The 72,089-nt window shown below is 43.1% G+C and overlaps 2 protein-coding genes across 2 annotated transcripts; both read right to left on the reverse strand.

Annotated features, from left to right (window-relative positions):
- Positions 1–4,302: 4,302 nt before the first annotated feature.
- Positions 4,303–7,803, reverse strand: camk2n1b (calcium/calmodulin-dependent protein kinase II inhibitor 1b). Its single transcript, XM_048561548.2, has 2 exons — positions 6,677–7,803; positions 4,303–5,426 (listed from the first exon to the last, which is right to left on the reverse strand). The coding sequence occupies exons 1-2, from the start codon at positions 6,837–6,839 to the stop codon at positions 5,356–5,358; spliced, it is 234 nt and encodes a 77-aa protein (XP_048417505.1). The 5' UTR covers positions 6,840–7,803; the 3' UTR covers positions 4,303–5,355.
- Positions 7,804–41,168: 33,365 nt separating this feature from the next.
- On the reverse strand, positions 41,169–53,449 carry mul1b (mitochondrial E3 ubiquitin protein ligase 1b). Its single transcript, XM_048561827.2, has 4 exons — positions 53,325–53,449; positions 50,633–50,720; positions 47,298–47,418; positions 41,169–46,248 (listed from the first exon to the last, which is right to left on the reverse strand). The coding sequence occupies exons 1-4, from the start codon at positions 53,433–53,435 to the stop codon at positions 45,519–45,521; spliced, it is 1,050 nt and encodes a 349-aa protein (XP_048417784.1). The 5' UTR covers positions 53,436–53,449; the 3' UTR covers positions 41,169–45,518.
- Positions 53,450–72,089: the final 18,640 nt, after the last annotated feature.

Genomic DNA, 72,089 nt, shown 5'->3' on the forward strand with positions numbered 1-72,089 from the left:
TTAGTGATGGAAAGGGATAGGTGTATACCACTGGGCAAGAGTTATAGCTGGGGGAAAGGCAATTACAATGAGATTAGGCAATGTTTAGGGAGCATAGGATGGGAAGGAAACTGCAGGGGATGGGCACATTAGAAATGTAGAGCTTATTCAAGGAAAAGCTCCTGTGTGTCCTAGATAAGTATGTGCCTGTCAGGCAGGGAGGAAGCTGTAGAGTGTGGGAGCCGTGGTTTACGAAGGAGGTGGAATCTCTGGTCAAGAGGAAGAAGAAAGCTTATGTTAGGATGAGATGTGAAGGCTCAGTTAGGGCACTTGAGGACTACGAGATAGCCAGGAAAGACCTAAAGTGAGAGCTCAGAAGAGCCAGGAGGAGACATGAGAAGTTGTTGGCAGATAGGATCAGGGTAAACCCTAAAGCTTTCTATAGGTACTTAAGGAATAAAAGAATGACGAAGGTAAGATGAGACCCGATCAAGGATAGTAGTGGTAAGTTGTGTGTGGAGTCAGATGAGATAGGGGAAGTGCTAAATGAATATTTTTCAACAGTGTTCACTCTAGAAAATGACAATGTTGTAGAGGAGAATACTGAGATACAGACTACTAGACTAGGCGGGATTGAGGTTCACAAGGAAGACGTATTAGAAATCTTTCAGAGGGTGAAGTTAGATAAGTCCCCTGGGCCAGATGGGATTTATCCTCGGATCCTCTGGGAAGCCAGGGAGGAGATTGCCGAGCCTTTGGCATTGATCTTTAAATCGTCATTGTCTACAGGAATAGTGCCAGATGACTGGAGGATAGCAAATGTGGTTCCCCTGTTCAAGAAGGGGAGTAGAGACAACCCTGGTAATTATAGACCAGTGAGCCTTACCTCAGTTGTTGGTAAAGTGTTGGAAAAGGTTATAAGGGATAGGGTTTATAATCATCTAGAAAAGAATAAATTGATTAGGGATAGTCAGTACGGTTTTCTGAAGGGAAGGTCATGCCTCACAAAACTTATTGAGTTCTTTGAGAAGGTGACCAAACAGGTAGATGAGAGTAAACCGGTTGATGTGGCGTATATGGATTTCAGCAAGGCGTTCAATAAGGTTCCCCACAGTAGGCTATTGTACAAAATGCAGAGGAATGGGATTGTGGGAGATATAGCAGTTTGGATCAGAAATTGGCTTGCTGAAAGAAGGTGGTAGTTGATGGGAAATGTTCATCCTGGAGAGCAGTTACTAGTGGTGTACCGCAAGGGTCGGTGTTGGGTCCACTGCTGCTTGTCATTTTTATAAATGACCTGGATGAGGGCGTAGAAGGATGGGTTAGTAAATTTGCAGATGACACTAAGGTCGGTGGTGTTGTGGATAGTGACGAAGGATGCTGTAGGTTGCAGAGAGACATAGATAAGCTGCAGAGCTGGGCTGAGAGGTGGCAAATGGAGTTTAATACAGACAAGTGTGAGGTGATGTACTTTGGTAGGAGTAACCGGAAGGCAAAGTACTGGGCTAATGGTAAGATTCTTAGTAGTGTAGATGAGCAGAGAGATCTCGGTGTCCATGTACACAGATCCTTGAAAGTTGCCACCCAGGTTGACAGGGCTGTTAAGCAGGCATACAGTATTTTAGCTTTTATTAATAGAGGGATCAAGTTCCGGAACCAAGAGGTTATGGTGAAGCTGTACAAAACTCTGGTGCGGCCGCACTTGGGAGTATTGTGTACAGTTCTGGTCACCGCATTATAAGAAGGATGTGGAAGCTTTGGAAAGGGTGCAGAGGAGATTTACTAGGATGTTGCCTGGTATGGAGGGAAGGTCTTAAGAGGAAAGGCTGAGGGACTTGAGGCTGTTTTCATTAGAGAGAAGAAGCTTGAGAGGTGACTTAATTGAAACATATAAAATAATCAGAGGGTTAGATAGGGTGGATAGCGAGAGCCTTTTTCCTAGGATGGTGACGGCGATCACGAGGGGGCATAGCTTTAAATTGAGGGGTGAAAGATATAGGACAGATGTCAGAGGTAGTTTCTTTACTCAGAGAGTAGTAAGGGAATGGAACGCTTTGCCTGCAATGGTAGTACATTCGCCAACTTTAGGTACATTTAAGTCGTCATTGGACAAGCATATGGACGTACATGGAATAGTGTAGGTTAGATGGGTTTGAGATCGGTATGACAGGTCGGCACAACATCGAGGGCCGAAGGGCCTGTACTGTTCTATGTTCTACAAGTGAACGTGGCCTGGAATGTGGTCACGGGTTGATTTCGCTTTTGCTTTGATTTAATTTTATCAGATACGGATCACGTGTTTCCTGGAACTAATCGATAGGAGATGCCCCATTATTTCTGCTGAGTATTTATCAGTTCTGGATTACATCTGAAAATGTCACACCTCATTGTGCTGATCATTTTCCAACTAGGATTTGTTTCAAATATCCACTTAAAGCTGGTCATTGAAAAGTGGTCAATTAAGAGCATGTTTATTTTTCCCTCATTAGGGAAGGTTAAGGCACTATTCCGGCCGGGATGGTGCCCGAGAAAAGCATTGCCTCGGAATTACTTGCCTTTGGATTAGAACAAACAAGCCCAAGAGCTGATGTAGACAGAGATAAACTGGAACTGTTACTAAGTATAATGTAAGCACGTACTAGTGTGAATCGAAATTAATTTTGTTTCTGATTCATTATAATGCTCGCTCCCGGTTTGTATTAAATTCCACTGAAAGGATAGCCACTGACGCTTCATGATTATGCAGAGCTGCTTGTCTCGACTATTAACACAAGTACAATCTTATAACGAACTAAACTCTCCCCCACTCTAAAATTCATTCGAAAATCAGCGAGAGGGTTGACCTAAGATTTCAAAATTTTCCGTCGTCTCAATTCATAGAAACGCCCCTTTCTTCAACCATTTCTGCAAACCACATCTAAACACTAGACAGCCCTAAAAAAAAACCCTTCTAAAGGGCGATTCAAGAACTCTCCCGCCACCTGAATTCATTCACGAACACAGGACCCGCTCTGCGGAAGGGTCACTGTGTTCGAAACGTTCGCTCTGTTTCTCTCTCCACAGATGCTGCCAGACCTGCTGAGTTTCTCCAGCGATTTCTGCTTTTGTTTGGATGTCCAGCAGTCCTTTGTTTCATTTTAGTGTTGCACAAATAACAGGCCACTAAGCCCATCTTTGGATCAGTTTCTCACCCCCACCAGGGGCTCCTTCAATCCGTGCTGTTTATCATGGACGATATGACTGGATTTAATAAACGGAGCACGTGCCCCCGGATTATTGTGGAATCAACAAACCGGAACAGCCCTGACCTTCCGATCTTTCACATTAGAAGACAAAAAAAACCTACATTCCATTGAGGTCACACTCACATTCTAAGAGATTAGCTAATTTGCCAATGGTGATTTTTTCCCCAAATAATCAGTCTAATTTCACTATAATCTGCATTCTCCAAACTGATTGTAGCAGAGAGAGAGGGATTTGAATTCAGGGTTCCTCTCGCCTTCAGCGAACGTGAGCTGCGATGAGTACTCCGGGGAGAAATGCAGAATTTATAAATTCCAAACTTTCAACATAAACTGTTTTTGTAAAAATGCGTGAGAAAGATACTGTTTGGATTTTGTGACACATTCGCCCCTCTCTGCCACAAACGGATGTTCTGCTAAACATAAACCAGTATCTGTTTATCACCCACACATCCAACTCATCTTCACAGCCTCGAACTATTGGCATGGTGATGAAGGATAATGACAGAGATCAGAAACATCTCGCTCACATTCGGGGGCAGCCCAGAGGATTATATTATTCAAATGACCCGTGGCGATTAAGGGAGGCGTTTATTACAGTGTCAGTGAAAACAGGCTTTAGTTCACAATATACATCCGTTTTTTGTCTGAGGAACTACTTTGGAAAGGAGTTAACATGTCAACAAATAGCTCCTGGTCTGCTTTCGAACACTGACTGTATTCTAAAGCCGTAAACTGAATTGGAAAGCTGCCTGCGCGGTTTTGCGAACAGTTTATTTCATAGCCCCCTTGTTGTGCCAAGGTTTAATGTGGCATGTTAACCGCTACCCGGATTGAATTGATTTGAAGCAGGAAACTCTCCTACTCTAGTCGCTCTGTGTTACACCTTATTTGCGCAATTTTTGTGAATTCCTCTCTCTAAAATAATGATTTCTAGTCAAAGCAACTGATTGTGGTAGGATCGAACGATTAATCACCTATTCGACAACCTGATCAATATGATTGGAAGCTCAGTAAACTGTCAGTAATACTCCACAAGCCAGCAACATTTAACAAACTTGAGAGAGAGAGAGACGATAGAAAGCTTTTACCTTTTATTAATACTTTGCTGAATAGCCCTGTAGAGAGGAAAGAGGTGCAAACAGATATTCATAGATTCAATTCAGAGAAAAAAAAATCGAGGTCTGTCATTCAACGTTTCAGACAAGATCTATAATGATTTATAGACGGCCTCACACGAGGCATTTTATATATTATCATGCAGAACAAGAAATTCACCAAATAATAACAGTCCTTTAACATAAAAAAAATGGCAGCCAAGTAGCGGTACTGAATACATTCACGGAGAGCAGAGAGAAACTCGCCTTTTTTGGCGTTCTCGAAATATTTGGCACTGTCGTGATGATGCTTCATACAATATAGAAAGTATATTACTGCCACGATAACAAAACATCTCCTAACGATCTCACTGTAGGATACATTATGGTTTATAAATCCTAAAATAGAAAAGATCTCACTTTCAACGCAGCAGGCCGCAGTATATTGCAACAAGAAATCAAATCAAGCTGCACACAGGTTTGAACTCAAAATGAAATAATATTTCTCCATTCCTATAAAATGTTTTTGTCTTAAACAATTTCCAACAACGCAATAAAGGAGAATAAAAATAATATTTTACATCCAAAGTGCACAAAATTACAGTATTCGCAAGATAATGTAAACAAGGTGCTCCATTCATAACAAGATAGCTGCTGGCAATACAATATAAAGGTTTGATCAATAGACAGTATGTGCTTGCTACATCGTTCTCCCGCTTCTTTTCCGGCTTGCCCTGACATCTGCACATTCCATGATGCTCTGAGCGGTCAAGAACAAGTCATTCTTGCACATTACCTTAGAAGGTTCAATTTTGGACCAACATTACTCATTCCTTAACTCCCTCTCGGACCTGGCCTCACACTTTGCCTCCCAGCGTCAGATACAATAGTTAGTTTGTTTTAGCATTGTGTATCACAGCTTTTATAAGTAAAGGTTAGTTCTGCGTCTCAAAGTGCTTTTCTCGCCAACGAAAAGATGGGACTTGTTTGAATGTTTTTTTGTGTGTGTTGTTGATCGGCACACTCTTTCGGCATTTTTAAACACCCGGAGGGGACTTCTCGCTCATATTTTTCAGCACATCGTCAATTCTGTCATCTTCGATGACAACTGCAATGCAGAAAACAAAACAATTCATGGTTTCTTTTAAAAACCGAGTCTAGGTACTGTTTAAAGGCAGCGGGATACATGACAATAAAACTAGCATCAATTGGGAATCTGATGTAGGGCTGTTCGGAACAGCTACTGTTCATTCAATGTACATGTGCAAAAAAGCTTTGGAATTTAGACTTTCTGAAGAAGGGTCTGGGCCCGAAACGTCAGGTTTCCCGCTTCTCTGATGCTGCTTGGCCGGCTGTGTTCATCCAGCTCTACATCTTATCTTAGAAATTGCAAATATGGGCACTCACACACTCAGTTACACTCATAGACATACCTACTCATTCAATCATTCACACACACACACACACATACACACACAATCACTCACATACCCACTCATACACATTCACCCGCATGCTCAACACAATCTCACGTACACGATGTAGAGAAGCGTCCATAGCAATATCGCAGAACTGCACACTCTCCCCACCACACACAAACACGCTTTCTCACACACACACTGTGTGTACAGAGGCGTCCACAGCAATATCACCTATGGCAGAACCGCACACTCCCCTCCCCCTCCATCCTCAAACCTCTCACACACACACATTCTCTCTCTCACTCACACACACACCCCTCTCACATAGTGTGTACACAGAGGCGTCCACAGCAATATCGCCTGTGCAGAACCGCACTCCCCTCCCCCTCCATCCACAACGCTCCCTCTCTCACTCACTCTCTCTCTCACTCTCACACACACTCCCCCTCTCACACACACAGTGTAGAGGCGCCCACAGCAATATCGCCTGTGCAGAACCGCACTCCCCTCCCCGTCCATCCACAACGCTCCCTCTCTCACTCACTCTCTCTCTCACTCTCATACACACTCCCCCTCTCTCACACACTCTGTACAGAGGCGCCCACAGCAATATCGCCTGTGCAGAACAGCACACTTTCCTCCCCTCCAACCCCCACAAACACATTCACACTGACACTCAATGCAAAATGGTTTGCTGCAGAATCAAAAGCGATTGAGGAATGCACGGTTTGAAGTAAATATTCCCTCCTCCCAATAAAACAGACCCCAGGAATTAACTCGGAGAAACGCAGATCGTTGCATTGTTTGAATATTGACGCTAGACAGAACAATTTCTCTCCCACGGGTATAGAATAAAAAACACAAGAATTGAAAATAATTTAAATTCCAGACAAGAAGCGAGTTGCCTGGATCCGGAGCTTATTCAGCTCTCACTTACCCCGCTTGCTTCTCCCAATCTGGCCCAGTTTGGGCGCCCGTTTGTTCTGGCCGGCTCCGAAGAAGTTGTTGGTGTCCTGTAGGCGGCAAGTGAAGGAGATCTGACCCACCTCCTCACCATAATGCGCAATCTTCTCCTCATTGTAAGGTAGGACCTGGGACATGGCGGCCAGGAGTAGGCGGAGAGCCGGGGTTACGGGATTGCGGACACGGTCTCCGTGCACCTTCAGCAAAGCCGCTTCGCCTGGACAGTGCCCAGCTAATCCTTTCGTCCCCGGGCTTCGGGCTCACTGGCAGTGGCGGTGAACTCCAGCCGCTCTAGGTTGGTTGCAGAGAGCGAGAGAGGGGGAGAGAGATCTTATTCGCACGTCACTGTGCTGGAGTCTTCCTGTGCGGCAGCGGCGACCGCCCCCGGCCCGAGTGTGGGGGAGGGGGGAGGGGAGGAGAGGGGGGTTCAGCTCTTTCACTATCTCTGTATCTGCGTGTCTCTGTGCCTCTCTCTGCACCTGTGCGCCTCTATCTCTCTCTCTCTCTCTCTCTCTGAAACTGTCTCTCTCTGTGTGTGTCTCTCTCTCTCTGTCTCACGCTCTGTGTCTCTCTCTGCACCTGTGTCTCTCTATCTCTCTCGCTCTCTGTGTGTGGCTGTCTCTGTCTCTCTCTCTCTCTGTGTCTCTGTGCGCGCGCGTGTCTCTCTCTCTCTCTCTCTGTGTCTCTCTCTCTCTCTGTGTGTGTCTCTCTCTCTCTGTGTGTCTCTCTCTCTCTCTCTGTGTGTCTCTCTCTCTCTCTGTGTCTCTCTCTCTCTGTGTGTGTCTCTCTCTCTCTGTGTCTCTCTCTCTCTCTCTCTGTGTGTGTCTCTCTCTCTCTGTGTCTCTCTCTCTGTGTCTCTATGTCTCTCTCTCTCTCTGTGTGTGTCTCTCTCTCTCTCTCTCTCTGTGTCTCTCTCTCTCTCTCTCTCACTGTGTCTCTGGCTATGTCCCTATTGTATCATTCTGTTTCTGGTTCGCTATCGCTCTCACTCCTTCTCTGTGCTTCCCCCACCACCATCAGCCCACCCCGCTTTGCTGAATAGCCCGGACCCGGTGATGCTCCTACCCGGGGGCCGGGGGTGGGGGTGTGGTTAGTCCCGGGGTAAAATGAGAGCCGCAGCTTGCAGACGCCAAGAGGAGACGGGGCCGCTCAGTGATTCCAAGCCCCGGGCACATACCGCCCCCAGCGGCAGTGAAGGGAGGTGGGGAGAGGGGAGAGACCAAAGGGAGACCTCCCCATCCCTCCAACAGCTACAGAAGCCGCTCCAACTCCAAAAGAGCCCCCTCCAGTTTCCCACAAACCTCCCCTCAATCCCTCCCCCCCGGGGTGAATTCGGGTTCCGGGGTTAGATGCTGCAGGATGCTGGGGGGAAGCGCGCTGCTTTTGGCCATTGAGAAGCTGCCCGTGGGAAATGAGTGAAGGCTCGGGGGGCGAGGGGTAGGTTCGCGTTCACTCTGTCAGAGCTCAGGCTGCGCTCAGGAACCCAGCTGGTTACACAGCAATGCACAATGTTTACACAGCCTCACCAGGTTCCAAGATAATTCCTCACAAAATTCACTGGGAAGCAGTTATTCTGAGAAGTGAACGAAAACGGGGAGCTAGCGGAAGGGGGTGGGGAGTGAGGCTGGTGTGAAGCTTTGGCTGGGATTCACCCGAAACATCAACATAAAAACCTCGCATAATTGTCCAGTACAACTCTGAGAAACCCTGATAATCGGTTAGAAGTTGGGGAGCCCTGAACTCCACCGGGTGGCTTAAAGCTGGAGACTTCACCTAGAAATATTGTCCCCGGGACCCAGCCTGGCCCCCATGACTTGCACTATCCTCCCTGTTCGTCCCTTTCTGCATCCCGGTGTTCCCCACGTACTCTCAGTGAGCAAACAGAGCGCTGATATCGCGGGGGCTGGAAACACAAACAGCTCAACCCCATCCAGATCACCAGGCCTGGGCAAAGCCGGGGTCCTGGCCATTCCCCTTCCCAGCCCGATCGGATTTAGGCCAATCGCAGATTGCAGGTATCACCGCCCCTCAGCTCCCAGCACAATATCGGCTGTGGGGTTTTAACCTGAGGTGTGAACAGGGCAGTGTAGCGATCCTGCAGGCGAGTTTGAAATGGACCAGGTTTCACAGCGTGAGGCAGGAGAACTCTAACTGGGGCCAGGGACATTGTCTGGATCTGCTCCAGGAGACTCCGAGAGGGGGCAGATTCTCCACATTGACTGAGCAAACCTCGGCGTCTCTCAGACGATTGTCCCGGCTGGAATGCCACTTCAACCAGCGGCGCCAGCGATACACACTCAGCAAACCGACTGCTGGCTGGCAAGTTGTTGCAGTGCCGTTCCTTCGTCATGTCACATGACAGCAAGTTTGTGAATTAAATGTTCTAAGAAATATTCAGGTCAATAAACACCCTTTAGGAACAACGTTCTGACTTCAATCGATAAATATGAAACTCAGGAGAAATGTCATATCTGCGTTGGGTTAGTGATGGACGGGTAGTAACTGGGATAAAGTTGAAGGTTGATGGTCTTAATCGCAGAGCCTTTACTTCTCAATGTTCACACATCGAGTAGGAATAACCCACTGGCTCATTAGCCTCCAATGCACTCAATGACCGAAGAATCATGATCAAATATTTTGTATATCACTCCCATCCTGCTTACCTTGGCCTGCCCCACTGCCCAGTCTCCTCTGACCCTTCAGGCAGTAGAACTAGTTCAAACAATTACTGGGATCCCAATGCCCATTATCTGATTATCCCAATCTGATCAGCACAAGATGCAATTTCTATATCCCTACTCCAGGCATGAATCAACACAGACAACAAAAAAATGCTGGAGATCACGGCAGGTCAGGCAGCATCCAATAGCAGAGAGAGAGCAAGCTCATGTTCCTGGTCTAGATGACTCTTCATCAAAACCAATGTGAAGTGTGGAGGGGGCAGCATTTATGGAATAGTGCAGGCTTCCTCTTCAAGACAATCAGACCAAACAATTTTTTTTGACATTTTGCAAAATAATAAAATACAAAAAAAGGCAGATAATCTTCCTGAAATTAAAAAAGGAAAATGCTGAAAAAAAACTCAGCAGGATAGATAGCATCTGTGGAGCAAGACCCAGAGTTAACCTTTAAAATCAATGGAATTTCATCAGAAGTGGAAATAGATGACATGTGTTGATCAAGATCTGGATGAGTTGAAACCAAAAGGCAGATCTCTGATAGAATGAAAAACAAGACAGACAAAAACATATTAATGACAATCTCTGTCCCACTCTGCTTCCTTGACATTTTTAAAAAAAAATTCAGCAGCACTCCTTCTCCAGAGATAGCAAGAACTGCCAATGCTGGAGTCAGCGATAACACAGTGTAAAGCTGGAGAAACACAGCAGGCCCGGGCAGCATGCTCCTCCAACTTCAGACTGTGTTAACACTTTCTCTGGGTCATCTTTTGTTCCTCACTGTCTTGTTTCATCGCCACTCCCTTTAGCACCGAAAAATTAAATCTTCCGTCATTCAACTTCTACTGTCTTTCATAATGATAAAAGCAAAGCATTGAAACAAACACTGAAAATACTGGGGAATCTCAGCAACTGTGGCAGCAAAAACAGAGTTTCAAGTCCAATATAACTTTTCTCTAGAACCAAGTCATATCAAACTTAAAATGTTAATTCTGTTTCTCTCCACAAATGCTGCCAGACCTGCTCAGTTCATCCAGCATTTTTGTTTTTCTCTCCTGTCTTTCACCCTAGCAAAAACCTTTTGATCCTCATCCCATAAACACTCTGCACGAAACCTATCACATTGCTAACTTGGTCACAAATCTGGTGAAAAATCTTTTGAGTTAAAGCAATAATGAATTTATTTGTGCCTCATAATTGAGAAAAGATACAAATTGTGACACACATACACAGAATGATGAGGAAATGAGAGGTGAGTCAACATTGTAAAAGTAAAAACTGCTGAATCAGTCCTTGGCTTGCCTGTGATGAACAAGTTGTGCAACATTGTGACAGTTAAGGTGGGTGATTGTAACGGTGCTAACTTTGCTGTTGAGCAGAGGTTTAGATATTCTTAGTCTGCAGTTAACTGAAAGGCATTTGTTTAGGTTTCCTCAACAGTGACTTTGCTGAGGACTTGTTTTCAGCATTTGTACAATGAAAAGCTTTATTGCTTTTTACCTTACATGCGAGGGTGCCTGCAGGAAGTTCTTGTCTGTGTCCCTTCACAACACACTTTAGCAGAATGCAACTTGAACTGCAATCTTCACACACCATACACAAGCACATCCATTCCCGAGCATATGAGACACAAAGTCTAGGGGTTACAGTTATGCCTTTTTTTAGACTCCTTTCTTGTGCATTTCTGGAATGGTAAAACACAACTATGTCTTTCACAAAGATTTGTATATTTTTCACTTGATCTTGTGTGCAGTCTGGTTCACAACACAAGAGGCCAGAGTTCAGTTTTCTTTCACCCCCTTTGAGATGTTGCTGTCCGAAGTTCTCTTGACAACATTCACATTTCATGATTCCTCTTAGAGCTCTGTGTTATCCACAATAGTATTTTAGACAGCCACTGAATTTACATTTTCAGCTAGTTTTTGGCTTGTAAGTCCTCCTTTCCATTAAAAACACATGTTCTACTTAAAAGTTCAACAGCTCTGTAAGTAATTTGGGTTACCATCTCATCATCACACCACGATTTGGAGCATTCTGCCATTTGTTAATATATTTTCCTACACTGGACAAACTCCAACTACAGGACTGCAGTTCCAAAGACCTCATCATAAAGGATATAATTGACCTCCCAGAAGTGAACAACAAAGGATATTGCAGAGATCAGAAATCAAGCTTGTTGCAAAAGATGAAGGAGGAGGAGCTTGATTTGAAAGAATAAAATAAGGCTATAAGGTATTCTTGTGGAATTTTAAACATTATGTATTACAATCAGCCAAAGAAGTGTAGAAAGGCTCCTTCCTCTTCCCAAAACGTGTTTGACCACAGAAGATCTTTTTAAAAATAATCTAAGCACTAACAATAACATACACAAAGAGACAGGTCTATTTGTATGTTGTTAAACAAAGGGGAGTTGTATTTACTGTACTTAACACTCAATTGAAGTAAAATCATAATACGCTGACTGCCACACATGCACACATTCAAAGCTTCACACAAGTGCAAAAGTGGGTGGAGATGTTAACTGGCTTTAAAAATACAATAAAAGTCAATGTTACATGAATCTTCTACATTTATCAACTTGAATTATGTGAGACTCCATTTGATGGCCAGTTAGTGGGATTCAGCTTTGAAATGCTGTAAAGATGTTGACAGATGAGTCACCTTTTTTCTGGAGATTGCAGAGATTCTTACAATAATGCCTGTGGAATGTGGAGAGTTGAACAAGAGATAAAGTTCAAGACTCAGGATGGTGAGATAGGGACTGCATCCATTCACGGTCCTGTTTCTTCAGTGTCACTCCTTGCTCTGTGTCCTGTATAAAAGTAATTTATTAAACAAAAAAGAGAGTTATTTGACTCATATGATTCCCTTATCACCAACTGACCAGTTATTCAAATACAGACAGAGCAAGCTAAATCCACTTCCATGACTTAAACATGATGAGATTATGACTGGATGACTTCCTTTCTCCGTCAGAGTCCCTTTTAAGGGTCTAGGCCTGAACCGTCAGCTTTTGTGCTCCTGAGATGCTGCTTGGCCTGCTGTGTTCATCCAGCTCCACACTTTGTTATCTCGGATTCTCCAGCATCTGCAGTTCCTATTATCTCTGATTACATTTAATGTTTATTCCCGAGCCAGGTGAGTGTGCAGGTGATTGGCTGGATGGTTTGTGAATGGGTAAGGTGATAGTCTCATCACACATCTCCAAGCTGGTCATTACCATTGGGGTTTTCTAGACTGGCTGACTCCATTTTAATGGTTTTGGAATTTTTACATTATAGAAATGCAAATATTCAGCCACCTTAGCAACTGCTGTCAGTTAAAAGACATTTGTTGCTGATCACTTTTTAAAATGTTCAGCTGGTGGTTTTCAATCCATTAAATATATAAATGCATGTTGGATTAGCAGGTCTTTATATTGAAGGACATCAGGGTAGTCGATCCAGGCAAACATTCCACTGCAAAAAAACTACCAATCGTAACAGATTATGAACAAAAGTTCAAATGTTGGAGTAAGACTGTCTTTGTCACCTGCAGTCTTAACCATCCGATGCACTCCTCTCTGGCCTCCCCCATTTAACTCTTCATAAAAGTGACATGAATCAAAATCTGCTCACTATGTCTGACCATGCCTTGTTCACATGTGACCCCTATGCTCACAAACTTATATTGCTTTCTCTCCTGCAACACTCAACTTTAAAATTCTCATCTTTGTATTCAAATCTGTCCATGGCTTCTCTTCTATATATTGCTGTTATCTCCTCCAGCCTCACATCTCCCAAGATCTCTCACTCCACAATTGGGGCATCTTGAATCTCTACAATTTTACAGGGTGTCATGGTGGCTCAGTCATTGGTGGCTCACTGCTTTACAGTGCCAGGGACCTAGGTTCAGTTCCAGCCCTGCGTAATCGTTTGTGTGGAGTCTTCATGTTGTCCCTTGCATGAGTTTGTGCCAGATGCTCTGGTTTCCTCCTACAGTCCAAAGATGTGCAGGTTAGTTGGATTAGCCTGTTAAATTTCCCACAGTGTCCAAGGATGTGCAGGCACTGAGGATTAGCCATGATAAATGTTACAGGGGTAAGATTGAGGGCTAGGTCTGGAGGGGATCTCTCTGGGGAGTTGGTGATGACTCAATGGGCTGAATGGCCTCTTTCTGCAGCATAGAGACTCTAATTTTAATTGTACTGTTATTTAGCAACCGTGTCTTCAGGTGCCTAAGGTCAAGCTTTGGAATCCCCTCATCACATTTCTCTGCCTCTCATCCTTTTTCTTCCTTTAAGACAGTCCTAAAACCTAGCCTTTTAACTGAGCCTTTGGCAATCTGAACTAACATGACATTATACAACTCAGTGTCAAACTGTATCATAAGATTTATCCATCAAAAAGCACAGGTTGTTATTGTAAGACAGCAAGTTCATTGGAACCATCGTACAAAAAAAACGTATATTTGTTGAACAAGTTGGGTGCCACAGCCATGAAGAAACATTGTAATAATGGGTCAGGGATCTACCTAAAGATGTCTTTGAAAGAGAAAAGATGAATGAATATGATGAAAAGGGTATGTTTGAAATCAATACAAAAGGCATCGGCTTTTATTAGGTTTCCCTTGTTATTAAAAATAGATAATAAGGAATTTATGAAAACTGATTTGCATTATAACATTGACTGCTTGCTTTTTTTTTCCTTTATTCATTCACTGGATGAGGGTGTCACTGGCTAGACAACATTTATTTTCCATCCCTAATTGCCCAGAGGGCAGTTAAGAGTCAACCACATTGCTGTGGGTCTGGAGTCACATGTAGGCCGGAACAGTAAGGTTGGCAGTTTCCTTCCCTAAAGGACATTAGTGAACCAAGTGGGTTTTTCCAACAATCAACAATGAATCGCAGTCTCAATAGATTGTTAATTCCAAATATTTATTGAATTCAGATTCCACCATCTGCCATGGAGGGATTCAAGCCCAGGTCCCCAGAACCTTATCTGGGTTTCTGGATTAACAGTCCAGTGATAATACCACTAGGCCATTGCTTCCCCTATTTATATATGTATAGCCCATGAATAAAAGACAGATTTAAAATGCACACAGATGAATGTGACCAGAAGAATCAGTCACCTAAGTGGGGGAATACATTACAAAATCTTGAATAAACTGTTTAATTTGCTTCATACAGGGAATTGGACTAACTGCAGTGTGTTAGATTGTGTACACACATGATGCATTAGTACACATTACAAATTGCAGCTCCTTTAGGCTGAACTTTTTGAAGTCGCACACAGTACCATTTAACAAAGTGTTTGCCACATCTAGCAAATGATATAAATAATTGTAAATAATGCAAGTTCATGATAATAAATTACAGATAATTGCTTTGCAATGGTACAGGTGGTTTCGTGGCTACTGATTCTGCCTGCTAAATACTCAGCATCAACTATTCCACTGTGAGCAGGTGCCGCAGCTGAGGGATGAACTATTAAAGGGATGTTTAATAGGGGTGTTGCTAGACTGTTCTCACCCACACTTGATTCCTTGGTAACAGTAAGATCAGGACAAAGGATCATTGAAGTGAATGCCTTAAATACGATTGTTTCCACTTCAAAAAGATTATGCTGGTCACTTCTCAAATCCAACAATGCTTTGGATTCTGGAGATTGGAAACATAAAAGGATGTATTGGAGAAGTTCAACAGGCCTGGCAGCACATGTGGAGAGAAAATCAGAGTTAACACTTTGAGTCCCAAATGACTCTTCTTCAAAACTGAGATCACACGGTGTAGAGCTGGATGAACACAACAGGCCAAGCAGCATCAGATGTGCAGGAAGGTTTCTGGGTCTAGATCCCGAAACATCAGCTTTCCTGCTCCTCTGATGCTGCTTGGCCTGCTGTGTTCATCCAGCTCTACAGCTTGTTGTCTCAGGAACTGGAAAATTGTGTTTCTTATGCTATTGACAAGGAGAAGAGGAGCAAGTGGAACAGATTGTGAGGTTTCCAAAAGCAAAAGGCAAAGAGGTTACTAAAAAGGCAAAGAGGCAGTAGAGGAGAGAGGTAGATGAAGAATTGGTGTTAATAGCAGAAAATAGGTCAATTCTGCTGAGAGTAAACCCATGCAAATGAGACATTCTTGGGGAGGGGTGTAATGAAGGGGGCGTAATCGAATAAAAAGCAGAGGTGTAATGGTCTGATGTTGTGGAGGCCCTAGGGGCTGCTAAGTGCCTAAGTGAAAAATGAGATAGTGCTCCTCCAGCTTATGTTGAACTACATTGGAACGCTGTGGCAGGACAAAATATTAGCATGGGAACAAGATCATAGAATCCCTACAGTGTGAAAGCAGGCCATTCAGCTCATCAAGTCCAGCCTAACTGTGCAAAGAGCATCCCAACCAGATCTGCCCCCTTATTCTATCCCATAACCCCTCATTTCCAATGGCCAATCCATTAACCTCTACGTCTTTGGCCTGTGGGAGGAAACTAGAACACACAGAGGAAACCCATGCAGACACAGTGAGAATATGCAAACTCCACACACACGATCACCCAAGGATAGAGTTAAACCTGGATCCCTAGTGCTGTGAAGCATCAGAGCTAACCACTGAGCCACCCACAAAATGATTTGTTGAAATGGCAAGCACAAGGAAGTTGTGAATCAGTCTTGCAGACAGCGAGGTGGTATTCAGGAAAATGGTTACTGAGATAATAACCATAATAATAAGAATGTATATAAACATGATTAATCAAATTTCCAAGTGTAGCCTTGAGGGAGAGTTCATTGCAAGTATTAGGGACTGTTTCTTGGTGCAATATGCTGGAGAATCAGCTAGGCAGCAGACTGCTCTGGATTTGGTATTGTGTAATGAAGTGGGTTTAATTAATGAGGTCATAGGAAAGGATCCTCTCACATGCCAGAATTTCAAACTCAGTTTGAGAGTGAGAAACTGGACTCTCACACTGGAATTCTGGAGTAAGCTAAAAGTAATTAAATTTAATTAATTTAAGTAATTTAAATTTAATTAGGCCTGGACTTATTGGTCTGGGCAGGATGTCTGAAAGGTAGAACAGTTGATGAGATATTCGATTCCTCCCTACTGAAACATACTCCTGCGAGAAAGAAGTAAGCGTGGGAGAAAACATTTGTGCTTAGCGAGGAAGTTAAAGATATTATGAAGACAAAAACGAAGGCATACCATATTGCTGTATAGGATGGGCTGAAGTGCTAAAGTTAATGGTGATATTCAACATCTGCATGACCAAATAGGTTGTATATGATGGGCTGAAGTGCTAAAATTGTTGATGACTCATGACAAGCTGTATGATCTTGGATGAGTTCTGCAAACATTCCTTTATGGGCGGAAAGCAGCAACTGCAGCTTGTTTTTCTGTACCAGTCAGCAGTTTTGTCTACTGTTTTCTGTGCTGGCCGTTTGTTACATTGTGTAAGGGAAAGAGAGTTTTGTTCCACATCGCTGGGCTTCGCCTTGGCTCAGAATCATGAACGCTGCCAGGAACGAACCTAAAGCTCCAGACCGGCCATCAATCTAGGGGTTCCCGATGGCCAGGAAGGTGTGAGATTTGTTGCTTTTTCTCTTTTCTTTCCATTTATTATTATCATTGTAATCATTTATTACTACCATTACAATCATTTATTATTACCACTACAATCATTATTATTACTTAATAAACATTCATATTTAAGCAAATTGCTGCTGTCGAGTCTTCGCAATTATATTTAACCAAATCTGAAAAGAACCACAGATAACAAAGTGTGGAGCTGGATGAACACAGCAGGCCAAGCAGCATCTTAGGAGCACAAAAGCTGACGTTTCGGGCATAGACCCTGCATCAGAAAAGGCAACTTTTGTGCTCCTAAGATGCTGCTTGGCCTGCTGTGTTCATCCAGCTCCACACTTTGTTATCTCAGATCCTCCAGCACTGGCAGTTCCCGTTATCCCTGAAAAGAACCACTTAGGTACATGCTGTGATCCAGGACAACTGCAAAGGCCAGTGGCTGGCTGGAAGATTAGGGAATATTTAAAGATGAACAAACAGTTACTAAAAAAACGATTTTTAAAAAGCAAAGGAAAGTTGTGAAACTAGCACAAAATATAAAAATTGGTATCAAAAGCTTCTGTAAGTATTCAAAAGGGAAAAGAGTAACTAAAAATGAATGTTGATCCTGTGGAGGATGAAGTGGGATCTACTGTTGTGTTTATGTCTAGAGTATCTGCAAATTTCAATGTGTAAACCATGTTAAAGAGAATTCCAGCTAGCATTCTAGGTCAGAGCCTGCTCAGTGGAGCTTCCCCTGTCATCCCATGTCCTGTGAGTTCCGCCACTGGGGGCCACCCAACATGAATCTAAAACCTTATTTTGGCCTTTCCATCTGAGCATCTAGCAGCTAATCACCATAATGAAAAGACAGAACCCCATTGGAGGGAGTTATTGAGGTGTTCAGGTTCACTATGGTGAAAACATACAGCAGTTAATGGCAGCATACAGACACTAAGGCAGGGTAAATGATGGTGACCAGCATCCATAGAACTGCCCTTCACAAAGGCTCTTTTACAATTTGTCCCAATGCCTTAGAAAATTATCAAAGTGGAAATTATTAAGAATGATTTAGTGTAGCAAGCACCTCAAGACTAGTCAGCTAATTGTGTAACAAAACCACAATAAACCTAGAATAAAACAACAACTTCATACAAGCTCAGAATGAAAGTTATTTCATTTGTCGAGCAAATGTAAAAAAATGCCGATAAAGAGCAGTTTAGATCTTTCTCTATAAACCATCTGGAATTACTACTGGTCATGAGTTCAAAGTGAGAGGAGGAAAGTTTAAAGGAGATATGCGTGGAAAGTTCTTTACACAGAGGGTGGTGGGTGCCTGGAACGCGTTGCCAGTGGAGGTGGTAGATGCAGACACGTTAGCGTCTTTTAAGATATATTTGGACAGGTACATGGATGAGCAGGGAGCAAATGGACACAGACCGTTAGAAAATAGATGACAGGTTAGACAGAGGATCTTGATCGGCGCAGGCTTGGAGGGCCGAAGGACCTGTTCCTATGTTGTAGGTTTCTTTGTTTCTTTGAAATGTTCATGAATCAGATGTTTCAGACATTTGGAATGAAACATTTGTTGCTGTTTTACAGTCATATTTCCACTAGATGGAAATCTTGCATTTTACTATATGAAGCAAAGGCAAGTTTGGTGCTGTCTGAAAATATCCTCAAACAGCTTTCCTTTGGACAAAACTCTTAGTGATTGGTAAAATACAAAACGTCAGACAACTGGAAAACAATGAAATTAAATTATGGCACATGTCCTTGTAAATAAATCAATGTAAGTCTTGCTGAGTTTCAAAGGAATACAGTTTAGATTGTAACAGAGGAAGAAAAATGCCAGACAATGTGGTATCAGGGACAAGTGACAGAATGGAGTTTTGGCTGGTTTCCAGACAAAGCAGAGTAGGAATAAAGGGGAGTCATTCAGAGTGGGAACAGGGGTGAGTTATTCCGAGTGGGAATAGGGGGGAGTTATTCAGAGTGGGAATAGAAGGGAGTCATTCAGAGTGGGAATAAGGGAGAGTCATTCAGAGTGGGAATAGAGGGGAGTCATTCAGGGTGGGAATAAGGGAGAGTCATTCAGAGTGGGAATAGAGGGGAGTCATTCAGAGTGGGAATAGAGGGGAGTTATTCAGAGCGGGAATAGAGGGGACTTATTCAGAGTGGGAATGGGGGGAGTCATTCAAAGCCGGAACAGAGGGGAGTTATTCAGAGTGGGAATAGAGGGGAGTCATTCAGAGTGGGAATGGGGGGAGTCATTCAGAGCGGGAATAGAGGGGAGTTATTCAGAGAGGAAATAGAGGGGAGTTATTCAGAGTGGGAATAGAGGGGAGTCATTCAGAGAGGAAATAGAGGGGAGTTATTCAGAGCGGGAATAAAGCGGAGTCATTCAGAGTGGGAACAGGGGCGAGTTATTCAGAGTGGCAGAAGGTGTGAAGTGATGTCCTATGAGGATTAGTGCTGGGATCATTGCTGTTCACAATTCACAGGAACAATTTGTAAGTTGCAATAAAAAACTCAGGATGTAAATTTGCAGTTGACACCAATTTGGGAGTTGAGAGATAATAGGAGCATAGTCAAAACTGAGGAGGACTGCAACAAATCACAGGAGGCTTTTAACAAATGTGCATAACAGGAAAACAAATGTTCCATTTTGGTATGATGAACAAAGGGATTACCTATTATTTGGAAAGTGAGAGTCTAGGTTAGGTAATGAAATGAAAGGATCTCACAATACAAATACACTTTAGTTACACTCTAGGTTGGCAAGTATGAGGCCTGATTACGAGTGGAACAGGATTGAAATGAAGGGTGTCATGTCGAACCTGTATCAAACCTTAGGTATATCACACTTAGTACAGAGACAGTAAGAACTGCAGATGCTGGAGTCAGAGATAACACAGTGTGGAGCTGAAGGAACACAGCAGGCCAGGCAGCATCAAAGGAGCAAGAAAGTTGATATTTTGGATCAGCACTCTTCTGAAACCTGTACAGCTGTGTCTAGTTTTCTGGTCTCCATTTTATAAGAAAGGTATTAAGGCACAGGAGAGGGTGCAGTGATGATTTACAAGATGAAAAGTGTCGGTTTGCAGACCAAGAAAGGATTGACAGGCTGGGTCACTTCTGAAAAAAGGAAGACCAAGGGGTGACCTAATCAATTCCTTAAAATGATAAAAGGTTTTGATGGAGTGGACAAAGATGTTTCCTCTTGTGGGGAAGAACATAACTGGAGGTTGTCAATATAAAAAAGTCACCAGGAAATGCATGGAGAATTCAGGAGAAACTTCTTTACCCAGACAATGGGAAGAATGTGGAACTCCATATCGTAGGGAGCAGCTGAGGTGAAGAGGGAAACTGGGCAGTACGTGATAGAGAAGATTCAGATGTGAAAAGATGAAAGGAGGCTTTGATGGAGCATTAATACCAGGTTGGCCTGTTTGAGTTATAAGGATTATTTCTGTCCTGCATATCCTATACGGTCCAGCAAAATTCCTCTGCTTTACGTCATAACACTAAACAAAGTGCAGAACAGATTTATTACAATGTTGCCTAGGCTGGATCTATGAAGAGAGACTAGACGAGCTAGATTTGTTATCCTTAGAGCAGACAAAGCTGAGAAAAGTCTGACTGAGATGTACAAAGTTCTGTGGGGCATAGACAGGATAGATAGAGAGAACCTTTACCCCTTGGCAGAGTGGTCAATAACCAGGGGCACAGTTGTAAAGTAAAGAGTAGAAGATTTAGAGGAGGTTTGAGGATTTGTTTTTTTTCATGCAAAGGGTTGTAAATATCTAGAACTCACTGCCTGAAAGTGTGGGAGATGTGGGAACCTTCAAGACATTGAAGAACTATTTAAAACGAGTGCTTAAAATGTCATGGCGTACAAGACTATGGGCCAAGAGCTGGAAAATAGGATTCAAATAAGTGGATGTTTGATGACTGGTACAGACACAGTGGGTCGAAGGGCCTCTTTGTGCGCCGTAAAAACTCTATGATTCTCTAATCTTATACAATAATCACAAGGCACACCAATAAAGATCAGTGTGTTATTAATAGAATGTCACAGGGGTTGGCTGCAAGATGAAGGCTTGCATGGATAACCCTCTCTCTCTGGTTCCAAGCCTGTGATTGTAACACACTATTCAAATGCATGACATACCATAGCCATGCATTCCAGCTGGATGAGTGGAAAATTGAAAAGCATGAATCCTGAGTATTTTTCTTTCTCTTAGTCCAATGACATTGTGGGATTGTGTTCGACAGCAAGCGAGATCGGTGAGTGGCAGAAATAACCCTTTACTGAGCATCGGCAGGGGCACAGTTCAAGGTGGCAAAGGAACCCAAAGTACAGTTTTCCAAGAGCCTCTTTTATACACAGTTTTTACAGACATTAAAATTTTAGCACTGTGGTGTCACATAGTTATATCTATTGTACACAAGCGTTTGCATGACATCTGTTTTCAGGAAACAGGAGATGGTTTAAGCACTTGCTAAATGCTGGCTATTACCCCTTGGGATGAACATAGAACATAGAACAGTACAGCACAGTACAGGCCCTTTGAACCACAATGTTGTGCTGATCTATTTGCCTAATCTACGATCAAACCACCCTGCATACCCTACATTTTACTATCATCCATGTGCCTATCCATGAGTTGCTTCGATATCCCTAATGTATCTGACTCTACTACCACTGCCAGTAGTGCATTCCAAGCACCCACCATTCTCTGTGTAAAGAACCTATCTCTGATATCTCCCCTATACCATCCTCCAATTACCTTAAAATTGTGTCCCCTCATAATAGTCATTTCCGCCCTGGGAAAAAGTCTCTGGCTATCCACTCTATCAATGCCTTTCATCATCTTGTAAACCTCTATCAAGTCATCTCTCATCCTTCTTCGCTCAATGAGAAAAGCACTAGCTCCCTCAACCTCATAAGACCAGTCGAGGCGGACTCCTGGTAAATCTCCTCTGCGCCCTTTCTAAAGCTTCTACGTTTTTTCTAGAATGAGACAATCAGAACTGAACACAATATTCCAAGTGTGGTCGAACAAGGGTTTTATAAAACTGCAGCATAACTTCACGGCTCTTAAACTCATTCCCTGCCAATGAAAGCCAACACACCATATGTCTTCTTAACAATCCTATCAGCTTGGATGACCTGCTCCTCACAATGCCATATTGGCTATTTCTAATCAAACTGTGCTTTTCCAAATAATCATTAATACTATCTCTCAAAACCTTCTCCAATAATTTGTCCACCACAAAAGTAATACTGACTGGTCTGTAATTCCCAGGATTATCCTTATTCCCCTTCTTGAAAAAGGGAATAACAGGATGTGAGTTTGCTCGCTGAGCTGGAAGGCTAGTTTTCAGATGTTTTGTCACTTTTTTTTTATTTGAAAAAATGTACTTTATTCACAAGATGTACAAAAAATAAAACATATTTATACACCTACCCAGTCATGCAAGCTGCTCCGGGTTACCCAGGGGGTACGTACACCAACTAAAGGAAAAAAAACAAACGAAGAAGAAAAAAAAACAAAGCAAAGAAACCGCCCCGGCAGTCGTCACCCTGCACAGTCCCAGTTGGCCCCCTGACCAGTTGGGGAAGGCGCCGGCTGGGCCCAGTTACCAGATAGGGCCCTTTTTTCTGTTCTGAACGAGGGGTTTCATACCGTGGTCTTTCCCCACCGCGCCTTGGCGGCAGCTGCCCCAAGCTTTAGCGCGTCCCTCAGCACGTAGTCCTGGACCTTGGAGTGCGCCAGTCTGCAACACTCAGTCGGGGTCAGTTCTTTCAGCTGGCAGGCCAGCAAGTTGTGGGCAGACCAAACAGTGTCTTTCACCGCATTGATGGTCCTCCAGGCACAGTTGATGTTGGTCTCAGTGTGCGTCCCGGGAAACAGCCCATAGAGCACGGAGTCCCACGTCACGGAGCTGCTCGGGACGAACCTCAACAAATACCACTGCATCCCCCTCCAGACCTCCTGCGCATAGGCACACTCCAGAAGGAGGTGATCGACAGTCTCGTTCCCCCCACAGCCACCCCGAGGGCAGCGTGCGGTGGCGTAGAGATTCCAGGCATGCATAAAGGATCTCACTGGCAGAGCCCCTCTCACCGCTAGCCAAGCAATGTCCTTGTGCATGTTTGAAAGTTCTGGCGATGAGGCATTCTGCGTGGGGAACCACACGACGGGATCCACCCTCTCCTTTTCCTGAAGGGTCTCGAGGATACTACGTGCTGACCACTGCCTGACAGCCTTGTGGTCAAAGGTGTTTCCCTTCAAAAATTTCTCCACGAAGGACAGGTGGTACGGGACGGTCCAACTACTCGGAGCGTTCCGCGGCAACAAGGCCAGGCCCATCCTTCGCAACTCCAGGGACAGGTAGAACCTCAGTAAGTAGTGACACTTGGTGTTTGCGTACTGAGGATCTACGCACAGCTTGATGCAGCCGCACACAAAGGTAGCCATCAGGGCGAGGGTGGCGTTCGGTACGCCCTTTCCCCCATTTTCCAGGTCTTTGTACATGGTGTCCCTGCGGACCCGGTCCATCCTCGACCCCCAAATGAAGTGCAAGATAGCCCGGGTGACCGCAGCAGCACAGGTCCAGGGAATAGGCCAGGCCTGTGCCACATACAACAGTACCGAAAGCCCCTCACACCTGACAACCAGGTTCTTACCCGCGATGGAGAGGGACCGGAGAGTCCACCTGCCCAGCTTCTGCTTCAGTTTGGTGGTACGCTCCTCCCAAGTCTTAGTGCATGCCCCAGCTCCACCGAACCAAACACCCAGCACCTTCAGGTAGTCTGTCCTGACGGTGAAGGGGATGAAGGAGCAGTCATCCCAGTTCTCGAAGAACATGACCTCGCTCTTACCCCTATTGACTTTGGCACCCGAGGCCAGTTCAAACTGGCCGCAGATGTCCAACAGCCTACTCACCGACCGACGATCGGTGCAGAAGACGGCGACATCATCCATGTACAGGGAGGTCTTGACCTGAAGGCCTCCGCTGCCTGGGATAGTCACGCCCTTCAGGCTCACATCCTTCCTGATGGATGCGGCGAAGGGCTCCACACAGCACACGAACAAGGCAGGAGAGAGCGGGCAGCCCTGCCTGACTCCAGATCTGACGGGAAAACTGTCTGATTCCCACCCGTTGATCGAGACTGCGCTAACGATGTTGGCGTAGAGCAGCCGGATCCAATTGCGGATGCCCTCCCCGAACCCCTATTTGGAGAGGATGTCCCTCATGTAAGCATGAGAGACCCTGTCGAAGGCCTTCTCCTGGTCCAGGCTGACGAGGCAGGTGTCCACCCGCCTGTCCTGCACGTAGGCGATCGTATCCCTGATGAGCGTGAGGCTTTCAGTGATCTTCCTGCCCGGCACAGCACAGGTTTGGTCAGGGTGAATCACTGACTCCAGGACAGACCTGACCCGGTTGGCTATGACCTTGGCCAGGATTTTGTAGTCCACGTTCAATAGTGAAATGGGACGCCAATTCTTAATTTCTTCCCTCTCCCCTTCCTCTTGCAAATGAGGATGATGATGCCCTTCCTCATGGACTTGCACATTTCCCCTGCCTGAAGCGCACTGTAGTACACCTCCAGCAGGTCCTGGCCGACCAGGTTCCACAGAGCAGAATACAGCTCGACCGGTAAGCCATCGCTCCTGGGAGTCTTATTCCTCTCCAAGGACTTGAGGGCTCTGGTCAGCTCATCCAGGGATATCGGCCGGTCCAGCCACTCCCTCGTGCCGTCGTCTAAGACCTCCGTGATAGACGATAGGAACGACTCGGAGGCCATGCTGTCCGTGGGCTTCATGTCATATAGTCCGGCATAGAAGGATCTGCTGATCCTCAAAATGTCGGGCCGAGACGACATCACCGAGCCGTCGTCCTCCTTCAGCCGGCTAAGCACAGAGCTCTCTTTGTGCACCTTCTGAAAGAAGAAACGCAAGCACGTCTCGTCCTGCTCCACGGAGTGGACCCTGGACCGGAAGATTATCCTGGAAGCCTCCGCGGTGAAGAGCGAGGCTTGCTGGCCCCTCACCTCACGGAGGTCCTCCGTGACTTCGAACCCCATCAACTGCAGAAGGAGCAGGTTCTGCACCCTTTTCTGGAGTCGCGACAGCTTTCCCCGCCACTCTCTCGCTTTCCGAACACGCTTGAGGACATAGAACCTCTTGATGTTCTCCTTCACTGTCTCCCACCAGTCGCCCGGAGACTCAAAGAGGGGTTTCACAGTTCTCCAACCGGCGTACTCCCTCTTAAACTCCTCGATGTTCTTTGGGGTCAACAGAGTCGTATCGAGCATCCACGTCCCCTTGCCAGCCGGCTGGTCATCCTGTAAGTGACAGTTGGCCAGCAGGAGGCAGTGGTCAGAGAAGAACACCGGCTCGACGCCAGTGGACCTGACCGAGAACGCCTGTGACACAAACAGGAAGTCTATCCTTGAGCGGATAGACCAGTCTGGCCGCGACCAGGTGTATCTCCGCTGCGCTCTGTCTGCAGGGGTGCTGAAGGCGTCGAGCAGCTTGGCGTCCTTCACCGTGCCCATCAGGAATCTGGACGTGACATCCAGTTGACTCCCCCCACTTGCTGTCCCCACGCCGGATCTTCCATCTGCATCGATGATGCAGTTGAAGTCTCCGCCTAGGATGACCAGTCTGGATGTAGCCAGCAGGGGTGGAAGCTGCTGCAGGACGGCCAACCGCTCACTGCGTACCGCTGGGGTGTACACGTTGATAAGCCTCAGGGGAGCGTTCCTGAAGGTGACGTCAGCCACTAGGAGGCGTCCCCCCACCACCTCCTGAACTTGAGAGATGGTGAAGTTGTGCCCCCGCAGCAGAATAGCCAGGCCCGAGGAGCGACAGTCGTTACCCCCCGACCAGATCGAAGGCCCACAGGTCCAGGCGCCGGACCATTTCCCGTACCTGCCGAGGTGCGGTATCCCGCACTCCTGCAGAAACAGGAGGTCCGCCTTGATGGTGGTCAGGTAGGCCAACGTGGACACACATCTTGCGGTGGACTTGACGCTGCGCACATTAATGCTCGCAACTTGTACCCCCATTGTGGGCAGTGACCGCAGTACCCTCCCCAAGTCCAAGGTCCAGCCCCTCCATCTGTCCCTTCATGCACATTGCCCGGGCTAACTGCTGGACGCTCTCCAGGCTCAGGAAACCGTCCGTGCTGCCTTCCGGGTGGCATCCCCCCGTCGGGGGTATGGAGGCAGCAGAGTCTGGCTCTGGGTCAGGCTGGGGACGCGCTGTTTCCTCCTTCCCGCCTGGTATTTCCGGGGGGCCCTCCAGGGCCCCAGCGGCACGTGGCTGGGTGTCAGAGGGAGCCTCAGGATGCCTCCCGTCACCTGGAAGCGGGGTGCTGCTTTCGTTCTCCCTTGAGATCTTTAGCTTCTGCTTTGGGCGGGCCTCCTCCAAATCTCCCTCATCAGAGGAGCTCTTATAGCCCCCCTGTAGCTGCCTCTTTCCGCATGATGGTTGCGGTGCCTGGGCCCACCGGCGTGCCTTCCTCCTCGCTTTCCGGACCGTCGTCCACTCCCCGGGTCACCTGTCACCACCTCCATCGACTCCGGGTTGTCGGGGGGGAGCGGAGCCTGGAGGGGCGCTTTGCTGGCCTTGGGTCCATCCTGCGGGGCTGGGCCCTCCTGCACGACCTGGCCTTCCTGCACACTAGTGGGGTCCTTGCAGCGCCCTGGTGCCTTCCTCTCCTCCAGGGGGGCTGGCCCCGCATTACCCCTGCCGGCGATCTGGGCGTAGGTGGTCCCCCGCCGCGAGCATGCCCTATAGAGGTGGCCCGCTTCCCCGCAAAGGTTGCAGCTTTTTTCTTGTGGGCAATCCTTTGCAAGGTGTCCCTCCTCCCTGCAGATGGTGGCTTTGCAGTCGGCTGCCACGTGACCTGACCTATCACAGGCATGGCAGACTCTAGGTTGCCCTGTGTAGGTCAGGTAGCCCTTGCTCCCGCCGATCGCGAAGCTGGACGGTGGGTGTACAATGTTCCCGTCCGCGCCCATCCTCAGCGTCACCTTGACCTGCCTCTTACTGGTCCAGATGCCAAAGGGGTCCATGATGTCGGTTAGGTCCCCTTCCACCTTCACGTACCTTCCAAGGAAGGTCAGGACATCAACTGCTGGCACATGCGGGTTGTACATGTGTACAGTCACCATACGGCTCCTCTGCGCTGGCATTACGAACAGCGGGACAGCGGTCAGTACAGAGAGGGGGCCCTCACCTCCTTTCTCCTTGAAAACCTCCAGGAAGCGCTCGCAAAGCTTGGCACTCCTGAAGGTTACATCGTAAAAACCTCCTCCGGGGAAATCCTGCAGGCAGTAAATGTCTGCAGCAGCGAACCCACAACAGTCCAACAGGACCCTCTTCACGAAGAAGGTGCGGTCCACAGGTGCACCTTCCTCCACCTTCTTCACGGAAACACGGATGGTGTTCCAGACCCCCTGGCCTGGGGCACGAGCACTTGCCGCAGCCATCGTTGCAGGTTGGCTGCTCCCCTGAACCAGCGTTAGGCCGAAGCCAGCATTAAGATCCATCAGTTGCAAGGGTGCACAGCCAACCCAATGTCTTCCTTCCACCTCCAACACAGCGCTCTCCTCCTCTCGGTCCGCAGAAGAGTGGGTCTTTATTTTGTTCCAGATGTAAGCTGGTTCACTCAGCTGGAAGGTTAGTTTTCAGACGTTTCGTCACCATTCTAGGTAACATCATCAGTGAGCCTCCGACGAAGCGCTGGTGTTATGTCCTGCTTTCTACTTATCTGGTTAGGGTTCCTTGGGTTGGTGATGTCATTTCCTGTTCTTTTTCTCAGGGAATGGTAGATTGGCTCCAAATCAATGTGTTTGTTGATGGAGTTCCAGTTCGAATGCCATGCTTCTAGGAATTCTCGTGCGTGTCTCTGTTTGAAGCATGGCATTCCAACTGGAACTCCATCAACAAACACATTGATTTGGAGCCAATCTACCATTCCCTGAGAAAAAGAACAGGAAATGACATCACCAACGCAGGAAATGATGTCACCAACCCAAGGAAACCTAAACAGATAAACAGAAAGCGGGACATAACACCAACGCTTCATCGGAGGCTCACTGATGATGTTACCTAGAATGGTGACGAAACGTCTGAAAACTAACCTTCCAGCTCAGTGAGCAAACTTACATCCAGAACCTCAACCTGAGCTACAAATCTTCTCAAAACTCGCTAAAGGGAATAACATTTGCCGCACTGCAAGCATCTGGTATTACTCCAGTGGACAGGTCATCACCAAAGTTGCAGCAATCTCTTCCCTCACTTCCTGTAGAAACATAGGGTATATCCCATCCGGCCCAGGAGACTTATCTATCCTCATGTTTTTCAGAATTTCTAGAACATCCTCCTTCATAACATCAGCCTGTTTCACGCTGTCCTCACAAACTACAAGTCCCTCTCATTGGTGAATACTGAAGTAAAGTCTTCATTAAGGACCTTCTTTACCTCCTCTGACTCCACTCACAAGATCTTTCCACTATGCCTGATCAGGCACTGTTGGCCATCCTCTTGTTCCACACACAAGTATAAACCGCCTGGGGTTTTCCTTAATCCTACTAGCCAAGACTTTTTCACACCCCCTTCAAGCTCTCCTAAGCCCATTCTTCAGTTCCTTCCTGGCTACCTTGTAACCCTCTAGAGCCCTGTCCAATCCTTGCTTCCTCAACCTTAAGAAAGCTTGCTTCTTCCTCTTGACTAGGTGTTCCGCGTGTCTTGTCATCCAAGGTTCCTTCACCTCACCATCCTTTCCTCACCTCAGTAGGACAAATCTGTTTTCTGATGAAGGGTCTCAGCCCAAAACGTCAGCTTTTGTGCTCCTAAGATGCTGCTTGGCCTGCCATGTTCATCCAGCTCCACACTTTGCTATCTCGGATTCTCCAGCATCTGCAGTTCCCATTATCTCTGTTAAAATGTCTGTCCAATCTGAGCTTGCATAATTAAGAAGCATTAGTCTTTTTGTCTTTAAAGTTAGTAATGTTAGTAAAAATACTAGACCTATATGATTTAAATAAATGAGCAATTATACGTATACTAAATAAAAGTATAGAGGATACTAAACTAATATCCCGCAGCTGGGTCGTGAGATTTCATCAACTATTGCCAGTTTTTGACAGTTTCTACACCTTTATTCATGCAGTTTCACAGAAGTGCCGTTTTGAAAGTAAGTTTCTTAAAGGGGGTAGTGGCCCTATTTAATGTTTTATAATATATAAATCAGTACATTAGTACAAGATGGTAGTCCTAAATAAAAGTTATAAATAGTAGTACAGTGTTATAGAAATAGTTAGTGTATAAGGAAATTTCAAAGAGATAAAAAGCAGCAGACTGAATGGAGATAGTAGGAATTACCGATGCTGGAGTCTGAGATAACAAGGTGTGGAGTTGGAAGAACACAGCAGGCCAGGCAGCATCAGAGGAGCAGGAAAGCTGACATTTCAGGTCTGGAGTGATAATGGGAACTGCAGATGCTGGAGAATCCAAGATAATAAAATGTGAAGCTGGATGAACACAGCAAGCCCAGCAGCATCTCAGGAGCATGCTGCTGGGCCTGCTGTGTTCATCCAGCCTCACATTTTATTATCTTATTTCAGGTCTGGACCCTTCTTCAGACTGTATGGATGTGCTGGTGAAGGAAACTGTATGATGTGGTATTCAGGTCCCAAGAGATGGTTACACCGTGCTAATTAATACTATAATCTTTTCTTGGTTTTAAGTGAGTTGTGGAGACACAATAGCAGCGATGGGCACTGTTCTGAGTAGGTTACAGAATTAACACTTATTCAGGGTACTCTTTAGTACAGAAACAAAGTCTAAACACTGCTCGCAGCACGGGGCCGTAAGAATTGAAAGGTGTAAAGAAACAGTAATGGGTTGGCAGGTTAGGAAGAGGCGTTTAATTTAGTTTATCTTGTAAGAGTAAAATGTACTAAAAAAACATGGTTTTATGAATGAATGAATGAATGGAACGCGGTATAGTAAACCCTGAGCTCTTGTGAGTGAGTTAGTAAAGAGAATCATTATATAATATCTCACACATCAAAGCCAGCAGTTGTGACTCTATCTTTGTCTAAGTACAACCATCAATTATACGTTAGCAACTTTTCCCATATTCCTGCACATTGTTTCTATTTAAACAATCAATCAATAGCCTCGTGAATTCTTCAATTGAATCTGACTCCCTTGCACTCCACAGTGCAGTGGCTTCCAGATTCTGACCCCTTGCTATGTGAAAAAGATTACAGAAGCTGCTGTAGGAATAAATGCCATGCCATGGAAGTTCAGCACAGTTCCCTTCATGCCACCATAGGTTCCCTGCCTTTGGACAGCTAAAAATACATTTGCATCAATGGGGAGGCAGAGAGCTGGAATGTTTATCCAGAAAATGTTCTGGGGACCCAGGTTCGAATCCCATTATGGCAGATGATGGAATGTGAATTCAATAAAGATCTGGAATTAAGAACCTAATGATAACTATGAATTCATCATCGATTGATGGGAAAAACCCATCAGGTTCACTAATGTCCTTCAGGGAACTTACTTAGTCTGACCTACATGTGCCTCCAGGCCCACAACAATGTGGTTGACTCTTAACTGCTCTCTAGACAATTAAGGATGAGCAATAAATGCTGCCTGGCCAGCGATGCCTTCACCATGTTATTGAATGAAAGTAAAAAAGTGGCACCGTTCATCAGCCTGCACATGCGCTGTGTCTCTTGGCTGATGAATGCTGGGAAGTGCCAAATGCCTCAGACCCATGAAGTATCTGTTTGTTAGCACTTGACCTCTTCCTCCAGCAAACAGAACGTCAGGGGATTTCCTATAAAGTCGTTCGTTGTGGCTCAATTAATGAGTTTGGCACAACATTAGTGTAGTTTAACGCTGGTTGAAAAGTTACCTGCACTGCTGCAAGATAACAATAGAAAACAAAAGAAAAAGATTAAATAGTTTGGTAGTACAGAACTTCAACATTGCTAAAAGAAGACAAGAATTTGAATCTTTTCATCTTTTACTCTTCAGGACTGGGAGAAAGAAACAGTTTGAGAAAAAAAGCAGAAGTTGCTGGAAAAGCTCAGCAGGTCCGGCAGCATCTGTGAAGAAAAAATCAGAGTTAATGCTTTGGGTCCGGTGACTCTTCCTCAGAAGAGAGAAAAAAGGACGCATTTTTATACAAAGGAGAAGACGATGCAGAATGAGTCTAACCTCTTCTTAAGCCATTTTAAATGGTTTTCCTTCTTCCCATCTGTTTTTTGTGTCTCAGTTCTTATGACTGAAAGATGAGCAGCTTCAATTTTCTGTCTCCTTTCTGCAAAAAACAAAATTTAAACACCAAATTAGTCAGACACTGGGTTTTTAAAACCATTTTAATTCTGTCTTTGACTGCAGCAAATCTGCACCTAAATATTTCGTTATCGTCAATATTCTATTTCTGAAATATTTTACATTCAGCACTGAAGACCTATTTCTGTACAACTGGGGATGATGTGGTTTGTTCTTGATCAAGGGCAAAGTGATCTATTGATGTATTGCTTTGGAAAGCTTGAAAGTGAATGTGAGATAAGGTTGTAGAAACAATTTGGCATTTCAGTTTGTTTGAGCTGCTATTAATTCTGTAATTTCCTTTATCCTGACACTCATTAAATCATATTCTTTTGAGGTTTCTATGATTTGGGCTCATTCTTTTATTCTGACTACCTTGAATTAGCTTGAAAGGAGGTAGAAATTTTAACTTTGTTCCACTTTCCATGACTGAATTTGCAAGTTCAAAGTAAGAAGGTTTTTTTTTCATATTTTAGAGGCTCATTCCCTTGGGGAGGTTTGAAACCAGATCAGATGATATATTTTTCAAAGAAAGTAGGTATTATATGGAACAGACAGCAGATTTGCACAAGTAATAACTGACAAGATTCCCTCAAGTAAGCAAATGAATTTAGGTCTACAAAGGCATAACATGGGATCAGTGTTTGGAGCAGACGTTAACCATCAAGTAGCTGAAAATTCACTGTTTGATTCTCTTAACATATAACGGATTAGTAGGATCTCAATGAGGACAGCAGCAATAAAGAGTGATATTACCAACATGACAATATCATAACCTGATCCTATCCCTAATCAACAGCAAAACTTCCAAGCAACGTACAACCACTGGGAAGGTAATGTTGGTGTTATCACTGGACCATTCATTTAGAGATTCTGGGGATGTGGGTTTAAATCCCACTTTGGCAAATGGTAAAATTTAAATTAATTATTAAAAGAAAATTTGGTATTAAGGTTCTAATTGTCAAATTTTGGAAAAAAAAATCCATCTGGTTCACCTATTGAATTCATGGAAACTGCCATCTTTATTCAATCTGGCCAATGCAAGACCCACAGCAATGTCTTTGACTCTTAATTGCTGCGATGACATATGTGCCTTTAAGAGGGATTTGTCTGTCCAGGTTCTCTTGAAGAGGGGTGATATAAAACTGGTGCCAAGGTGTCTACTTCATGGAAAGCATAGTAAATAGCTTTGTGTTTTTTAAATAGATGAGAGAAGCATAAGTGGGTGGAGTCAGGCTCACACAGACCCAGTGTTTAAGTTTTGCTTTCAGTTGTTGAAGTTGGGGGTTTTGGAGTTGAAGCTGATAGATACAGCTCTCTCTCTTTGCTGCTAAATTCCTTCTTTGGTGTTCCTTCTCCTCGACTGAAGGAGATAGCAAGTGAGGGAAATCTGTTTGGCTGAATTTGCCTTTGGCAAGGGTGTGTTTATGGTATGTGGCTATATTGGAACAGTTGATGAGTAGCAGTTAAATAATGTATTCATTTGTTATGAATTTCAGTTAAGTTAAAATTATGCCAGTTTTGTCTTTCGTTTGTATTTTAACTGTTGCGTAAGAATAAAGTGAGTTTTATTTAAAACCTAGTAGATTGACCAATCGATCACATCTGGAACACAGAGTTTTACACTTGCCTTTAAATAAGATTACAGTTAGGATCTAGGCTGTCTCTGACATATTTTGAGGGAGTTTGGTCTGGTCCATAACACTACCCTCGCAACAGTAAATGCCAGTCCACATCCAGTGAATGAACAAAAATAAACTGTGACTGTCGGAATCAGAAAAAGATCACCCTGATTATTAAGTGATTAATATGATAATTCTTCTTTATTACTACAAGTCTATCTCACTTTGTGTTAGGCACCGAACAAAGATGAAGACTCCCATCAGACCAAACAGTGTTAGAGTATGGACTGATGATTAGATTTATGTTGAGCAGGCAAGCAAGGAAATCATCTCAGGTAACAGAAAATATCTGATAGAAAGCAAAGGAGTTAAAGGAATTGGAAAAGGAAAGTGTAGAGCTGGATGAGCACAGCAGGACAAACAGCATCTTAGGAGCAGGAAAGCTTATGTTTTGGGTCTAGACCCTTCTTCAGAAAGATTTACTTTCTGAAAGCTTTTCTGAAGATGGGTCCAGGCCCGAAACGTCAGCTTTCCTGTTCCTATGATGCTGTTTTGCCTGCTGTGTTCATCCAGCTCTACACCTTGTTATCTCAGGTTCTCCAGCATCTGCGGTTCCTATTAACTCAGGAGAAGAAAAGTGCCTGATTGATTAGATTAGATTCCCTACAGTGTGGAAACAGGCCCTTCAGCCCAACAAGTCCACACCACCCCTTGATATATCCCAACCAGACCCATCCCCCCAAACCCTCACACCCCTGAACACTACGGGCTATTTAGCAAGCCGATCCACCTAGCCTGCACAACTTTGGACTGTGGGAGGAAACTGGAGCACCCGGAGGAAACCCACACAGACACAGGGAGAATGTGCAAACTCCACACAGACAGTCGCCCGAGGCTAGAATTGAACCTGGGTCCCTGGTGCTGTGAGGCTGCAGTGCTAACCACTGAGCCACCGTGCCGCATGGTGATAACTTACAGTTTTTTTTTACGGGATGAGGATATAGCTTTTAGGCAGCACTTATTGCCCAGAGGGCAGCAAAGTCAAACACAATGCTGTGAGTCTGGAATCCATAAAGGCCAGACCAGGTAAGGATGGCAGTTTCCTTTGTTAATGGACAATAGCGATTCAGACACATTTTTCCAACAATCGACAATGGATTCATGGTCATCATTAGACTCTTAATTGTGATGTCTTTTATAAAATTCAAATTCCACCATTTGCCATAGCAGGATTCAAACCCGGAACATTCCAGAATATTACCTATGTCTCTGGATTAACAGTCCAGTGATAATACCATTAGGCCATCGCCTCCCATTCTTATTGGCCAGCAGTGCTTGAGGCAGGTCACCTTCCCTTAACATAGCAGAGATACTGCAGCAGTCTAATTATCCACTTGAGTGACATGGAATTCAGTTGGACATCAATGATCAGCTGAGACAGTGATACCACTAACCTTCTGATCAGTTGAGGCCACTAACTCCCTGTAACATCTTGACCTATCAGTCTGTGTAAACAGAAAAGGCAACTGAAGTAAAAAGGGGGAATGGAGAGAGTGGAGATAGACTTTAGAGATCTAGAGGTTTTCTGGCTTCTTAGTTCTCTAAAATTCGATACCAAAATAGAGATCTTTAACTGGAATTTCTTGCAAAATTGATGAGAGTTGACTTTGCAGTGTTTGAGTACATTTACATTGAATAAAATACTTTTTGGTGGCACCTTCCAGACCCTGAGGTGGCACTCCATTACCCAGCTGGCAATGTCCCAAAACATTGTTACCTTCTGCCTCCCACCAATTAGTGTCTAGTGTAAAGGCTCAAGCACAACCTTCCCACTCCACCACCAATCAAGAATCTTAAACAATCAATTAATGACCACTGAACAATTAGTAAAGGTCCTAAACTTAACTGGGCCCCAATTATCTCCACTCCTTGTGGGACAAGTAAAAGTTTCCCAGCCCATGAAACAGGGAAACAAACATTGGCAGGCTGCCATTTTCAGGGCTGATGGATGGAATTCCCATCTGCACTAATTTGAGCACAATTGAGGTACTAAATCCAGGGCAGAGGCTGGCCATACCTTTGTTCTTGTTTCTGATGCCTTGTTCCCTTCCCTATGCAAACTACCAACCCCAGAAATCCTGACCACTCCCCCAACCTACAAAACGCTGTCTCGACCCCCTGGTCATCACAATCTTCACTGCCCTCCTGGCAGCAGCCACTGCCTTCCAAGTAAACAAGTTTGGGTTCCACCAGGTCCACTCAGTTCCTGACCTCATTGCAGCCTTTGTTCAAAAAAGGTTGAAAAAGCTAAATTGCAGAGGTGAGGTGAGAATCACAGCCCTTGATATCAAAACTGCATTTGACTGAGTGTTTCAACAAGGAGTCCTGGCAAAACTGGGGTAATTATGGGGCAAACTCTCTGCTGGTTAGAGTCATACCTGACACATAGGAAGATGGTCATGGTTGTTGGAGGTCAATCATCTCAGCTCCAGGACATTTCTGCAGACGTTCCTCAGGGTAGTGTCCTGAGCCTGATCATCTTTAGCTTCTTCATCAATGACTTTTTCTCCATCACAAGGTCAGAAGTGGAAACATTCGCCAATGATTGCATAATGTTTAGCACCATTTGCAACCTCTCCGATACTGAAGCAGTCTGTGTGCAAATACAAGTTCTGGACAATATCCAGGCTTGAGCGATCAAATGGCAAGTAACTTTCACACCACACAAATACCAGACTATGACCATCATTAATAAGTGACAATCTAACCACCACCTCTTGACTTTCAACAGTGTTACTTTCACTGAATCTCCCACGGTCAACATCCTGGGAGTTATCATCAGTGGACTTTCCACATAAAAACAGCGGCTACAAGAGCAGGTCAGAACCTAGGAATACCATGGCGAGTAACTCACCTCCTGACTCCCCAAAGCCTGTCACAGTCTACAAGGCACAAGTCAGGAGTGTGATGGAACATTCCCCACTTGCCTGGATGGATGCAGCTCCAACAGCACTCAAGAGTCTTAGAACATAGAACATTACAGCACAGTACAGGCCCTTCGGCCCTCAATGTTGTGCCGACCTGTCATACCAATCTCAAGCCCATCTAACCTACACTATTCCATGTACGTCCATATGCTTGTCCAATGATGACTTAAATGTGCTTAAAGTTGGCGAATCTACTACCGTTGCAGGCAAAGCGTTCCATTCCCTTACTACTCTCTGAGTAAAGAAACTACCTCTGACATCTGTCCTATATCTTTCACCCCACAATTTAAAGCTATGCCCCCTCATGCTCGCCATCACTATCCTAGGAAAAAGGCTCTCCCTATTCACCCTATCTAAACCTCTGATTATTTTATATGTCTCAATTAAGTCACCTCTCAACCTTCTTCTCTCTAATGAAAACAGCCTCAAGTCCCTCCGCCTTTCCTCATAAGACTTTACCTCCATACCAGGCAACATCCTAGTAAATCTCCTCTGCACCCTGTCCAAAGCTTCCACATCCTTCTTATAATGCGGTGACCAGAACTGTACACAATGCTCCAAGTGCGGCCGCATTCCAAGTATTGTCATAAGTCAGGGCAAAGCAGCCCGCCCGATTGGAATTACATCTGCAGACATTCACTCCCTCCACCACTGACGCCCAAAGCAGCAGTGTGTACCATCTACAAGACGCACTGCAGAAATTCACCAAAGATCCTCAGTCAGCATGTTCCAAACCCATGGCCACTTCCATCCAGAAGGATAAGGGCGGCAGACATACGGGAACACCACCACCTCCAAGTTCCCCTCCAAGTCACTCATCAAGCTGACTTGGAAATATATCACTGTTCCTTCACTATCGCTGGGTCAAAATCCTGGAATTTCCTTCCTAATGGCATTGTAGGTCAACACACAGCAGGTGGACTGCAGCGGTTCAAGAATGCAGCTCACCCCCACCTTCTCAAGGGCAAGTAGGGATGGGCAATAAATTCCATCCCAGTCAGTGATACCCATATCCTATAAATGAATTTTTAAAAAGTGCTTTTGTGGGAGTGGGCAGCCTCTGATTGAGCAGCAGCTCTCACTGGACAGGACTGAGTCCTATGATCTGTTTCAGCAACTGACTTTTCTGCAAAGAGGTGTTCGGGACCATAAAACCAGCGGGACAAACAAGAGATTGAGCTCAGTCACAGCAGCAGCTAAAATCCACCAGGAACCCAAAAGAATTCAAAAACACTGACAAAAGTGACTTGTCCACAAAGCAGAGAGCTGACAGTTGGATTTGGGCGAGTTATTTCTTTTCATTTTGAAACTGAATTAAGGAATCCTAACAGTCTGAGCTTACTCTTTAAAAATAAACTTGGTAAGTCAATTTGTCTTAAATTTACAAGAGAGTAATTTAAGTAAAGGTCTGTAGGGAGCTCAGTCCCGGGAGGAGCTATCAGTTTGACCAGATTGAGCACTGAGTTTTGGAGCTTGAGCGTTGGGTGAAGACACAGAGGTGTACCCATGAGGCTGGGAGTTATGTGGTGAACGGGTGTTTAGGCATGGTCGCCTCAAAGCATAAGGAAGTGCAGTCAGAGAGGGGATGGATGGCCGTCAGTCAGAGGAATGGAAGCAGGTTGTCAGGAAAGCCTCAGAGTGCATCTCTCTCAAGGATAGACTTTTCATGTTGGAATTTGGTGAGAATGACAGTTCCTCTGGGAAGTGCAGCCAGAATCCAGCTACACAAGGGGGCAGTAAAAGAGAAGGGGAACAATACAATGGCAGGAGACTCAATGGTGAAAGCTACTGCCAAGTGTTTCTGCAGCTGCAGATGTGACTCTAGGATATGTTGGCTCCCTGGAGCCAGTGTCACAGTTGGCACTGAATGGTTTCAGGGCATTCTGAGAGGGGAGGACAGAAATCAGAGATCATGGTTCACACTGGAGCTAATGACATCGATAGAAAGAGGGATGAAGTCCTGTAATAAGAATCTGGGGAGCTGAGAAACAGGTTAAAAAGCAGGACTTCAAAGCTTGTAATCTCCAGATTATTCCTAGTGCCCTGTATTAGTGAGGGTAGGAATAAGTGAATAGAACAGATGAATGTGTTGTTGAAGAGGTGGTGCAGGAGGGAGGACTTTAGATTCATGGATCGCTGAGTTTGTTTCTGGGCAATGTGGGACCTGCTCAAATCTGACATTTGAACTGGAATGGGACCAACATCCTCAAGGGGACTTCTGTTAGTACAGTTGGTGGGGGCTTAAACTAATTTGGCAAGGAAGTTGGATATGGAGTAAAGGTACAACATATAGTGATACAAGGCAAACGTAGAAGAAAAGCTGAGTAGGCCTGGCCAGCAGAGCAGATACATACACAGATAATATATATGAGACACGGGAGCTCACTAAGAATAAGCAGCATTTATTTTAATGCAAGACTTCCATTAAAGAAAATGGGTTTACTCAGGTAGATTAAAGGTTATCATTTTGTTGTCCAAGCCCTTTAAGACCCACTTCAACAAATAGGTTATTAATGAATTTACCAGGCATCCCATAACACCAGGGCAGTCAACTCACTACAAACACAAGTTGGTATTGATACAAACAGTCTCAACTTTAACCAGGAATAAGTAACAGTAAGAATTTGATACTAACAATACTGTTCCTAATCCTGATCGATCCCCTTAGTTAACAAGGTGTAGAGCTGAATGAACCCAGCAGGCAAAGCAGCATCAGAGGAGCAGGAAAGCTGACCTTTTGGGCCTAGACCCTTCTTCAGAAAATGATTTCTGAAACATCAGCTTTCCTTCTCCTCTGATGCTGCTTGGCCTGCTGTGTTCATCCAGCTCTACAGCTTGTTATCTCAGATTCTCCAGCATCTGCAGTTCCTACTATCACTGAAACAATCCCCTTAGTTGTTACGATACTTCCTAGAGAGTCACTTTGCATCTTTAGTCGAGTTTGCAAAGTCATTGTTCTCTCACTCACTCTGAACAGTCAGTTGGTCTTTTCCTTTACCATGCTGGTTGCTTCTCCTTCATCTTCATAACATCCAAGAGATCGATCTGAGGGTAAGCCCTGTTTTTATACCTTTTTGGATGGTTTTCTGGAATTTCATGTGGTTCTGCCCAATCAGGGAAACTTGTTTAATAGCTTAAAACACATTGCCAATCGTTTGAATGGCTTGCTGCCGTTTGTTTTTGTATAGCAAGCTCTGAGTGCCTTTCTGTTCAGTTTCTGGTTGAAAATATACATGCCTCCTTTGTTTCGTTGAACTGTTTGTGAGATGCATCCTTTTATACTATGCTAACATAGCTAGCACCTAGCTTCTATGTTTGCACTGACTCTAGTTTTTGAGTTTGCCATTTTGCCAATATGTCCCACATCCAGTATCCATTGCTGTTTGGCCAAGGTGGCAATCTACATGTGTTTAGCAGCCATGAGGCTGCTACATTTGCGAGCCTTGTATTTTTTATGTCTATGGTGGACAATATATCTGTTACTTAATCAATCATAGCGTTTGATCATCAATGCATGTAAATGATTATATTGAGGATACATGGGATTAGAATCATATGCTGCATGTTTTTGACCAGTTCAGATTCAATGGGCCAAAGGGCCATTTTCTCTCCTGCAGACCTTTATGTTTATGACTCTATCATATCTATATTCCTTCTTGGTTTGGTTCAGACTCTGCAACACAGAAAGCTGTGGGATCTGGTTATCTCTGGCGATTTTCTGGTAATACACACTATCTGCATCCAGTTCCCCAACACATTAAAGTTAAACGGAAGACTTTATTGAATATCTGACCCCAAGGCTTTAACAACAAAAAGGTAACCCGCCATGACAGATTTGCGATAACGAAGTGGGGAGTTGGATGAACACAGCAGGCCAAGCAGCATCTTAGGAACACGACAGATTGGCCACTGTTTAGAAATCTGACTCCAGTGTCCACTGCTGATGCCTACAGAGTTGCGATGTATTTAACACAGAACTGTCTACATTCACCAACTGGCCTGCCTGAATAACTCACTTCTTTAACCAAACTTTCAAGTTGTTTGGAAGCCTCATAAAATCTTCATATGCAAAATGGCAAATTTTATAAGTGGATTGTAAGGAATCAAAGTCTCCAAGCTGTTCTACTGAATGGGACATGCAAGTCCCAGCTGCTTGTACCTTCTGACTTGTGCTAGTGACTCGCCTGCTGCTTATCACCAGAGTCTTTAATTACATTCAGAGACAGTAGGAACTGCAGATACTGGAGAATCTGAGATAACAAAGTGTAGAGCTGGATGAACACAGCAGGCCAAGCAGCAAGGCTGACCTTTTGGGCCTAGACCCTTCTTCAGAGGGTCTAGGGCCTAAAACGTCAGCCTTCCTGCTCCTCCGATGCTGCTTGGCCTGCTGTGTTCATCCAACTCTACACCTTGTTAGCTTTAATTACATTGCCCTGAGGTGGATTTACAGGCACAGGATACTCAGGCTGGCAGTTCAGTGATGCACGTAGGAAGAGTTCACATTACGGGTTCTACAACATAACTAGAAGAATATGAACAATGTTCGACAGCCAGTGTTGTTCCTGAAAATCTGTCCGGCTTGTGACAGTAAAGGAACGTCATGGCTACTAGAAGAGCATACAATCTGGAAAACTGAATGTAGAATGAATTCTTTATTTTCAGCAACAGGTAGAAAGAATACTAAACTTTTAGTCATTTAGTAAGATTCTCTAGATATATTCTGTAATACGAGGAAATAAACAGAATGCATACGTTTGGACTAGTTTCAAAGAAACCACTTTGCCTTCACAATCAATTTTGCCATCCGCTTTCACTGGCAAGTTTTGACTTAGTGCCTGGCTATCATTCATTATATTGTTAAGCACTTAGTTTGGAGACATTGTATCTATTAATCGTTCTCCCTCTACAGTACTTAATCAATGTCCTGGTAGCAAGAGCAGGGCGGAACATGTGGTTGGCCTTGGTAAGCTGCAGTAACGCAGTTGACCCAAGTCAGTGCTCCTGGCAGGTTGACAGTGGTGTGATAGGCCTGATCTAGTCGGAGAGTGGTGGGGGCCCCAATGCAGAATTTCTGCAAATGGACTGTGATGCTGGTGGGCACATTGCCCTTCTCTCCCACACCGAGCAGTGCACAAGAATAGAAGAACTACTCTGTTTTTAGTTATACTTTAGTTATAACTTAATATCTTCTGTAACTCAAAATGGCACCAGAGTGTGGTGACATATTACACTTTTCACTGTATATGTTTCTTAAATATAAGTAACAATAAATCATTCAATTTTTGTAGAAGCCAATTTCAAGATTAAAGATCTTAGGTCCCTGAAACCATGCCCTATTTGGACTCACCTAGCTTTATGCAAAATAAATTCAGGTAAATGTTTCTTCCACTTCAAACTCATTTCGTACTTGACCAATGAATTCAATTTTATTCGTTAAAATTTTGTATCAACTGAGATTAACAATGAGATTGTTACTGAATATTCAGGAGGTTGCTCATGGATTTAGCTCCTGCATTTCTTGTCTTTAAAGAAACCTTGTACTGTGAAGAGGGAAAAGAGCATTTTTCCTTTAGCATGTTCCACCGTTCAATTAGATCACAGCTAATTCGCATCTTAACTTTATTTATGTAATTTTCTTTCATAACTCTCAAAACCCACATTACAATGATTAGTTGACCTGAATTTTGCATTTCCAATTGTCCTTAAGCTTAACAGATCTTTGGGAGACATTCTTCTATATTTCCATCTTTATACCCACAAAACACATTGGTTGAGATGGGAAATAGAGGTACTGCATTATATAGGGATATGAAAATATATTTCAGAGATAAATATGCAGACAGCAGTGAACTAAAAATTGTGCATTTGGGAATTCAGTATGATTTCCAGATCAATAGTTTGGGTTCTTGGCTAACAAGGCTGTTAAAAGTTATCTGGAGTATGCAGCCAAGTAGAGCTGAGCTATAACTATTAGTAAGACTATTAATAAGAGTTTCGGGCAACACACATAAATGATAAACTTGCAATTAAACAGTACTTTTTCTGACCATTGACTTCTCAGAGTTTTATAGCCAATAGTTTGATGTATAGTTATACTGTTGGAATATTGAAAATGCAATGTGCACACAGCTAGCTCTAAAGACAGCAATTTGACATTGATCAGATGATAGAGGGATAAATATTGGTCAGAATTAGGGGTAAACATCCCTCCTTTTTTAAATAGAATCACATGATCTATTCATTCAAAAGCAAGATATTTTGTCACTGCATTGTGCTGATTTTTCTACTGTACTGCTGCATTTTTTATTCATACTTTTACTACACAATCCATTCTAGAAACAGTCGGCAAATGCTGAATAAATAGAAATGATGAATGTATTAACGATGTAAACATGGATCAACTTCATCATAGCACATGAAGAAGACCAAACAGGTACCATCAATAAACAGACAGTAAAGTGCATGATTAAAAGCAAAATGATTTAGTTTCTGGTAGGAACAATACTCTTTCTTTAATAAGATCAGATTATGTACCAAGACAATGAAATGCATAAAAATGTTCAGACCTGTGAACATTTTGTGTAAACCTTATTTTAACTCATTAGTATAAGAAAACCTGGTTCGTACCCAAAGCAGATTAATGGAAAAAAAATTAACATCTTAAAATGGTTACTAACACTGACTTCAAAACCAATTCACCATGTAGGTGCAGTACACTAGCTACCATAGCCAAAGTGATGTTTCTCTTTTAAGTCATTAATCTTCATATAGATTGGACAAATCAAATTGATAAACATAGCAAAGGTAATCTGCAGGATGAATTCATAGACTGTAGTTAGGACAGTTTCTTAAAACCTACCAGGGTCTAGACTATTTTGGGTCTGGCGGCGTGCAATGAGCCAGGAGTAATTAAAGATTTTGCAATAAAGGGAATGAAAATGAAAGGAACTTCGTGAAATTACAATCTCAAGAGAAGTGGTACAAATAACCTGACAGAGACATCTCCAGATGGACGTCATCCTAGGGCCTGAAAAAAAGTTGTTAAAGAGGAAGTGGATGCATTGATGTTAATTCTCCAAAATTCCCTATATTCAGGAGAGTTCCTAAAGACTGGGAAGTAGAAAATGTAACCATCTATTCAAGGACGGAGGTAGAAAATACGAAATAATAGCCCAGTTAGCTTGTCATGGGGAAGGTGTTCGACCTGAATATCAAACACATTATAGCTGCTTTAGAACAAAGAACAAAGAAAATTACAGAATAGGAACAGGCCCTTCGGCCCTCCAAGCCTGCGCCGATCAAGATCCTCTAACCTGTCATCTATTTTCTAAGGGTCTGTGTCCATTTGCTCCCTGCCCATCCATGTACCTGTCCAGATATACCTTAAAAGACGCTAACGTGTCTGCGTCTACCACCTCCACTGGCAACGTGTTCCAGGGTCCCCCCTCAATCTCCATCTTTCGAATGAAAATAATCCTAATCTACTCAACCTCTCTTCATAGCTAGCACCCTTCATACCAGGCAACATCCTGGTGAACCTCCTCTGCACCCTCTCCAAAGCGTCCACATCCTTTTGGTAATGGGGCGACCAGAACTGTACACAGTACTCTAAATGTGGCCGAACCAAAGTCTTATACAACTGTAACATAACCTGCCAACTCTTGTACTCAATACCCCATCCAATGAAGGAAAGCATGCCGTATGCCTTCTTGACCACCCTACTGACCTGCGTTTACTTAGGAAAAAGTCAAGTTAATCCAGAAGAATCGTCAAGGGGAAATAATGTTTAAGCAATTTGTAGGAGTTTTTGAAGGAGTACCTTGCATTATAGATAAAAGGAGACTGTAAACATACTATACTTGAATTTTAAGGTGGCATTTAGAAAGGAGTCATATCAAAAGCAATTACAGAAAATAAGCATTCATAGTGTAGGGGGTAACATATTAGCATGACTAGCAAAAAACAGTATGCATAAGTTTGTCTGAATGCAGGATGTATTAAATGGAAATCCACAAGCATCTGTGTTGAATCTTTTTACAATTTCCATTAATTACTCAGATGAGGGGAGGAAAGGCATTGTAGCTACGTTTGGTAAATTGGAGTTTTGAAGAATGAAGGGTGACTTGATTAAAAAGTATAAGACCTTGAATAATCTTGACAAGGTCGATACAGAAAGAATGTTTCCTCCTGTTAGGTAGTCCAAACATCTGGGCCTTGTTTTATAATTATGGATCATCCTTTCAGGACAGGATAACAAGAACCTTTTTCTCTATGGGTCATGTGACTTTAAAACTCCTTGCCACAGAATGCAGTCAAAGTGGGATCATTAAATATTTTAATACAGGGATGGATCACCTTACTGATGATTGAGAAAAGGCTCATGGGGCAGTATTTGGAAATGGGTCTTCTGTACAGGACATACCAGGCAATTTTTTACATTGTCGGGTAGATGCCAATGTTGTAACTGTACTGTAACAGCTCGGCTAGGGAAGCAACAAGTTCTGGAGCACAGGTCTTGTGTACTATTGCTGGAATATTGTCAGGGCCCATAGATTTTGCACTATCCAGTGCCTCTAACCATTCCTTGATATCACATGGAATGAACTGAATTGGCTAAAGACTGGTATGTGTGTTGCTGGATCATCCACTTCTGGCTCAAGATTGCTGTGAACAATTCAGCCTTATCTTAGACTGATCTATTAGGCTCACTCATCATTGAGGATGGGGATATTTGTGGAGCCACCTCCTCCAGTGAGTTGTTTAATTGTCCACCACCATTCACAACTAGCTGTGGCAGGTAGGCAGAGCTTAGATCTGATCTGTCAGCTGTAGCTTACTTAGCCCTGTCTATCATTTGCTATTTATGCTGTTTGGCATGGAAATAATCCTGTTTGGTGGCTTCTCCATGTTGACACTTTATTTTTAGGTGTACCTGGTGCTGCTCCTGGCATGCCCTCCTGCACCCGCTATTGAACCAGGCATAGCATATTTGGATTTCCAAAAGGCAAGTTCCACATAAATATTTACCATACAACAGCTTAAAGCATTGGGGTGATATTTTACCAAGACAAAAGAATTAACTGGGTAACAGAAAACAAAATCAAGGTAAATAAGTAATTTTCAGGTTGGCAAACCCCAACTTGTGGAGTGCAACTGGGATCAATGCTAGCAATGAAAGGGTTATTTTAGGGACAAAAGTTAGGCAGATACACAATAGAGTTTAGCATAATATGAGGGATTTTAGTGAAACAGCAGATTGAGGAGATTAGATGAAGGGGAAAATGCTGACAGGATGTTCCTCCTAAGGATGTCTAGGACCATAGGACACGGTTTCAAAGTGGTGCACTGCTTCTATTTCTTGTGATCTTATGAGATGCAGATGATCATTTTTGGAGAAAGGAATAAAAATACATTTCAGCATCATAGGATAGTCCATCACAGGAAATAAAAAATGTAGAAGAGAAAAAGTCAAATAGACAAAGTAATAACCACGTTTATAAGTATATGCAGTCCTGCATAAAATTTTACACAAATTGTTTTTACCTTTCAACCCCATAATAATTTCCTAACAACATGCATTTTCAATTCAGTGCCGCTTACAAACTGAATATTTAACTATTGTACAATGGGACTAATCTGGAGATAATGTTTCGACAAATAGGACATTTCTTAGGTACAGGTAAGGCTTCGTAACAATCAGAACAGGAGCAGACATGTCCACACTCCAGGAACACAGAGGAACGTTCCTTGCTTAGACAGATGGCACATGCGTTTTGTGGGATTTGATCTTCTGTCAAGTCAAGCTCCTGCAAATGTTGCTTCTTCACTGCCAGCATTTCTCTCTGCAGCCTTGACTGTTCCTGTTCCCTTACATAATGTTTATACAGTTGTCGTAATATGAAAAATAAAGTTATACAAGTTGTAATTCCAAACACCATCGTCAGGATTTTCCACAAGTTTGCCTTGGACTCCTGTTTTTGAAGAAGAGACTCAAAATCCAGTCGACTTAAGTAGTACTGGAGTCCTTGCTTTGGAGGCTGTATCTTAATAATGTTACTGTCCAATACAATTTCCCCAACCCCAGTTATGATGTCTTTATCTTGCAGCATTTCTTCAGTCTCTTTGACTCCCTTCGGTCGCTCACCACTGATGAAATGACCAATTATATCAGTAAATGTTTGTACTGCAGGGTGAAATTTCTCATACATCATTTCCAAGTTCAGTTCAGAGGACTCCAAGGGTTTTATCACCCTGACTGAGATGCCAGGGCTACCATCAGTAGGCACAAGGTCAAAGGGTACAGTGTTGGTCCTTTGATGAATAATCTTTTCACAGTCATTCCTGTTGAAAGCAAAGTGAAACCTATGGGTCAGGGATATCCAGCAACCTCTCACTTGTGTAGTATTACCACACAAGTTTAACTTTCATTTAACCCATTAGACTTTCAGTCAGTAGATTCCCAAGTTTCAATTTCACCATCAAGTTCTTTATCTCATGGTTCTCTATGATGTTTGAGGCGCAAACCAGGTTCCTCATTTATCCTGGGCACCTCTGATCAGCTTAATGATAAATAAAGTGATCAGAGTTTAAGTAGGCTCTCTCATAGCTTATAACAGCCTGATTAGAGACTGTAAGCTTGGGCTGTAGACATCTCTTATTCTTTGTAGAGTAGGGATCCTGAAATTTACAGGATCATTTGCTGCAGTTTACTTTCCAAGGCAAGAGTTCAAAATAAAAAGGGAGACACTATAATTGTTGATGCATATACTTGCAAACAGAGAAATGAAGCTCATGGGGAGGCCAATATTCACCTTAAAGTAAAATTAATTTATTAGCACAAATTCCACCAAGCTGGCTGTAGATGTAGTTCCCTACCAAATGGAACCTTCCAGTGTCACATACAGGATTGGCACAACCTCAGTCAGAAAACCAAAAACAAGGGTAGGTTGGCAGCCCTGTCTCGAACCCTCACTCAAAGAGGCCAGTGGCTCCCCCATCTCCAACCAACCCCAGCCCAAACGGCCTTCACTGCCTTTGGTCATTCAAGAGGCTTGATCTACATGCATGATCTACAACACTGCATAAAGCACTGCACTTGTGCAAGGATACAGCTCTCTAGATTATAGTTTAGCCACTGTGGCTGCAGAACTCCGCAGTAGGAGACTAATTAATTAGATAGAAAGCAAAACACTGCAGGTGCTCTGATGAAGGGTCTAGGCCTGAAACGTCAGCTTTTGTGCTCCTGAGATGCCGCTTGGCCTGCTGTGTTCATCCAGCTCCACACTTTGTTATCTTGGATTCTCCAGCATCTGCAGTTCCCATTATTTCTAATACAGGTTGCTGCCTCTTTTGTCTGACAATATCGATCCTCTTTCATATTACAAACTTACCAGATGTGGGTAGTTCGATTCCATACCATTTTATGTTCCTGTAAAACAAGACGTTGTATAACTCCTTTGCAGCCATCCACAAACTGGCTATTTAGGGTTTCTTTGACAGGGTTAACAGCACCTAAAGCACAGAAACAGAGTCAATAAATATGCTTCTCAGCCATTTGCACAACTATTATGACCTGATCTATAGAATAGGAGAGGCTGCAAGTATTTTCCATTATTCCAGGCACTTCAATCTCTGGTGCCTGAACACAGTTAAATTGAGAAACTGTTGCCTTATCCTGTGTAAAAGCAAGCCATTTTTGCTGCTGCAGGTTTCAACAATAAACACTCATGAATAGATCATTTCAGTAATTTCATTTTTTTACTTACAGAGTAATCTCCTCTGATAAATAACCAGAGTTTAAACCATGCACAAAATATTCAAAGGAGAGGAGGAGGAGAATTGCTTTTACTCAATTATCAGGATTGGGAAAGTTCTACCTCAAAAGCTAATGAAAACTGATTCCATTAACAATTTTAAAGGGGAGTTTAAGATGTATTTGAAGGTATGAAATTTAAATGGCTGCAGGGAAAGTGAGAGTAAAGAACTAAACTCATTTTTTTGATAGCACAAATGGCTTTTATCTAGGTAAGTCTCTGTGATATCTATACAGGTTCAACTCCCAACAAGTTTAAACTAATATTTCTGTTGATTGCTAATTAGTGCCTAAAGAGGCACGTTCCCCTACACTGTGATGTCCACGTGGCTTTAAACCTGTTAAATTTATTGGGAGGCCAAGCTACCCGTGCGGAGTTTGCACATTCTCCCTGTGTTTGCGTGGGCTTCCTCCGGGTGCTCCAGTTTCCTCCCAGAGTCCAAAGATGTGTAGGCTAGGTGGATTGGCCGTGCTAAGTTGTCCGTAGTATTCAGGGGTGTGTGGGTTATAGGGCGATGGGTCTGGGTGGGATGCTTCAAGGGGCAGTGTGGACTTGCTGGGCCGAAGGGCCTGTTTCCACACTGTATGGAATCTAATCTACCAACAGTAACCTCCACAGGGAGTGGATCAATGCTACCTCAACATGAACAGCACTGACAGCAGAGAACCAGCAGATGGAGCATTAAACTCATTATTTCACTTTCATAGAATTATTTTCACCAGATTTGGGAATATTGCATGAATAACTCTAATCTCCATATTGTACAAAGGATATACACGCACTGGACAAGGAATATCATTAGCAGGAAAGATTAAACAATATCAAGAAAGACTGGGTGGTCTTTCAATCTGGATAAATGTAAGGTGTTGCAATTTGGTACAACAAACAGGGGTCGGGCTTACACAATTAATGGTAGGGCCTTGGGTAGTGATGTAGAACAGAAGGACCTCGGGGTGCAGGTACATTATTCTTTGAAGTTTGCATCACATATAGATAGAGTGGTTAGAAAGGTGTTTGGCACATTTGCCTTCATTGCTCAGTCCTTTGAGAGTAGGAGTTGGGAAGTCATGTTGAGGTTGTATAGAACATTGAAGGGGCCTCTCCGGAATACTGCGTCCAATTCTGGTTGCCCAGCTACAGGAAGGATATTATCAAGCTGGAGAGGGTTCAGAAAAGATTTACCAGAAGGTTTGAGTTATAAAGAAAGACTGGCTAGGTTGGGACTTCTTTCACTTGAGCATAGGAGTTTGAGAGGAGACCTGTTGGAGTTTATAAAACAATGAGAAGTACATATCAAGATAATGGTAGTTGTCCTTTCCCTAAGATGAGAGATTTCCAGACTTAGGGGCACACATTTTTAAGGTGAGAAGGGAGAGATTTAAAAAAGGCATGAGGGGCAATTGTTTTTGTTTTACAGAGCGTGGTCTGCGCATGGAATGAACTTCCTGCGGAAGTGGTCGAAGCAGGTACAGCTACAACGTTTACAAGGCATTTGGACAGACAGTACATGAATAGGAAAGGTTTGGAGGGATATGGGCCAGGACCAGGCAGGTGGGACTAGTTTAGTTTGGGATTATGTTTGGCATGGATTGATCGGATTGGAAGATCTGTTTCTGTGCTGTATGACTCTACGACTCTATAAAAGAGAAGACTGATAGGTGATCTGACGGAGGTCTTTAAGATTATGTCGGCTTGACAGAGTTAGTTTAGAAATAATACTTTCTAATCAACCTGTTCAAAGATTTCATGCCACTCTTCTGGAGCAGGTAGAACTTGAACTCAGGTTTCTAGGTTCAGAGGTAGGAACCTACCACTGCTACATGATGGTGAGAGCAGATTTAAAAGTCACAAGATAGCCACAAATAAACCCAACAGCAAGTTCAGGGGAAGTTTTTTTTATCCCTAGAGCGCAGGTCTTATGGTACTTTCAACCTGGGGCCAACCTGGTAAACCTTTGGTTTGCTGCCTCCAATGCAAGTACAGCTTTCCTTAAATACCAAAACAAAGGCTGTGAACAGAATTCTTGGTATGATCTTACGAAAGCCCTGTTCAATTCTAACAAGACTTCTTTATTCTTGTACTCTAAACTCCATGAAACAAAGGCCAAAATAATTTTCTTTCCTGATTGTGTGTTGTGCCTGCACATTCCTTGTGTGAGCACAGCCAAATCTAACTATTATTTCCACGTTCACACCTTCTTAAAAATATTTTGCTTTTCTATTCTCAAGATCAAAGTAAAAATCTCTCACTGCCACAGCAGACACCACTTGCAATCTTGCTGCCCACGTGTTTAACTTACATCTCTTTGCAGTCTTTTTATGTCCTCCTGGCATCCAACATTCTCACATTGACACATCTTATTCTGTTTCTTTTAGTCATTAATGCACTGATTCTTGTGAACCTGCACCACAATCTAATGACTCCAATACAACATGTTCATGTTGGCTTAATTAACCAATGCTCTACCTATACTAATACACTAGGACAACTCCATAAATCCCTATCTTCCTAATTAACTTTTTGGGGGCAGCTTATATCATGAATTTTTGGAAAAAACATTTAAACAATATTTAAACTCACTGAAGTTTATATTTGATAAATTGCCTTCTGCACTAGAATTTTGAATTTGATTATACAAGATTTTTCCCTAATAACAAATTCGAACACCCAGCTCAAAACTGATATAATCTAAAACTGGCCAGTAGTTTTGTTTTCTTCCTCTCTCCTTTCTTGAAAGCACTGTTGCATGCTTTAATTATTGAATTATTAAGCTGTTTTACTCAATGTGCATTTTGATTGAAATACATCACACCATTTTCAAGACTGCAGTCAAGGTATTTCTAACCCTACAAGGCAACTCTTGCCTTTCAATGATTCAAATACATTAACACATCTACTGAGAACCTACCTACCTTCTATCACAGCGTAGGGAAGGCATTTTCCTGGCGCATTCAACAAAATAGTCTTGAGATTTTCATCTAAATGAAGTTTTGTTGCATCCTAAAAGAGACAATGACAATGGAAACACAGCCTTCTAGAACACAAAACACAGCAATCTGTAACACATGAGATTTTTGCTTCATCTTTAGCCACTGTTGAAGTTCCAGAAGACTGGAGGTGGCTAATGTTGTTCTATTGGTTGAGAAAGATAGCAAAGACAAGCTAGCAAGCCTGACATCAGTGTCAATACAGTGTGGAGCTAAAGGAACACAGCAAGTCAGGCAGCATCAGAGGAGCAGGAAAGCTGACGTTTTGGCTTTACACCCTTCATTAGGACTCTGACATCAGTGGTAGGCAAGTCATTGGAAAGGATACTGAGAGACAGGATCTACCAACATTTGGATAGTTGAGATCATATTAGGGACAGTCAGCATGGATGTGTGAGCAGGAAGTCATGTCTGACAAATCTTTTAGAGTTTTTCAATGAGGTAACCAAGGGGATAGATGAGGGTAGGCCAGTGGATCTTGTCTCTATGGACTTTAGTAAGGTCTTTGACAAGGTCCCACATGGCAACTTAATCATAAAGGTTAGGTCGCATGGGTTCCAGAGAGAGCTAATGAATTGAATTCAAAATTGGTTCAATGGTAGGAAGCAGAGGATGATGGCTGAAGGTTATTTCCTCGGACTGGAGGCCTATGACTAGTGGTGTGCCTCAGGGGTCGGTGCTGGGACCTTTGTTATTCATTATTTACAAAAACGATCTGGATCTGAATGTACAAGGCATGATTAGGAAGTTTGCAGATGATACAGATAAATATGAGGTGTTGCACTTCAGAAAGGCAAACTAAGGTAGGACTTGTAGAGTAAACGGCAAGGTCCTGAGGAGTGTTGTGGAACAAAGGGACCTAAGAGTACAAGGCCACAGTTCATTGAAAGCGGTGTCACAGGTAGGCATTTAACATGCTGGCCTTCATCGGTCAAGGCATTGAGCATAGGAGTTAGGACATTATATTACAGTTGTATAAATCATTGGTGAGTCCGCATTGGAGTATTGTGTACAGTTTTGATCACCGTGTTATGGGAAAGACATAGTTAAATTGGAAAGAGTGCAAAGAAATTTTACGAGAATGTTGCCAGGACTAGTAGGCCTCGGGTATAGGGAGGGGACTTTATTTCTTGGAATGTAGGAGAATGAGGGGTGACCTATTAAGGCATATAAAATAATGGAGCATAGATAGGATGAAGGCATATAGTCTCTTCCACAGGGGTGGGGGAATTGAAAACTACAGGGCATAGGTTAAGATGAGAGGGGAAAGATTTAAGGAGGACCTGAGGAGCAATTTCTTCACACACAGTGTTGCAAATATGGAATGGGCTGCCCCTGCAAGTGGTTGAGGCAGTTACAATAGCAACAGTTAAAAACCATTCAGATAGATACACGGATGGGAAAGGTTTAGGAGGATGTGAACCAAATGCAAGCAATTGAAACTAACAGGGTGCGCAGCATGGACTAGTTTGGGCTGAAGGGCCTGTTTCCATCTGATTCTAATCCCAACATGACAGATTGTCACAAAAACAAAGTTGCTGGAAAAGCTCAGCAGATCTAGCAGCATCTGTGAAGAAAAAGATCAGATTTAATGTTTCGAGTCCAGTGACCCTTTCTCAGAACTGATGGTGACTGGGAAAACATCAGTTTTGATGCAGAAAATAGGGAGGGTGGTGGGGTAGAGAGTAAACAATAGGATAGAGCCTAAAAACAGAGAAGAACAGTTGGACAGACAACGGAGTTGGTAACGATCAGGCTGGGAGGATGAATAGTTTTTGATGGGGACTGTTAGTGGCTAACAACAGGGGGTGTGAGATGGCAGGCTCTGTGCTAACAAGACCTGGGATATGGGGTACAGGGCTAGGACACGGGGGAGTTTAGGCCCTAAAATTATTGAATGCATTGTAACACTGGGGAAATTGGAAATTAAACATAGACTGGCTGACCCCCTCGCAGAACATCTGTGTTCTGCTCGCAAAAACGACCCTGAACTACCTGCTGCCTGCCATTTTAACGGACCACCCTGTTCCCTGGCCAACATCACTGTCTCTGGTTGGCTGCAGTTTTCCAACTAACCTCAGCGCAAGCTGGAAGAACAACAAAATAAAAACCAAAAGATCTGCGGATGTGGTAAATCAGGAACAAAAACGAAGTTGCTGGAAAAGCTCAGCAGCATCTGTGAAGAAAAAAGTTAACTTCTCAGGTCCGGTGACCCTTGTTCTGGTGTGTTCCGGTGTGCTGAGGGTCACCAACCCAAAACGGTAACTCTGTTTTCGCCATCACAGACGCTGCCAGACCTGCTGCGTTTTTCCAGCAACTTTGTTTTTGTTCCTGATTCTGCAGTTCCTTTGTATTTTTTTATGACTGAGTGCCCGTCTGTTAACTCAGGCTAGTGTAAAGAAACATTTAACAACTGAAGAGGAACGACATTCAGGCTAATATTCTCAAACAGGCCAAAACTAAACCACATTAAGACAATGCAGTAACAGACTCGAATCAGCGCAGGCAGGCAGAGGTCTAACTGCCATCCAGTAGGCCCATCGGCCCAGTGCTGGCCCATAGAGGGGCCCAGGCAACAGCCGACACCAACTCCCCAGGAAGGACGCGCGGCGCTGACCTGCAGGGAGCGGGCAGCGGCCCGTTTGCGGCGGTAAAGCGAGTAACAGAAGGCAGTGAGGGCCGAGCCCGCCGCCACTGCAGCGACCAGAGGCTTCCCGACGCCGTCCATGTCGGCACAAGGCCCCGCCCCTGGGAACGATCTCTGGCCCCGCCCCCTGGAGACAGGCCCCGCCCCTGGGGACGATTCCAGGCACCCTGGCGGCTGGCCCCGCCCCATAGTGAATTCTCCCGCGCTGGCAACAGGCCCCGCCCCTTGGTGCACGATCCCGCCCCGTGAAGGCTGGCCCCGCCCCTCCCCTCGTCCTGGATTGAAAAGGGCTGAATGGCCTCATCCTGGTCATGTGAGCACTCTCAAACCGGGGGGACTGTGTTGTCCTCGTCTATTCTTCTATGATGGGACACCGGAAACACTGCTACTTCCTAACCAGGCTCTCCAGTAAAAATCACATCCAACATTTTTATGTCACAAAGGGTCCCAGTGCCTCCTGCTACTTGCAGGATGGAAATGATCTGGGACCATTTGAATTAATTTGATTCCCAGCAGATGGTTTTGGTCAGGATCACTCCTTGTTACTCCATCCTCAGTGTGGAGTCTGTACGTTCACCAGATTATCTTCAGGTGAATTAATCCATTTCTGCAACTCATTGAAGATTTCATGTTGAAGTAGCCTCTTCCTTTCCAATTTTATGATCAACAGAAGTGACATAATTTGCAAACCCATTTAAATTAATCAAGCTATGTTTGAAACTTATCAATGCAGATGTCAAAATGGAACAAATTTTGAAATCAAAATGAATTGTCACCCTTAATGAGAAATTATGTACTGTGACACGTGATTTTGTTCAGCAATCAGATTCCCTGGAAAATATGATCATTTGGTGCCAATACTTCCAGACTTACTGTAATAAGAAGTTAACAACAAGCCAATGCCAAAGTAATCAACCAGAGGTAGGTGTGAAGGATGTGACATTAGCACTGACACCAATGTTCAAATGATCCTACTTCGAGGTGGTTTGTTGTTCCGCAGACATTTTGTTACCATGCTGGGTAACATCCTCAGTGCAGCCTCTGATGAAGCGTCGGTGTGTTTTCCTGCCTGGTTTTTAAACTCTGTGGTCCGTTGCGATGGATTGCCTCACTTCCAGGTTTCCTCCATAGTGGAATGTATATGGGGTCGAGTTCAATGTGTTTATTAATAGCTTGCTTCGTGGAGTGTCATGCTTCCAGGGATTCTCATGCTTGTTTCTGCCTAGCTTGTCCCAGGATCTTGGTGTTATCCCAGTCGAAGTCATGGTTTTCCTTGTCCATGTAGATTGAGATGAATGAGTATTGGTCATGTCTTTTTGTAGCCAGTTGATGTTCATGTGTTCTTGTTGTTAGTTTCCTTCCTGGTTGTCCGATCGGAAAATATTCACTAAGGAGGAAACCCGGAAGTGAGGCAATCCATCTCAATGGTCGCCAGAGTTTAAAAACCAGGTGGGAAAACACACCAACACTTCGTCAGAGGCTGCACTGAGGATGTTACCAAGTGCAGTAACGAAATGTCTGCGGAACAACAAACCAGCTCGGCGAGCCAACCAACCTCAACATCCACAACCCGAGCTACAGATCCACTCCAAAACCTTAGTGATCCTATTTCCTCAGGATACAAGGGAAGAGATTGTTCACCAAATTATTTTCCTTAATGTCAGTAACCTTCAAAAGCTGCAATATTGTATTTGAGTAAGGAATAAATAACAAAATGAAACCATTGGAGGGAACGCTGGGTGTCAACACAGGGCATATAATTGACGATTTTGAATCTGCAAAATAAAGCACTGATAGCCATTTGATACAAGTCTATGCAGATTTATTAGAAATGATGCAAGACCAACACAAAGGGAACATTTAAAACTACCACAAGTTAAGATTTTATGTTTCTAACACCAATAGAAAGCAGACAAAATCAATGAAGAAATGATTCACTGCATTGCTACGGCACGTAGGGAGGCCAGTTAGCCAATCGTGTTTGCACCAGCACTTAAAAAAAACATCATTACCTGTGCCAAGATAACAAAGCATGGAGCTGGATGAACATAGCCAGCCAAGCAGCATCTTAGGAGCACAAAAGCTGACGTTTCAGGCCTAGACCTTCATCAGAAAAGGGTCTAGACCCAAAACGTCAGCTTTTGTGCTCCTGAGATGCTGCTTGGCCTGCTGTGTTCATCCAGCTCCACACTTTGTCATCTCAGATTCTCCAGCATCTGCAGTTCCCGTTATCCCTTATTACCTGTGCCAATCTCTTGCTTTTTCCCTATAGCCTTGCACACTATTTCTATATAATTAAACATCTAATGCCCTCTTGAATGCCTCAACTGAACCTGCCTCACAAATTTTCAGGCATTGTACACCATCCTTTAGCTATTCAGTGTGTGAGAAAACTTTCTTCTCTTTTCACCCTTGCTTCTTTTGCACATCGCTTTAAATCTGTACCCCCCCCCCCCCCCGCCCCGTTCTTGCTTCTTTTACCAGCAAGAAAAGTTCCTCCTTATTGATTCTGTCCAGCCCATTCAAATCTCCTCTTAATCAACGGAGCCACTCAATGTGTAATTCACTTCAAACCACTAAAAGACCACAATGTGATGATACAATTTGATTTAGACAGATCAGTTTTTTTTAAAGAATCCATTATCAGAAAGTATAAGTAAGTTTTTTCGTTCTGGCACGATAGGGGGAAACAAAGCCTTTGTATTGGAGGAATAAAGCATATGGGCTGATTGGATCATAGTTCCTGTTAAAAAATGAGGAACCACCTACATATTAAAACTATAATTATTTTTCTGCTGCAAATTCTGAAAGGCAAATAGCTGCCTGTTTTATATATATAGTCCATCGTTGCTGGCTAAGGTTGAATCTGATAAAGTATGAAGCTGTCTGCAATCACTTTTCCACTACCCTCACTGCCTACAGCCCATTGCCTGTTTCAGTCTGTGCTGCCTCTGGAGGAAAATATCTCAGCAACTCCTTCACATTCGTACTCTCACCACCCTCCCCTTTCACCCCCCATTCACGTGAACATCTTTACTACTCTCCCTTTTTCAATGGACCTCTCAGCCATCAAGCTGTGCTGACTCACAGTCACACAGACACAATTTTGATCAAGGCCTGACACTGAATGTGTGGCATATCATGTTTACAACACTTCCAAGTGTGCATCATTGTTGTTGCTAATTAAAGATTCACATTTATAGGCTTCTACAGTAATATTGTTGAGGCTGCTTTGGAACAAAAATTCCCACAGACGGACAAGTGAGATAATTTCACCCCTGTCTGCAGATGAGGGTGTTCAGCACAGTCTGTTGTGCAGTCTCATCCAGCATCACAGACATTAGTCTTCAGCCAATTCGATTCACTCCACATGATATCAAGAAATTGTTGGATACGCGGGATACTGCAAAGTCTATGGGCCCTGACAACATTCCAGCAATAGTACTGAAGACTGCTGCTCCCCTAGCCAAGTTGTTCCAGTATAGTTACAACACTGGCATCCACCAAACAATGTGGAAAATTACCCAGGTATGTCCTCAATGCAAAAAGCAGGACAAATCCAACTTAACAATTACACCCTATGAGTCAACTGTGCTCTCAATTATCAATAAAGTGATGAGGGTGCTAAATCAACAGTGCTATTAAGCAACACTTGCTGAACCATTCAGCTCATACATTTACCTCAGGTGTCTAAAGAAACCTATGTGTTTTCCCCAGGAACCTGTTTGAGAGTTTCAGCAACTGCACTTATGACTACAAACCCGAGCCCTCATCACTACAGATATGGCCTCACTCCATAACTCTCTGCAGTATATCAGTTCATTAGCACATAGCAGCAAACCAACTACTTGCAGTATGGCCTACCAGAAGGTAAATGAAAGGTAATGAAATGTGAGGCTGGATGAACACAGCAGGCCCAGCAGCATCTTAGCTTTTGTGCTCCTGAGATGCTGCTGGGCCTGCTGTGTTCATCCAGCCTCACCTTTCATTATCTTGGATTCTCCAGCATCTGCAGTTCCCATTATCACTGGTAAATGAAAGGTGCATTGTTTTATATTCATGAAGTATTTGGTGCTTCATTAACTGACCCCATGAAGCTGGAAACACAGAGTGACTCTGCATGGCCAGTAATGATACTTAACTCTGCTCAGCAGTCAGCTCCTTTACAGTTCATGATTTTAAACCTATATGTCTCTGAATTGTCACTTCCAAACCTCTACAATGTGTATTTTCACAGTTTCTGAATCTAATGATGAAGTTGACTTGGGCAAGTCACACAACTAATAAAGAAGTAGGAAAAATTGTTGAATTTTTGGCCAATCTGTAGTGATTGTAACGAATATGATCTCCCTGACTGGCTCAGATTGACAGGCTCAATCAGGGATCCCTGGCTGATAGATATAAACAGGAGGGTCAGAGGTTCTGTTCACTCTCGGAGCTGGCTCTGAGGGAGCTGATTCAGTGTCAAGGGCTCTCCGCATGTAAATAAGGGGTGACTTGGTGAGGGGGTACTGACCTCAGTGGAATTATTTCAGTATGAGCAAAATCTGAGACCAAACGAATTGTCCTAATCAAGATCTGGAGAGAACAGTCAGAAATATTTGGGCACATATCCAAAACTTCTGATTTAGAAAAGCTGATGCTGATGGGAAAGCTTAATAGGGAAATAAATTGAAATATATAAAGAATTACCTTTTCAAAGAATCTCACAATCTGAAATTTACATACCACAGCTCTATGGCAAGATTAACTTGGAAGCTCATACAGTCATAAAGTCATACAGCACAGAAATGGTCCTTCAGACCAACCAGTCCATGCCGAACATAATCCCAAACTAAACTAGTTCCCACCTGCCTGCTCCTGACCCATTAACTTCCAAGCCTTTCCTATTCATGTATTTATCTAAATGTCTTATAAATGTTGTAATTGTACCCACATTCACCACTTCCTCAGGAAGTTCATTCCACATGCAAACCACTCTCTGTGTAAAAAGCTTGTCCCTCATGTCTTTTTTAAATCTCTCCTCTCACCTTCAAAACGTGTCCCCTAGTCTTGAACACCCTGCTCCTAAAGAATACACAACTTACCATGAACTTCATCTATACCCCAGGTTGTCAATACCCACTCAGCTGAAGACAGAGGCATAGACAAAGTGCCTGTTTCTGCTGTGTTACAACCAAGTGAGAACAGGTGAACTGGCTTCCCTCAATTTGACCTTCATTCTTTAAATTTTAGCTCAAGGGTCTACTCTATCCAATTAAAAATCTAGATAACTAATTTTACAATAAAAACTAAGGAGCAAACTACATCGTTCTTTGAGGAGGTCACGAGACAGGTTGACGAGGGTTGAGCAGTGGATGTGGTGTACATGGACTTCAGCAAGGCATTTGATAAGGTTCCCCACGGCAGGCTCATTCATAAAGTCAGGAGGTATGGGATACAGGGTGATTTGGCTGTCTGGATTCAGAATTGGTTGGCTGACAGGAGGCAGATAGTGGTTGTAGATGGTAAGTATTCTGCCTGGAGGTCAGTGCTGAATGGTGTCCTGCAGGGCTCTGTTCTTGGGCCTCTGCTCTTTGTAGTTTTTATAAATGACTTGGATGAGGAGGTTGAGGAGTAGGTTAGTATGTTTGCTGATGACACAAAGGTTGGAGGTGCCGTTGATAGTATCGAAGGCTATTGCAGGCTTCAGCGAGACATTGACAGTATGTAGAGCTGGGCTGAGAAATGGCAGATGGAGTTCAACCTGGATAAATGCGAAGTGATGCATTTTGGAAGGTCGAACTTAAATGCTGAATATAGGATTAAAGGCAGGATTCTCGGCAGTGTGAAGGAACAGCGAGATCTTGGTGTTCAAGTGCATAGCTCCCTCAAAGTTGCCACCCAAGTGGATAAGGTTGTTAAGAAAGCATATGGTGTTTTGGCTTTCATTAACAGGGGGATCGAGTTTAAGAGCCGCGAGGTTATGCAGCAGCTCTACAAAACCCTCGAGAGACCACACTTGGAATATTGTGTCCAGTTCTGGCCGCCCTATTATAGGAAAGATGTGGAGGCTTTGGAGAGGGTGCAAAGGAGGTTTACCAGGATGCTGCCTGGACTGGAGGGCTTGTGTTACAAGAAGAGGTTGACTGAGCTCGGACTTTTCTCTCTGGAGAGAAGGAGGAAGAGAGGTGACCTGATCGAGGTGCTCAAGGTAATGAGAGACATGGATAGAGTCGATAGCCAGAGACTTTTCCCCAGGGCAGGATTGACTGCCACGAGGGGTCATAGTTTTAAGGTGTTAGGAGGAAGGTATAGAGGAGACGTCAGAGGGAGGTTCTTCACCCAGAGAGTTGTGAGCGCATGGAATAGTTTACCAGTGGTAGTCGTGGAAGCGAAGTCATTAGTGACATTTAAGCGACTGCTGGACATGCACATGGACAGCAGTGAATTGAGGGGAATGTAGGTTAGGTTATTTTATTTTTGGATTAGGATTATTCCACGGCACAACATCGTGGGCCGAAGGGCCTTTACTGTGCTGTACTTTTCTATGTTCTATGTTCTATGTTTTCTTGAATAGAAGGAAGGACAAGTTTATTATCTGCTGATACCAAGAAAAATAATTAAAATGCAACATCAATCATATGGTCTTTGTGCAGTCACTTGGCCCCTCATAAATGCACAAAATGATACATGTACACCCACATGCACACATCTTCAACCAACACATACACCCTCACAAGCACACGCATACAAACATAAACACACATACATGAACACTATTTCATACACATATATACACTCACATACACACCTACAAACGTTAAAGAGAATAGTGTCCGTACAAAAAGAAATTAGAAGTAAAGTCAGGTTGGAGTCCTTTGCATGCACTTTGAGGTGTAACATTCTATCCTGAGACAATGGCAAGGTGGTTTCTTGAACCATTAGCAGTAGTTAATATTACAGTTCCTTTCACGTTCTCAGTTCTTTGATGTTTCTGTCCAATCAGTGACATCACCAAGTGTTCTTTTTGAGAGAGTATCTTCTCAGCCTGTGTTCTGTTCTACTTTGTTAAATCTATTTCCTCATGGTCTATCAGAAATATCCCTTGAAATAGAAGCTTTTTATATATTCTTTTTGTGCAATATTTATGTTTTCAATACTGATAATTACAGTCCAGGTTCCATCTCTAACATGTAAAGATTCTCATAATGGTGTGAATTAAATATGAGATGAGGAGCTGGCTGACTGTTTTCACTGCCATTGGGCAAAATATTAATTTCAGCTCAGGCTGGCTTTTGTTTAATGCATGTTAATACCTGGATACTTGGCCAATCAGTGTGGTTCAGGAGATCTTTGTGACCATTTTAAATCAGTGTTTCACTCCTTTATTAAACTGTTTTAGTCCATGAAAGACCCAGGTGTTAAATCAGCCAATGGGCTTCAAAATCAAGAATCTATACTCTATATTATTGTGAAAGCTGGCATACAATTAATGACCTTGTAGAGTATTGGGCTGAGGTTTATTGCTGTGCACATCTGTGGGATAAACATAATCTCAAGCATGAAGAGTTACCATGTTACATTTCCCTAAGATTAATCTATGTCACTAAATCATAATTACTGCTAGAATAACAAGTGAGATGTTTATAATGTTGTCAATATTTATAAGCAAAGTTCCAAACAGGATCAATACTGCAGATTTTGAAAAAAACTTGAAAAGTTACTTGGTGTTAAAAGCTGTAATCCATTCATTTAGTTTGATTGAGATTTATTCATTGAACTAAGATTTGCAAGATTTCACTACAATTATTGTTCCTTGGTATGGAGATACACTTGAATTATAATTAATATCCATGTAAATGTGGATCCAGAACTATTTTACTTTTGTACAGCTGTTTAACAAACAGATTATGATTCCTTGGAATAATAAAAGATTATTCTGAAAAGAAATAATTACAGACAGAGATAATGGGAACTGCTGATGCTGGAGAATCCACGATAACAAAGTGTGAAGCTGGATGAACACAGCAGGCCCAGCAGCATCTCAGGAGCACAAAAGCTGATGATTCGGGCCTGGACCTTTCTCTCTGATGAAGGGTCTAGGCCCGAAACGTCAGCTTTTGTGCTCCTGAGATGCTGCTTGGCCTGCTGTGTTCATCCAGCTTCACACTTTGTTATCCATGATTATAGACAGAGCCTGAATTACATACAAAAAGTAGGAAATATTAAATATTTAATGCTCAAAGTAAAGAAAAAAGACTGCACTGCTTTTCCTTATTGACATCATGATCTCAGTTGATAAAGGGAAGCCTACAATGTTCCTACAGGGAGTTGTCATGCTTTAGGATCGAGACAGAGATAGGGCAAAATGTAATATAGCAGATATGAACACAATGCTGCCGTCACTTGGAAGGATTTTTAGGTTGATCCTATTTTCTATTCCCAATTATATTTCTGTTGGGATTCACTTGTGTGTGCTCAGTTACTTTATCTTTTTCTCCCTCTGTGCTGTGTATTCTGAACTAGCAAGAGGATATGCGTTGTATGTTTCGGCAGAGATTGCTGGATGCTACAACAGCTGAATTTTGAGATTCCAGCTTATTGTGAGAGTACTGGGATTGAAATTCCCATGAAAAATATTCCAGAGCCAACCTTTGTACATGAGATATATCAGTTATTAAAATGTTTCAATCCACTGTTAGCTTGTTAGCCACTATTTTAGGAACAGTGTCTGCCTCAAATGTTTGACAGGAAGGAGCGAGATATACAACAAAAACATTCAAAGAATACACAAAGGTGAAAGGGAGCTTGTCACAACAATAAAAATATTCAGAGTACAGCAACATGTGGTTGGAATGTAAGACAAGGTATCATGACAACCTCATAACTCATAAAATTCATTTAAAAAATTGTCATAATAGTCTCCTTGATGCTTTACTAGATAAGTAACCATGATACCAAACTGAGTTGCACAAGGCACCAACTTTGGGTGAGAACTTTTGGGGACAGAATAAGGTTCTTCCTGGTTAAATACCATAGCATCACTCAGTGTCTGATCCCCTGCTTAAGATCCCTGGGAGGGAATGATGCTTGGCTGAGATACTGAGGCTGTCAGTACATATTAAACCAGGACTTTTGTGAGTAATGACCTTGGGAAAGACTAAAGTAAGAGGAGAATCATAACAAAATAAAATGACAAGAAACATATTAATTTGATTCAGCTATCTCTGCTGGATTAAAGAAATATAGACAATTTATGTGAAATTAATAATTAACAACCCATCTGTGTTGGAAAATTAATAACATGTTCATTAACTGATAGGTCTTGAATATCATTTGCCATCTTGTATAAATAGATATATTGTACTTAACATATTGAAGACTAAACATGTATATGATGGAGGGATCCATACACCATCTGTCTTTTAATCCAATTAATTTTGTTCATAAAAACCAAAAGAACTGTGGGTGCTGTAAATCAGAGACAAAAGTAGAAACTGCTGGAAAAGCTCAGTAGGTCTGGCAGCATCTGTGGAGCGAAGTCAGAGTTAACATTTCAGGTTGAACGATCTTTCTTCAGGTCACTCAGCCCAAAGCTTTCACTCAGATTCTTTCCACGGATGTTGCCAGACCTGCTGAGTTTTTCTATCAATTTCTGTTTTGGTCTCTGATTTTGTTCATGTTCTGTTATTTTTCAGAAAACAACATAAATGTTTTTGGTATTAACTTTAACAAAGTTTTCTCTATTTACAAAAGCATTTTCTCCTTACTGTGTCTCTGGAAGCATAAACTAAATTGGCAAAAAATTTGCATGTGAAATATATGGAAGCATTAGCTGGAATGATAACAGCTCGAAATCTATAAAAGACCAAGAATTAGGTTTAAACCTAGAAACATTGTGCAATGTGATATTGTGTAGTATCACACTGTCCAATTGGATATTGGAAAGGACTGTTAATTAAAAATAATTTTTGAGCCAATGTTTTGACATATTACATTGATGTATTGCTTGATAGTTTAGCAAATGGCATCTTACTATGAAACTAAACTTGATGCTTACACTCACATTTTGATTTGTCAATTTCAGGTATGGGTGAATTAGCTTCCAGCACTAAGGGAGTAACAGTCACATGCTGTAGGGACCACCTCTGCTGACTTTGCGTCCGATCAGCTGCAGTCAGTGTGATTGCTGGAAATCCTGAAACAAACAAACATAATTGTGTGTAAATGTCTATTTAAGTGGTGACAGAAAGTAAAACCCCCAATTTAATCTCTAAGAAAAATTTTAAAAATTTTTCAGAATTGATTACTACTTAAATGCCTTGTAGTTCTATGTACAGGTACAAGGAAGCATGCACAGAATTCAGTTAACATTGTTCAGGAATGATATGGAGTTAGGAGTATCCTTTTGACAGATACATTAAGCAGCACTGTCTGAGCTTGCTACTCCATCTGGACTGAGGGGAAAAGAAGCTACGCTCCTAGCCACTATGTAGTGATTATAACCAGCTCAGCCAGCTGGACTTCATGCAGTATGAGTTCCCTGATTGGGGCTATTGTTCTAGTCCAAACAGGGAGCCTGGCTGACATAAAAGGATGAACGTCAGGGATATTGACAACCTGGAATGTCTAACTCAGTGAGTGGAAGTACTATTGTCAAAGGCTAGGCATTTGTAGCTAAACGGTATTCGTGATGGGATGCTGGTGTTTGAAGAGATATTTCAAACTCATTTTGTGCCTGATCAATGGGCATCCAGCAGCTGGAAATTGGGGAAGCACCACTTCAGTCGCCTCTTTATCATCCAAACCCCAGGTGATCAATGTGGGAAACAGATGAGTAACACACCTCTTGTATTAGCTTTGAAGCTGAAGATAGGAACATAGACTGCTTCTTTTTCTGGCTCCTGTTGAGTACAACAGCTGCTGAATGCCAGCCCAAAATAGGTTTTAACCCACAGCCACTTTCCAAGGCTTTTCTTTAGTCATTTCTGGCACATTGGTGTCACTGGCTTGGCCAACACATGTTGCCTATCCCAAATAACTTGAGACTAAAGATTTCATGAAATCCTTTACATTCATCTGAGAGGGTAATCGGACCTTGCTTTAAAGTTTCAACTGAAAGTCAGCACCTCTGAACGTGCAACTCCCCTTCCTGCACTGAATGGTAAGCTTCCAATTCACTTGAAACATAAACAAGGTTAAAAACAGACCTGGAATGTTAGTTTGGAATGTGGATATTTCTCTAATCACTTAATTCAGAGGTAACACACCTTCGGAGCAGGTGGGACTTCAACCTGTGCTACCTAGTCCTGAGATACACCACAAGAGCCCCTCACAGCATAGTTAAATTCTTAGTATTGCAGTAGGTCTTGAATCCACAAATTTCTTCAATAAAATTCTTTCCTAGCCATAAACAATTTTATTTATGGTGCTCAAAATGCTAAACACAATTAACTCTTTGACATATTTCACTTGGTGACAAAAGCAAATTAGTTGCTGAATCAATGCGTTGCCTGAAAATTGTTTGCTCTGTCGACAGTTTATGGAAATGCTGATATAAGCACAATTCCAATCACTGCATAAACGTCTTTAAGAAAATAATTTTATCCTTGTAAAGTTTCAGTGGCTTTTATTCAAATAAATAAACAGCGAAGCAGGCATTGAATGAACAGGCCAAGTCGCCGATTGTGAAGTTTGGTATGATGAACATATTACGCGAATTATTTAATAATACTCCTTCAAAGGTTGTCCTTAAATAATACCTTTCGTCCTTTATGACATACTTCTTTGACTCTGCTTTTAGTCATTTCTCCGTGTATTAATTGTTAGTATTTTACAAAATCAAAACGCCATTTGGGATCTAGGCCCGAAATGTCAGCTTTCCTGCTCCTAAGGTGCTGTTTGGCCTGCGGTGTTTATCCGGCTCTACTCTTTGTTATCACTATTTTTGGGCTGGTCAGTCTCATCAGCACATTTTGACATTATTTACAATGAAATCACAGATGACACTCTAGAGGCTTCATTACATCCTGTTTCTAAGGGCTATTGGTTTAGGATTACAGGTGTAAAGATCACCACATACTAGGTTTATGATTCATTGTCCTCTGAGCAAAAGTTGGGAAGATACCCAAAGATATGAACACCCTGAATTAGGAAAGGAAAAACCAACTCAAATATCGGGCACATGAACAATTTACTTTACAAACTGTCATAGAATTTCTTCATTTCCCTGGGCAGCTTACCCTTCCTTTTTCCAAAGATTCCCTTCTCTTCTGAATCATTTTCCCCTTTCACCTGATAATGGTCTGCCCTAATCCTAACCATAAGTTTAGAATAAAGAATGCACTGTAAAAGGCAGCGAAAGTCTACACATAAACCGTGTGCAAAGCTGATCCGTGCCACATTACATATTTAAATTAGAAGTACCGGAACTGAGAACAGGATCTTTCTACGAGTTCAACCATTTTCTTTCCAATCTTTTCTTCACTTTTACGGTTATACATAAAACCCGTGCTCCTGTCCATGTGTGCAATGCTAATAACCAAAGCTGCTACCTTATTGTACTATGGGTAGGAATGGCTTCAATCTGTATTGTACAGAAGCAGCATTGTCTTTTATTACTGCTGAGTAAACACATAGGAAAACTGAGGCTTGTCTATTGTACAAGCCGTGTACTTAAGGTAAACTGGACTGAGGCCACAGAGAAGAGTGGCGGAGGGATTAGAGCTGATATAATTCAGATTATCTATCGTGCACTGTTTTGTATCGGCAGATTAGGCAGCGCCAAAATGCTGTTTATCTGAGTGAATACAAATAATTTGTTTTAGGAAGATTGATTAAGTTGACAGAAGCAAATCTTTCATAAAGGGAAAGATGGAGAGTCAGAGATTGAGTCAGGAAATTCAAGAGTGTATTGCTGAGACAGCCGAAGGCAAAACTACAATGATGGAGCAAACTGACCGATGGATGGATGAGAGGCCAGAGATTTTGAACTGATATTTGCTAAGAGAATAAAAACTTATGACAATGATAGGCAAGAAAAGATAAATTCAAAACAACAAAACCAACAGATTGAAGTTAAAGCAGAAAATCCTGGAAATACTCAGCGGGTTTGACGGAATTGTGGAGAGAGAATAGGAAAAGTTTCAGGTTGATGACTTTAAATCAGAGTCCCAATAATCTGAAACATTAACTTTGCTTCTCTCTCCACAGATATTGACTGTCCTGCTGAGTTTCTGCTTTTGTTTCAAATTTCTAATAGCCACCGTATTTTGCTTTTGATGAAGGATAGAAGGTCATGCTCTTGTTTCTTGAGGGAAATTCTATTTAAAAAGTGTTGATTGTCAATTTTCTTTGATCATACCCAAGCCTTGTGATTCCCAGCAAGGTGCAGCTGTGACTGCTGTTTACTTCAGCTCTTTCCTGGTGAAAATACTCAATGTGACACAAATGAGCCTTGCACATAGTTCATGTGCAAACTCTCGCTACTTTTAGAAGACTTTGTCTCAAATCTCAACAATGTTGACACCTCATCACATTCTGCAGGTTTGAGTAATTCAACGTTCTATTTTCATTGTTTGCAAAAAAAATTGGAGAGGCTTGTGATTTAGACAATCAATGATTACAGTGTAAAATGAATCCAATTTTATGTATTTTACCATTATCCCCTGCAAGTTTGCGATGATCTGAAGGAAGCTGATGAGTTACGTGTGGCATGTACATTAAGGTAATCAAGTGCACTGACGGGTTGCGCTGGGGCTAAGACTTTAAGACATTTTTGCTACTATGTAAAGCTGTGGAGACAGCTTAATTAGCTTTACTCTGAAATGGGCCCTCACCTCTGTGAATACTTTGCAATATATAAAACCCCATAATACAGGTATTTATTTGAGCTATCAGCAAAAAAATGAACTTGTATCTATTTATCACCTGTCATAGCCTCCAGAGGATGTTCCAAAACACTTTAGAGCTAACAAAATAGACATGAGGGCATTGCCTCAGAGATAATGGGAACTGCAGATGCTGGAGAATCCAAGATAATAAAATGTGAGGCTGGATGAACACAGCAGGCCCAGCAGCATCTCAGGAGCACAAAAGCTGACGTTTCGGGCCTAGACCCTTCATCCCGAAACATCAGCTTTTGTGCTCCTGAGATGCTGCTGGGCCTGCTGTGTTCATCCAGCCTCACATTTTATTATCTTATGAGGGCATTGCCTGTTGTGTTCACAGCATCAGTCTTACACACAGCAAAACACAACAAACAGAAATTCAATACAGTCAGCACAATTATAAAAATTACAGTTGTCCCTTTCAGACCTCATCACAGGAAGCACTTTTTCGCACAGAGACTGGTGGAAGCCAGGAACTTTCCCCCAAACAACTGTCGACAACAGGTGAATTGAACATTTCAAAACAGAGGTTGACAGATATTCCAAAGAATTGTTCAGTTGGTGGAAGTTTTGAAGAAGAGCCTTATTGGATTGGAAGCATTAATTCTATTTCTCTCTCCACAGCTGTTGCCAGACCTACTGAGTTTCTTAGTTACTTTATGATTTTATTTCAGGTTTCCAGCATCTATAATATGTTGCTTTTGTTATATTGTGTTGCACTATATTGGTGTATTTTTATTGTTTACGGGTGTAAAAAAAACAGTTCTTTTTGGACTGTGTACTAAAACTGGGAAAGGATATGAACTTAAACTAAGGAAGCTGTGTTAGAAAGTATTTTCCATTTTAAAAACAAGTTACTGGAATACACCGTGTGTTGTACATACAATATTGCTGTATTGAAGTATTGAAGGGAGAAATCCACTTCCAGTATATGATCAGACAATTCTACCCAGAGGCAATCTTTTGACTGGTTTTACAAGTGACACCTGTTGTCATGGCTTCAAGAGAGCTCAGCTTTGTAACAAATTCTTGATCAGTTTCTGAGTGAGGAGCAACAGCCATTGTGTGGACAATGTAGCAGCAACACTTCCTTGCAAAAACAAAGCATCCATCTCTCTCTTTTCCCTTCTGCATGGAAAAGTAAAAGAGAAATCCTTAGAAGCTACTCACTCTCACCCACCTTTCCGATGTGGAATACTCTCTCTGCAAATACCCTGTTGAAAGAACAACAGAAACAGGCACTGAAAGGGTGAATCCTCAACCAGTGAGTGAAAGACTGAGAATTAGAGCACCCACAACCTTGTATTATCAGCGAAGAGTTGGAACAATTTGAAATGAATTGAAATAAACTGAAAGAAAACAACTCATTGACATCTGTGATCGGAACTGATACTATCAAACTGTGACTCCCTGATTTTGTTTTGACCCTGCCCCCACTTAATAGTCATGTATTGTCTATCATTGTATGTCTGTCTGTATGTGTGTGGGAATTTTAAAAAGAGGTAGATTTTAAAATATGTAATAGTAAGTTAGCTATTCCATGTTTCTTTGTGAGGAAGTTTTGAGAAGATTTCTATCTCAGGTTGAGTTTCTGGATGTGAGTTTGCTCGCTGAGCTGGAAGGTTAGTTTTCAGACGTTTCGTCACCATTCTAGGTAACGTTTCTTTGTTGCCATTAGTTAAAACCAATTTATTTTCAATAAAAACATATTAACACATTAATGGAAACCTGAATTGGGCAGTTAGGTAGAATTGGGGCGGTTAGTGCCTTCATCAGATTTTTCCGCTTGTGATGATGAAGGAACAGAGGAGCTTTACAGGATATGAAATCAAGGTATCTAGGTGGAGTTAACAGATAAACCATTCACAATTTATTGAAAGGAACATCAACCTTGAAGGACTGAATAGCCCATTTCTGTTCCTTTAAAAGGTTTTTAATGAGAAGAGCCAGTTACAAGAAAGGCAACTGTATACTATGTGTGTGTTAATGGCTGGCCTTGAGGGAACAGTCTGCACCACATATTTTGTATTAATATATATAAAAGAGTTTTTCTCCAAAATTCAATCATGAGCTGTGACAAAGACAGTATTGAATTGCCCATCCCTAGTTGTTCTTTAGAAGATGTTGGTGAACTGCCTTCTTAAACTGCTGCAATCAATGTGGACAAAGTACATCGTAGTGCTGTCAGGGAGGAAGTTTCAGGAATCTGACCAGTAATTGTGATGGAAGAATATTTTTATGAGGATGGCATATCAATTGGAGGGGATCTTGCAGGTGGTGGTGTTCCCATGCAACTGCTATCCATAAGACCATAAGACATAGGAGTGGAAGTAAGGCCATTTGGCCCATCAAGTCCACTCCACCATTTAAATCATGGCTGATGGGCATTTCAACACCACTTCCCTGCACTCTCCCCATAGCCCTTGATTCCTTGTGAGATCAAGAATTTGTCGATCTCTGCCTTGAAGGCATCCAACGTCCCGGCCTCCACGCACTCTGCGGCAACGAATTCCACAAGCCCAGCATTCTCTGGCTGAAGAAATGTCGTCTCATTTCAGTTTTAAATTTACCCCCTCTAATTTTAAGGCTGTGCCCACGGGTCCTAGTCTCCCCGCCTAACGGAAACAACTTCCCAGTGTCCACCCCTTCTAAACCGTACATTATCTTATAAGTTTCTATTAGATCTTCCCTCAACCTTCTAAACTCTAATGAGTACAATCCCAGGATCCTTAGCCGTTCATCATACGTTAAACCTCCCATTCCAGGGATCATCCGTGTGAATCTCCGCTGGACACGCTCCAGGGCTAGTATGTCCTTCCTGAGGTGTGGGGCCCAAAATTGGACACAGTATTCTAATTGGGACCTAACTAGAGCCTTATAAAGCCTCAGAAGCACATTGCTGCTTTTATATTCCAACCCTCTTGAGATAAATGACAACATTACATTCGCTTTCTTAATTACGGACTCTACCTGCAAGTTAACCTTTAGAGAATCCTGGACCAACACTCCCAGATCCCTTTGCACTTCTGATTTGCGAATTTTCTCACCGTTTAGAAAATAGTCCATGCCTGTATTTTTTTTTCCAAAGTGCAAAACCTCACATTTGCTCACCTTGAATTTCATCAGCCATTTCCTGGACCACTCTCCTAAACTGTCTAAATCTTTCTGCAGCTTCCCCACCTACTCAGTACTACCTGCCTGTCCACCTATCTTCGTATCATCGGCAAACTTCACCAGAATGCCCCCAGTCCCTTCATTCAGATCATTAATATATAAAGTGAACAGCTGCGGCCCCAACACTGAACCCTGCAGGACACCACTTGTCACTGGTTGCCATTCCGAAAAAGAGCCTTTTATCCCAACTCTCTGCCTTCTGTCACACAGCCAATCCTCAATCCAAGCCAGTAGCTCACCTCGAACACCATGGGCCCTCACCTTGCTCAGCAGCCTCCCGTGGGGCACTATATCAAAGGCCTTTTGGAAGTCTAGATAGATAACATCTACTGGATTTCCCTGGTCTAACACACTTGTTACCTCTTCAAAGAATTCTAACAGGGTTGTCAGGTACGACCCCCCCTTACTAAAAGCATGCTGACTTGTTTTAATCTGACCCTGCACTTCCAGGAATTTAGAAATCTCATCCTTGACAATGGATTCTAGAACTTTACCAACTAACGAGGTTAGGCTAATCGGCCTATAATTTTCCATCTTTTGCCTTGATCTTTCTTAAACAAGGGGGTTACAACAGCAATTTTCCAATCATCTGGTACTTTCCCTGACTCCAGTGACTTTTGAAAGATCACGACCAAAGCCTCTGCTATTTGAAAGCCGTCTGCTATCCTTGTCCTTCTAGATGGTAGAGGTTCTGGGTTTGGAAGATGCTGTCAAAAGATCTTTAGTGTGTTGCTGCAGTGCGTTTTGTATATGGTGCACACTGCTGCTAATGAGCATCAATTTGGAGAGACGGAATGTTAAAGGTGCTAATTGGGCTGCAGGTCAAGTAGGTTGCTTGTTCTGGATTGAGTCAAGGTTCTTGAATGCTTTTGGACCTGCACCCATCCAGGCAGCATAGGAACATAGGGATTAGGAACAGGAGTAGGCAATTCAGCCCTTTGAGCCCAAACTGCCTTTTGGCACAATCATGTTGATCTTAACTCCACTCTACTGCCTGCTCCCCATTGCCCCTTATCCCACTTTTCATAAGAAACCTATCTATTTCTTTCTTGGATCTGTTTATTTATTCTGCCTCCACTGCGCTCTGGGGCAGTGGGTTCTTTAGATTCACAAGTAGTTTCTCCTCACCTCATTTTGAACCTATCTCCTTCACTCTATATCTATACTCTCTTGTTCAACACTGTCCCATAATGGGGAACGTCTGTTCAACATCTACCCCAACTTCCCCCTTTAGTATTTTATATACCTCAATCAAATCCCTGCTCATTCTTCTGAACTCCAGCAAGTTCAAGCCCACGCTATTTAACTGCTCCTCATACAACAGCCCTTTCATCCCTGGAACCAATCTGGTGAATCCCCTCTGAGCTGCTTCCAGTGCCACCACATCCTTCCTCAAGTAAGGAGACCAAACTTGGCACAGTATTCTGGTACGTGAGAGAATTAATCACACTTCTGACTTGTGTGTAGTAGATAGTGACCAGGTTTTGGGGAGAAAGTGATGAGTTATTTTCTGCAGAAATTCCAAGCCACTGACCCTCTCTTACAGCTATTGTGTTTATATGGCTGTTCCAGTTCAGTTTCTGGTCAATAGTAAACTCCAGGATGTTGTTAATGGGGATTCAACGAGGATAATGCCATTGAATATCAAAGGAGGAGGTAAGATTCTCCCTTGTTAGAGGTGGTCATTGCT

This window comes from Stegostoma tigrinum, chromosome 28 (genome assembly GCF_030684315.1).
Source record: "Stegostoma tigrinum isolate sSteTig4 chromosome 28, sSteTig4.hap1, whole genome shotgun sequence".
NCBI classification, from domain to species: domain Eukaryota; kingdom Metazoa; phylum Chordata; class Chondrichthyes; order Orectolobiformes; family Stegostomatidae; genus Stegostoma; species Stegostoma tigrinum.

What these genes read in the sequence shown, in the direction of transcription:
- camk2n1b (XM_048561548.2), bottom strand. Translation starts at nt 6,839, where the DNA reads ATGTCCCAGGTCCTACCTTACAATGAGGAGAAGATTGCGCATTATGGT. An exon ending in GATTGGGAGAAGCAAGCGGG is followed by an intron (nt 5,427 to 6,676) that starts GTAAGTGAGAGC and finishes TCTGCATTGCAG; the next exon opens with TTGTCATCGAAGATGACAGA.
- mul1b (XM_048561827.2), bottom strand. Translation starts at nt 53,435, where the DNA reads ATGGACGGCGTCGGGAAGCCTCTGGTCGCTGCAGTGGCGGCGGGCTCG. An exon ending in CCGCTGCCCGCTCCCTGCAG is followed by an intron (nt 50,721 to 53,324) that starts GTCAGCGCCGCG and finishes TGTCTCTTTTAG; the next exon opens with GATGCAACAAAACTTCATTT. An exon ending in AATCGAACTACCCACATCTG is followed by an intron (nt 46,249 to 47,297) that starts GTAAGTTTGTAA and finishes TGCTTTCAACAG; the next exon opens with GAATGACTGTGAAAAGATTA.